Source organism: Callorhinus ursinus, unplaced genomic scaffold (assembly GCF_003265705.2).
Source record: "Callorhinus ursinus isolate GAN/ISIS: 27379988/994484 unplaced genomic scaffold, GSC_fseal_2.0 scaffold12, whole genome shotgun sequence".
In the NCBI taxonomy this organism is placed as follows: Eukaryota; Metazoa; Chordata; class Mammalia; order Carnivora; family Otariidae; genus Callorhinus; species Callorhinus ursinus.
The window spans coordinates 68,154,626-68,224,632 of record NW_027397074.1 but is presented as its reverse complement, the minus strand read 5'-3'; the positions used below and the strand labels follow the sequence as shown (position 1 = coordinate 68,224,632).

The 70,007-nt window shown below is 46.0% G+C and overlaps 3 protein-coding genes, 1 non-coding gene and 1 pseudogene across 11 annotated transcripts in view; 2 read left to right on the top strand and 3 right to left on the bottom strand.

Moving 5' to 3' along the window:
- Positions 1-21,672, bottom strand: part of CCDC136 (coiled-coil domain containing 136) — a 26,920-nt gene extending 5,248 nt beyond the window's left edge. For 2 of the 6 annotated variants that reach the window (XM_073899169.1, XM_073899168.1), the window contains exons 1-17: positions 21,518-21,671; positions 20,610-20,717; positions 18,778-19,026; positions 18,628-18,702; positions 14,473-14,796; positions 11,386-11,497; positions 10,413-10,581; positions 9,996-10,136; positions 9,501-9,659; positions 9,052-9,222; positions 8,448-8,633; positions 6,608-6,802; positions 5,881-6,108; positions 3,975-4,472; positions 3,418-3,645; positions 2,067-2,348; positions 1,076-1,378 (exon numbers count right to left, since the gene is read on the bottom strand). In XM_073899169.1, the coding sequence (XP_073755270.1) occupies positions 1,076-1,378; positions 2,067-2,348; positions 3,418-3,645; positions 3,975-4,472; positions 5,881-6,108; positions 6,608-6,802; positions 8,448-8,633; positions 9,052-9,222; positions 9,501-9,659; positions 9,996-10,136; positions 10,413-10,581; positions 11,386-11,497; positions 14,473-14,796; positions 18,628-18,702; positions 18,778-19,026; positions 20,610-20,717; positions 21,518-21,575 (3,486 nt within the window). In that variant the 5' untranslated portion in view covers positions 21,576-21,671. Of the gene's footprint in view, positions 1-1,075; positions 1,379-2,066; positions 2,349-3,417; positions 3,646-3,974; positions 4,473-5,880; positions 6,109-6,607; positions 6,803-8,447; positions 8,634-9,051; positions 9,223-9,500; positions 9,660-9,995; positions 10,137-10,412; positions 10,582-11,385; positions 11,498-14,472; positions 14,797-15,650; positions 15,784-18,627; positions 18,703-18,777; positions 19,027-20,609; positions 20,718-21,517 lie in introns of those variants that run through there. The other 4 variants (XM_073899170.1, XM_025865675.2, XM_073899171.1 and 1 more) reach the window with 4 other exon arrangements.
- Positions 21,673-27,884: 6,212 nt separating this feature from the next.
- TRNAP-AGG (transfer RNA proline (anticodon AGG)) lies at positions 27,885-27,956 on the bottom strand. Its single transcript has one exon. It is a non-coding gene; the product is annotated as a tRNA-Pro (tRNA).
- A 6,299-nt stretch (positions 27,957-34,255) lies between these two features.
- Positions 34,256-38,075, top strand: OPN1SW (opsin 1, short wave sensitive). Its single transcript, XM_025865580.2, is given in 6 exon segments — positions 34,256-34,411; positions 34,413-34,611; positions 34,895-35,063; positions 35,608-35,773; positions 36,195-36,434; positions 37,564-38,075. Coding segments are annotated over 6 exon segments (1,053 nt in total). The 3' UTR covers positions 37,687-38,075.
- An 899-nt stretch (positions 38,076-38,974) lies between these two features.
- CALU (calumenin) lies at positions 38,975-69,802 on the bottom strand. Of its 3 annotated transcripts, none has more exons than XM_025865568.2 (7): positions 69,701-69,802; positions 60,356-60,587; positions 55,304-55,497; positions 51,106-51,272; positions 49,979-50,039; positions 42,613-42,812; positions 38,975-41,378 (listed from the first exon to the last, which is right to left on the bottom strand). In XM_025865568.2, exons 2-7 carry the CDS (start codon positions 60,574-60,576, stop codon positions 41,274-41,276), a joined length of 948 nt encoding a protein of 315 aa, XP_025721353.1. In that variant the 5' UTR covers positions 60,577-60,587; positions 69,701-69,802; the 3' UTR covers positions 38,975-41,273. The 3 variants fall into 3 exon arrangements, with proteins under 3 accessions (XP_025721353.1, XP_025721354.1, XP_073755268.1); XM_025865569.2 differs by lacking the exon at positions 55,304-55,497 and adding an exon at positions 55,037-55,230; XM_073899167.1 differs by lacking the exons at positions 38,975-41,378; positions 42,613-42,812 and adding an exon at positions 47,176-47,316.
- LOC112818473 (homeobox protein Nkx-3.1 pseudogene) lies at positions 43,985-44,688 on the top strand (annotated as a pseudogene).
- Positions 69,803-70,007: the final 205 nt, after the last annotated feature.

Here is a 70,007-nt window from a genome sequence, read left to right as displayed (position 1 = left end):
GGCTCTGAACCAGCATGCGGTGGAGTATGATGAATTCAAAGAAACAGAGCACTGGGGAAAAGGCTGCGGTGGCTCCTACTTTTTTACATCCTAAGTAACGGTCCTCTGCCACAAGGTTAACAGAGAACTGCATGCTAGATCCCTAGCCACTGCTGCAGACCGAGCTGCCGGAAAAGTCCAGAGAGCCTTAGAGCTGACTGGGACATCCCACCACAAGAGACTTATTTTCTTCCCTGGTGTTTAGAAAGACGGAAAGAGCCTGTACCATAAACCGAGGACTTATTCAGGAAGTACTCACTCTTCAGGAAATCAGAGCCCCCAGTTAACCTCAACTAGCGCAGGAATTCAGCTGGTACATACCTGTGCAGATGTACCAGTTAGTTAAAATACAGAAATACTTTTGTATGGTTGGTACGTTACCCAGGATACTCCCATCCCAACCTCTCAAGATCTAGCAACTAAAGGGTTAGGACTCTGGTTGCTCTCCCCAGACTGGCCCACGCCCCTGCTGTGTGCGGACTAAAATATTCTATTACTTCTGACCACCCCCAGCCCCTCCCCTCATGCCCTGTAATACGCAGAACCTGAAAGCCACACCTGCCCCCCGAACACCCCTAACAGCAACAACAAAGGTCAACCTAACAGGGCACCTCGAGGAGGCAGGACTGAGAGACTAACACAGGCTGGCAAATAGCCTGAAGCGGGCCTCACACCATCCACGTCCTCAGTGCAGTGCTAGGTGAAGGGGGAAGACCTCCTGATGGAAGGAGCAAGGGCTGCCACAGAGGTGAAAGCAGGTAGGACTGCAACGGCCCCACCCTGGTTCCCAGAAAAGGTGATCTTTGAGACACAGGTAGGTCCACAGCAAAGTGGTTCCAGCCCGCCATTTCCCGCGGAGAGCCCACTTCCACCACTACCGGCTCCATCTCCACTCTCCCCGAACGCTAGGCCTCAGGGCTGGCTGGCCTATACACTCCCGCAGAAGTCCATCCTCGGGCTGGGTCACCCCGCCACATCAGGGCACCTGAGCCCCAGAGCCCACTTCCCACTCGGTCCAGCCTTCGACTGCGGTTACCTTTTTGCTCTCAGAAAGCTTGAGGGGGTTGCTTCCCTCTGAAGCTTCGGGGCAAGTGTCCTTGGCGCTCTCATCTTTGTCGTCGTCTTCCTTGCCCTCCTGCTCTTGGGACTCTTCGTAACACCCCTGCTCAGCTTCTGCAGACTTAATCTCTGCAGGCTCTGATGGCGCAGAAACCAGTTCATTGCAGGAGTCCTGCTTCGAGTCCTTTTTGATTTCCTCCTCTTCCTCCTCCACTTCCTCTTGTATTAGACCACCTAAATCCATGTGGCTGGCCTTGTAGTACAGCACCACCTCCAGACTCTGTGGGCGGAGGCAGGGCAGGACGGGGGCTCCGGTTACCACGAAGAGGCCTACCTTCGCGACGAAGCCGGACTCCCTCAAGCGCACTCTGCTTCCCAGCCTGGCACGGTGCGCAGGCAGCACCACGCTTGGGCACCGAGGCTCTCCCTGAGCGTCGTGTGGAGGGCAGTCACGCCCAGCCTCTCTGGACCCACACGGCCATCCGGCCGTTGGCCATCTCGGACAGCTACCAGAGCTAGAATCTTGGGCTCTGCCCCTCAGCTGCCACCTCCGACCCCTGCAGGGCGGCTACGACTCCTATTTCCCCCTCCTCCTTCTCACGTAGGAGTCCGCCACCGCTTCGAATAAATTCTTTCTTTTCATCCATTTGGTCCCTCTCTTGGGCACATAAGCCAGGAAGAAAAGGGGCCCCAGGAGATTGGGCTGAGCTAATTGGAGCCCTCGTCCATCCTAGGGGCTATGGTCCTTTGGGGCTGTGTCCCCAGGTATAAGTGGTCTGTGTTCCACTCCCCTTACCTCCAGAGGAAAAGGGAGTACGGAATTGCTACCAAGAGGGAACTAATACACGAGAGAGACCAGAAGCTTCTCTACAAATACCTCACCTGGCCGGAATGGTGGTGGTGGTGATTTTTCTTCCCAAGATCTCCTCTGCCTTTCTGCTTATCAGGCTACTAAGGTTATTACTCACCTTTTCGTTCTCATAGCAGCCCTCAGAACCGTCCAGGCTTGGTTTGGTCACCTTTTTGTTTTTAACCCCGTTGGCATTTTTGTTCCTATTCTCATTGTCACTTTTCCCCTTGGTCTCTCTGGGAACAGAGGACTTCTTCTCTTTGAGCTGGCGGAGCTCTTCCTGGCAGCACTGCAGCTGGCCCTCCAGCTGCTCCTGCACGGCCAGAAGCCGCCCCTGCTCATCCATGCTCGCCTGGTACTGCAGCTGCAGCTCCCGCAGCTTGGCCTGCAGCTCTTTGATCTGCAGGGGGGGGGCAGGGGGTTTGAACGGCCAGTCACCCACAGCCTGGCCTAGGGGTCACTGCCTCAGAGTTTGCCCTGCTAAAGCCCATGGGGGAGTAGACAAGAGAGGAAACGTTAAACTGCAGGATACGAGCCTCTAAAGCAGTTTCAGAAATAGCTTCTAAATGAGGTACCTGATGATTTACACCTAATGGGATCAAAAAAGGATGATTTAAATTATGTTTTTACTGGGACCCGTCTGGGGAATAACTATAGAGCTGCCCCTTCTGAAGCTCAGGGCTTTATTATGGACGTCTTTTTGATGGAAACTCCTACTTCGCCCAAGCTATTTCTCTAAGAGGTACCACTACCTAAGGAACCGTGTGGTCCACTCCTGAAAGTGTGCCTGGGCTCCTGCAAACCTCACCCTGGAAACAGAGGCAAATTCCAACCCTGCTCCCTAATTTCTGGTTTTGTCTTCCCTGACTTCTGGCATCACAGTCTCCCTGGTAGGTAACAATACTAAGCAATCAAGGTCCCCGGGCTGACTGTTGTCTGAACTCTCCCACGCATTCACAGTGAGTCCCGCTGGACTGTGGACTACTCTTGGGCAGGAAGAATGCCTTCTGTCCCATCCCTCATGGATGCAGAGCACCCTTCTTGGCATTATAAGGGATCCGAAAGGACGCAAGGCTCTGCCCTCAAGGTACTTACAATCTAGTTGAAGAGACAAGTACACCAAAAATAACGAAAGGTGAAAAAATACAACTCTATAGAAGTGCTCTGGGACACAGCAAAAGAGGGAAGTGGTAAAAGGAAAAAAAGAAAAATTATTCAGAGTCTTGATGATGAGTACATCTCAGCACAGTGAGCACCTGAGGACCGTCCACTGGTGCTGTGGCCGAGTGCCCAGCTTCCTGGGGTTCGGCCCCTGCTCCGTCCCTCTGACCAGGAAGGGGGCAACTATGCAGAGCAAGCAGCGAGCCCCCGGACCTCCTTCCTCAGCCTCTCCGAAGTGGCTGGGGCCCATGACCTGTTCTGGCTCCAGGGACCCCTGGAAGAAACCTTGCCGCCCAGAGAGCAGTTACCTCGTTCTCGTTCTTGTCCTTTGGGGAGGCAGCAGGCTTCTCAAGGCTTTCCATGCATTCCTTGAATTCCTTTTCACAGGCGACCAGCTCTTCCTTCAGCTCTTTCTGCCTGTCCAACAGCTTTTTCATCCGGTCTTGCAGCCAGTCATGTTCCTCCTGGCTGAGCTGGTACATAGCCTGCACCCCCTGCAGCTTGATCACCACCTTGGCGACCACATCCTCACAGTGCTGCGGAGGGCGGAGGAGTAATGACCGCACCCTGAGAAGGACCTGCCCTCCACCCCACTCTCTTTGCTAGGCCCCATCCTGGGTATAGAACAACGGCGGCAAGGTTCTGGAGCTGCGCTGGGGCTAATTCTGTGTTTCTTCGCATAAAGCACCATCACTGTGATGGGAGCATCTCCGTATTAGACAGGCGGAGCGCCTCATTCATTGCCGGTGACCCAGCTCAGCTCTGACTCTGCCGCCCACCTCACTTCTTGCACCCTTCCCTGACTTATCTCTTAGTAAGACCAGAGGCTTTCCTCCCTGTCCGACCTCTCCTCTGGCTCTTGTACCTCTAGGTCTTCAGGCTCGGCAGGTCCGTCGTTAGTGCTGCTGCCGTAACTCTTGTAACAGGTGTCAGAGCTGGAGCTGCTGCCGTAGCTCTTCTTATAGATGCTGCTGCCGCTGCTGCCGGCACAGTAGCTCCTCTCGCTGCTCTCCTGGGCACTGCTGCTGCTGTCATAGCTCTTGAGAAAGCTCTCGGTGCTGGCCTGGGTGCTACCATAACTCTTGTGATAGCTCTCGCCGTCATCGAGGCTGCTCCTGTAACTCCGGCGGTAGTTCTCGCTGCCGGTGGCCATGCTGCCATAGTTCTTCTCCAAGCTCATTCTGCTGGAAGGGGACCGGACCTGGAGCAGCTGCATTTCTTCCAGGCAGAGCTGCAGGTCGGCCCGCAGCCTCTTCCGCTCCTCGAGGAGCCTGCCCTGCTCCTGCTGCAGTAGCTCCTGCTCAGTCTGCGTGCCCTCGTAGAGCACCTGCAGAGCCTGCATCTGGGCGGTGATCAACTTGGACTGCGAGAGTGGGTGGGGAGACACTACCATTACTCTAGACACCGCCGTCCTTCTTGCTGCACCCCCCCGGGGCAGATGTCTGCGCGCACACTTCAGAGACCTGCACACCTACACTCCAGTCTCACCACAGCCTAGGTCTTTAACCGCCTGCAGCTACTGGCATGTCAGTTACTTGCTTGTTGGGGAAAATCTACCCAGGGCAGATATTCTGCGGTTTCCAGGCTCCCATTTCGGCTGGTTTCTAAACTCTGGCACATCCCTCTCTCCTTGCAGCAGAGCTGAGTGATAATCGAGAACACTCTGGCTCCCTACCCTACCGTCTTCTCGGTCAGGACATACCCATTACCCTGACCTTGGCGCTCAGTCCCCTCCCCCGCCCCCAACTCTAAAATCAGCCCTGGCCCTTAATGTGAGCCTACAAGAATGCCTCCCTCAGAAGATGTGGACCTGGAATTAAGGTCTCACTACAAGTCCCTGTACCTCCTGTCCCAACTCTGAATCTGGCCTCTAGGCATGTTGCCCAGGATGAGATCTGATCGGTTAAGGAAAGAGTTCTACCTGGTTCCTGGCCTCTGTGTAATCCAGGCTGAAATCTGATGCCTCTGAAATCTGACCAAATCTCAGTCTGGATTTCTGCAATTCCCTGGTTCTCCCTATCCAGGCTAATATTTGAATGAATAGGGCTAGCCTTAAATTGAAACTGTCTACCTGCTCTTCCTTGCCCACCCTGAGACCTCAGACCAAATGCATTCCCCAACCCCAAATAGACTTATCAGGAAATCTCCACCAGTGTGACCTCAGAGGCATAACCCCTTCCTGGTGCTTGCGATGCATGGATTCTCTAGTCTAACCCTCTTGACCTGGCTGTTATTGCCACCAAAGTTCCAATGAAGATAATGTGGCCAGTACCATTAATGCCACATGCTAGGAATTCTTCCCTTGGAAATGAATGGCCCCAGATTTGTCTCAGGTAGAACACCGAAAGGTTATAGATTTTGATCACTGAAAGTGTACTGCTTAATTATCAACCAGCTGATGAGAAAAGGATGACATGCTCAGAGTCAGTCCCAAGGAATCCAGACAAACCCTAAGTTGCTATTACAAATCTGGAAAAATGATATTGAAGGGGCTGCATCAAATTATCAGGTGATTAGATTCCAGGGTCACCCTGATCTGTCCTCGGTGTTCACAGCACTTCAACAGGGCACATATCTGGTTGAGATCCTCAGCCCATAGCTAAAGCCACATTTTCACGAGCCCATGGGTGGTCATGGCTGAAGAAGGGGGCCTTAGTCTCATCCTTACTCTTGGCCAGACAGGCCTTCCTAACTCTGACCCTTCCATGGAGCCCTCTTCCCTACCATGCTGTTGTCCCCAGAAGTGTCTCCCTTGCCTCTTGTTCTGTTACCTTGTTGTGACCACACTTGGAGGACTTAGGTGATTTGGAATCATTGGGATTCTCCAACACGTCCCGGAAACGAGACATTTTGAAAAGATGCAGCTCTTCATGCAGATCTGACTGTTCTTTGAGCACACTTTCTTGATTCTGTACCAGTTTTTTCTGCTCATCCTGCATACCTTGGTAGAGCAGCTGTAGTTCACACAGGTCTTGTAACTTTGTAAGTAGCTCCTGACTCTGCGAGGTGGAGTGGGAAGGAAGCGGGCAGGAACTGTGGTAGCTATGTGGGAAGACCCATGCCTCCTTCCTGCTGGGGACCCTTCCCCTAGGAGTCTCTGGGTTGGCTCTGAACAGCCATCTGGGACAGGGTCGGTGTGGCGGGGGAATGGTCTTTCTATGGAGACCCACTAGGTAAGTAGCCATGATCTCATAAGTTTGCAGGTATTTTGCAGTTTACAAAGTTCTCTCAGAGTATATTTTCTCCAGAGGGACTAAAAATCTAGAGAAGATGCTAGACAGATTCCAGAGTATACTATGTGTTTTAAAATTTAAAAACCCTAATCAGCTATATTGAACTTTTTGGTTTGAAGAGATTGGTGACAAAGTAAGGAGGGGCTGATGCAGAAAAGAAAAGGTTCGATCCCCCCCCTGTTCTTTTTCCCAAGTATAGTCATACCTCGGAAACTTCTCAAAGCAGCTTCTCCCTAGTTAGCAGCCGTTCCCTGGCTGGGGTTACCTTAGGGAGGAGACCAGCTTTGGGTAGCGGGAACGTGAGTCTGTGCAGCTCTTCTTGCAGCTGCCCCTGCTCCTCCTGCATCCTCCTCTGATCCTCCAGGAGCTCGCACTGCTCCATCTGCAGCTGCCCCATCTCCTTCTGGCTGGCCTTGTACTTTTCCTGCAACTCTGTCAGTCTGGACAGCAGTGTGTCACACTGTGGACGGGGGAGGAGGGGGTGCGGAGGGGCGGTTACTCTGTGAGGCGCTGCTCTGCACCGTCCAGCTGGCAGAGCCCTTCTGTGCTCTCCTGCCCTTTGTGGTTCAGCAGGGGCTCCCACCCTCTACAGCCCCCTTGGACTGACCATCCCAAGCCACACTGCACCCATACAGGTTTAGACACCGAATGGGAAACCCTGGCGGGCCGCTAAGGACTGTTTGGCTATGCTGCAAATTTCATCTACTGGTCCCTTCTGAGAGCCCTGTGAGGGGAGTGTTAGCAACACCCCTCCCTTCTCATGACCCCACCTTTCTTTCCTTTGGCCATTCCCTGTGGTACACACCGTTCTCAGGCCCTGCTGGGAGTTCTAGTTACTGTTACTGTCATCATCCCCAGTTGGTTTTATACCTAATTATACTCCTTACCAATAAAAACGTCACCCGATCTGCCCCCATTTTTGTTTTCATAATCATCTTTTTAAATCTCTAGAAAAATATGGGCTATTGCTGAATTTGCGTTGAGAAGACTAAATTATCCCATGATTCCAAGAACCCAAACCTTCTAATATCAAACTCATCTCCATGCTGTTTTTAGGACAAGAGGAAAAGCTGGCTCTGTGTCAGCATGCTTCTCCCTCCCCACAGTCTCTTCTACTAGGAGAGGAGCGGATGAGCAAGTCATGGACACTCTGGCCTCTAAACTGAGCAGGAACAGAAGAAGGAAATGTGAGCCTGGGTGTAGAAAGGCAGGTGGACTATTGGGAGTGGTCCAAATAACCTCCCCATTCTGGGTCTTCAGAAGGCCTTTTCCCAGGGACACAGCCTGCTGCTGGCTGTGGTAGGAGTCACTGAGGATCTGGGCAGAAGGTGACTGGCTCCACCATCTTTTGAGAATCCCGTGCCTTTTCTCCACCATGTTTCAACACCTTCCATTTCCTATCAGTGATCAGGAGCTGAAAGTGCTCAACACAGGGTAACTGATAATGACTTTTTACACACTATGGAAAAAAAGAAAATGAATAAGGAAGGCCTTACTTATCACTACTAGGATTTATTACTACAAGCAAGTGAGAAAAGAATAATATTCTGTTCAATTTAAAGAGGGTAAAACTCGAGCTTAGAGAATGTCACTCTTCTGAAGTCACAGAGTAAACCCTGGAAGAACCTAGGTCCTTCTAACATCCAATCAGCACTCTAGGCACAAGACCACGTCATCTGACAAGAGCATCTGCAATCTGCCTGAGAAAACTGGACCTTCTCTTTTTAGGTCTAATGAGAAAAGCTGTATATGTGGGCTTTTGTGTATGTTCTTCTCCACAAATGACAAGGTATCACTACAGTTCTAATAACAAAGTATAAATGTCTACACACATGGATCAAGTGCAAAACCCTCTGATGTTCAGACAGGATCCAGCTGTACTGATCCTACTAGGCTGTGGCTTGGGCTCCAAGTCAAGATCAAGGCAAACTGTTTAAAAGTTAACAGCGTGGGACTCTGCTTCTGTTTCCTGATTCGCACACTCAGCTGTGACTGTAAAGGAAGCTCATCAAGCCCCTCAGTTGGATGACTTCACCTTTTGCCCTTACAACTCCTCTCTCCAGAGGAAGCACCCAGGAGATCTCACCTCTCTTAAGTACAATTACCTTATTAGCACACTTCCCCTTTTCCTCTGGGATGGACTTGGTGGTCTTGAGCTCCTTCAGCTCCTGCTGGCAAAGCAGGAGGTCCTGCTCGAGCTGATCGTACATGTACTTCCGCCGCTCCAGCTCTTCCTTGCTGGTCTGGTACAGCCGCTTCATCTCCTGAAGCTGGGCGTGCATCTCTGCGTTCTGGGGTAGGGGAGGCAGGCCCCGCCATCACCCCAGAAGCCCCTGCAGCTGCACTCTCTCCTCTCAGACAGGGACTAAGGGATCCTACTCAGTCCTTTCCAGTCCCAATTTCATCCCACTGGGGGTGACCTGAGATGGACCCTAAAAAGGCTCTACACAGGGACCTTCTGGGGCTTCCTTTTTGGGTAGGTGGGGAAGAAAGAGAGCTACCTTTTTATAGGCTGATTTTTTTATTAAAAATCAAAGGAAGCTGAGAGCATCATGACTCTCTGAGATCACCTTTCTACTAGGCACCTCTTTATACCCCACACCAAGGACTGTGCCATAGAACTCCTACGATGCTCCCTCCTCCTTGGTACTATTGCTCTCACAGAAGATTCCATCTGGCTACATCTCCCTCACCTGGAGCTTCTTTTACCTTCTCACTGCTCTCCTGGAAGGAGGCCACGATGTCCTTGAGGCGCTGCACCTCCGCCTCATGGTACCGCAGGTCCCCGCACAGCTGTTGCTGCACTTCCAGCAGCTTATCCTTCTCGCACGTGATGTGCTGGTACTGGAGCTGCAGCTTCTGTAGCCGGCACAGTAACTCCTGCGGTGGAGGGGGCTGTGGGCAGTACCTCTGGGGGCATCAACCCGCTCGCTCTTCTGCCTGAGTCACTCTCGGGCACGGACAGTCTAAGGCCTGCCTTCTCCCTGCCCCTCGCTGACCGGCTGTCGTCTCGTCCGGCACAGTGCCCGGGGGTGGCCGGAGGCCCCTACCAGAGGCGCTGCATGGCTGGCAGCCGCCCTTAGTTTAACTCCACTCCAGGCCACATTCCCCAAAACCTCTTAGCACCTCAGTTGCCCCTCACCTCCTTTTGTTGTTACCTTCTCATTTGGGCTTTCTACGACTGTGGATTTCAAGACTTTGAGCTGCCGGAGCTCAGACTGAAGTTGTAGTTGCACCTTCAAGAGCTCATTCTGCTCATCCTGGCTAGCATCATACTTTTGCTGCAGGGCACAGAGTCTGGTCTTCAGCTCCTCGTTCTGTGGTGGGAGGATGTGGGTAGAACGGTTACTCTCAAGAAACAGCAGACCCCTCTACAGACCAGTTTGGGTCCTTTCCAGACGTAGACATCTTGAGGAGCTCCCACAGGTCTACGGTTGGGTTTCTTCTCTGAGGCAGACACTCAGTAATGACTACCATCTCTAGAATGCAATGCTACGTGACTTCTCCAACTGGTCTCCAGTAGACTGTACCCTTGGTCGCAGGGCAAGAGTCAGCAGAGCACAACGTTGCTCTGCGTTCATCCTTCCCCGATGCAGCAACTCCATGGAGGCCCGTCTGCCCTCCCCAAATGCCCTTCCCCTGGCAGTGTTTACCTGGGTGACATTGTGGGAAGTCTGAAACCGAAGCACCTCATTCTGTGCATACTTGAGCTCCCTCTGCAGCCGCCTCTGCTCCTCCTCACTGGTCTGACGATGATGCTGTAGTTCTTGCAACTCACAACACAACTCCTTACACTGTGCAAGAGATGGAACAGAAAGGCTGATTGAAGATAGGTGCCACACGCACTTCGAGAATAGGCCTGGTGGGGGCGGGGGGTGGGGATAGGCTTGGAAAGAAGATGACATTCCTTTTATTGGAATATTTACACCAGGCAAGCAAGTGAGACCCCAGAGTACTACCTCCTGCCATAGTGCATGCCCTCTTTGTCGGCCCTGTGACTAAGGAGATGTTTCTACCACGGGCTAGGAGAGGGTAAAAGAGAGACAACGAAGGTGCCTGCCTTCCCCTACCTTGTTCTGCATGTCATGCATCTGCTCTTCAGCCCCTAGAAGCTGTTGTCGCAACAACTGGGTTTCAGGATCAGGTTCTAGAAAATCCATTTCTGAAGTCTGAGACTCTGATGACATCATATCCTTCAGCATTTGGGACTCCAGCCACTTTTCTGTTGCTCTTCGTGTCCTGTGATCCAGAACCCCAGAGCCATGTTTGGGTAGGTGCTCTGCCTGGCATCACCTGCTAAGTGTGCTTGGTCCTGATGTCTTTATTTTAGGCCAAGATGGTAAAGAGCCTTCTATTGTAGTTTATCTCCTAAATAAACATGCTGAGAAGGTGAAGAAAAAGTCCCAGCACCTCAATCAAGGCATGTTTGGCTCTGGGAGACCGAAGCGTGCTACTCTAATTGGGCTCAAGGCTGGGCCTTATGTCAAGCCAGCTCTAATCTGGAGGCCCTACACCATTAGACTGAATCCATTCTGTGTAGACAACAAAGGAATCACTTCTGATCAACTCTAGGGCAGAGCGAACCAGACCCCAATCCCTAGAATGGAAGAAAACTAAATTTTTATTTTTTTATTTTTATTTATTTTTTTTATTTTTTTAAAGATTTTATTTATTTATTTGACAGAGAGAGAGATAGCGACAGCAGGAACACAAGCAGGGGGAGTGGGCGAGGGAGAAGCAGGCTCCCCACGGAGCAGGGAGCCCGATGCGGGGCTCGATCCCAGGACCCTGGGATCATGACCTGAGCCGAAGGCAGTCGCTTAACCGACTGAGCCACCCAGGCGCCTTGAAAACTAAAATTTTAGAATCCTGTCCTGAGACACTGGATCTCCATGCCTGCATCTAGGCGGCATCCATACTCTGAAGGACCAGCTGTCTAAGAGCAGAGGGACATTCATTAGCCTGAATCTGCCTTCACTGATTCTACTCAAGAGAAAAGCCCAAAGCAGAGCCCTGCAGAGCCCCCTAGCCTGCTAGCTGTACCTCTCACTCTCCAGATCCGCAAGCTGCCCTGTGAGGCTGCTGTTACTCTCCCGCAGGGCCTGGTACTCCTCGTTCAGGAAGCGGCAGCGTTCCCGCAGTTGCTGCAACTCTTCTGCAGAGGGCAAATGGAGACATGTGAGATCCTAGGGGAGAAGCACTGGTAATCAGCCCTAATTTTGCTGCCTAGAAATCAGATAGCAGAAGGCCGGATAGCTTCTTTTTTTCTAAAGACAGAAGAGACACCACATGCCGCGGCTTAGAAGACAAGGCCCCCCAAATTCCACACTGCTACGTGTCTTTGTCCTCTTTCAGGTAGCTGCCCTTCTTGTCATCTGCCCAGAAGCTCTGCCCTGTGCGCCCATCTTCAAAAACCCAACCAAGGCAGAGTCTTGAGATTTTAGGAGCTCATGAAGGTTTTAATTGAGTTTCTGGGTTATTGTATTTCAAGTTTCCACTGAACTGTTTATGATTACCTTCCTATTACTCTTTAAGTACAAGAGCTGAGGGATGTGAACTGCCAGATGACACACCGCTAGTCCTGGCCTTTCAGAGACAACTCCGGCATCCTAAACGTCCTTTTACTTACTTCATCACCACACCAAATACACTGGCCAGCATGTGGTCAAGAATTCTTTTTTGACCCAGCACATGTTCCTAAGTACGAGGTACCAACTGAAATGCCCCAGCACATGTTCCTAAGTACCAGGTACCAATACGTTTTAAAGCTGCGATCATGGGCACCTGGGTGGTTCAGTCAGTTAAGCATCTGCCTTTGGCTCAGGTCATGATCCCGGGCTCCTGGGATCAAGTCCCGAATCGGGCTCCCTGCTCAGCATGGAGTCTGCTTGTCCCTCTCCCTCTGCCCCTCCCTTTGCTTGTTCTCTCTCTAATAAATAAATAAACTTTTTTCTAAAAAAATAAAGCTGCAATCATATAAACACCCCTATCTAACTTGTTTCTTCCTGATTAAGAATTATTTCTCTTAGGGGTGCCTGTGGCTCAGTCAGTTAAGTGCCTGCCTTTGGCTCAGGTCATGATCCCGGGGTCCTGGGATCAAGTCCCGCATCGGGCTCCTTGCTCAGCAGGGAGTCTGCTTCTCCCTCTCCCTCTGCCCCTCCCTCTGCTTGTGCTCTCTCTCTCTCAAATAAATAAAATCTTTAAAAGAAAAAAAAAGAATTATTTCTCCTAGAATACCAATTCTACTGATATTTAAAGAATGTTAATTTACTCCAATTAGAACACAAGGCCTATCTTATCTGCTGTAAGATTCAACACCCTGAAATTCACGTCTAATGTTCCTTCTTTATTCCAATCAAAAGTCCTTGGAATACTGCAGATTATCATGGAAGGAAGGAAAGAAACTAATCTTTAATACAAGCCAACCATGAGGGCGCCTGGGTGGCTCAGTCGGTTAAGCGACTGCCTTCGGCTCAGGTCATGATCCTGGAGTCCCGGGATCGAGTCCCACATCGGGCTCCCTGCTCAGCAGGGAGTCTGCTTCTCCCTCTGACCCTCTTCCCTCTCCTGCTCCCTATCTCTCATTCTCTCTCTCAAATAAATAAATAAAATCTTTAAAAAAAAAAAAAAAACAAGCCAACCATGTGCTAAGCATTAGACTTGATGGTTTCAGCCTCACATTCAGTTAGTCTGTGAGTATTTCAACATACTAGGCATTTCATTTAATCCCAAAAATAGCCTTGTAAGGTTTTCTCTTTTTTTTTTAAATAAACTTTTCATTTTACAATAGTTTTAGATTCACAGAAAAGTTGCAAAGATGGTGCAAAATTCCTGGGAGAGCTTTCACCTAGTTTCCCCTATTGTTAACATCTTACCATGGGTACATTTGTCACAACTCAGGAATCAACATTCATAAATTACTGTTAACTAAACTGAACATTTTATTCAGATTTCTCTCCATTTTCCCTAAGGTCCTTTTCTGTTCCAGGATCCCCTCTGGCTGTAAAGTTTTGTTTTTGTTTTTGTTTTTTAAGATTTTATTTATTTGACAGATAGAGAGACAGTGAGAGAGGGAACACAAGCAGGGGGAGTGGGAGAGGGAGAAGCAGGCTTCCCGCGGAGCAGGGAGCCCGATGCGGGGCTCGATCCCAGAACCCTGGGATCATGACCTGAGCGGAAGGCAGACGCCCAACGGCTGAACCAGCCTGGCACCCTTGGCTGTAAAGTTTTATTAACCAATTTTTACAGATACAGAAACTAAGGTTCAGAGAGATAATAACCAGGCCAAGTTCATCCCACTAATTAGCAGAACTGAGATTCTGAACTCAGGTTTAACTTCGACCCAAGCTTTCCCACTGTGCTGGCCTCACTCTCCTGACACCAACCAGTCCAGAGGCTCTTCTGAGAAGCTTGTTACAGCTGGGAAAACTTGCAGTTCTTTGATTCCTTGTTGATTGCCTCTGCTTGGCCTGGCCTAATACAGGGCCTCCCACTATACCCAGATCATAAATCTAGCCTCAAAATAAAGGCATACTCTCTGATGTCATGAATCCTAGCAACTAGCTGGGAGACTCACTGTCTGAAAGCGGAGCTCTAAGCTTTTTGGTACCTCATGTATTCCTGGAAATAACCTCTCTTCCTCTCCAGCTGTCTTGTGCTCTGATTTGTTGCCCCCTAAAGCTTCTACGTTGGAGAGGACTCAAGCAGCCTAAGCATTAGCATGCTGGGACCTGGTAACAGGACTGGAGGCCCCCCCATAATGCAGGCCAGGCAAACTGCCATGCCAGAGCAGCAGGTAGCTTCCCAAGGTGACCAGCCCCTTATCCTCCCATCCTGGCACTGGAGACTTTCTTAGGAAGGGCTTTCCCATAGTCAAATCAACAAATCAATGGCTCTCTGAGGAAGAATTCTCAGGGTACATCTCCACAGTGCTATTTCTTATACCACCACTGACCGGTTATGTGACATCTGTATAAGTTTTTCTCCCTTAGAGTCTTGAATTCAACCTGGAGGTTTTTTCTGGAGGTTCCCAATTCATGATCTAAGACCACCTTCCACCATCTTTTTGGATACTAACTCCCTCTGCTTGGCTTTACTGACAGACCAGGAAAAAGGCTTGCCCTCTCATACCTTGCATCTCAGAGTAATCTGAAGGATTTAAACTACTGGATGGATCAGAGCTCTTCATTTCCATTTCTGCACGGAGGGAAGTGATCTCCATTTCATACTCTCCCCGGATGCGCTCCATGTCATCGAGTTCATTCTGCATCCGGCAGAGATCCTCCTGCAGGGATGCTATGTCACTCTCATGTTCAGTCGCGGAATCCTCTGCTGCTTGCCGCAGATTCTGGATCTCAGTCTGGGCCAAGTGCAACTCCTGTTCTATTTCCTTAAGTTCACTTTCTTTCTCTCGCTCTAACAGGGACATCTCCTCTCGTAGAGACCGCAGCTCACCTGCAAAGCCCAGAGGTTGGGATGGTCAAGAGGATAAGTGAACTCATCTACCATGTTCTAGAGGCAGAAAGTTAAAGGCAGACTTATTTCTTATCTGGAAACTACTGGCAATCTAGTCTCTACCCCATCAGTGAAGTATAGCTTCATCAGCTATCGAATAAAAGGAGTACCTAAGAAGGGAAGGGAGTGACTCCATGTAGTAAGGTGCAGTAGAAAAGTGGATTCTGGCACCAAATCAACACCTTCGGCTACTGCAAACAAAAAGTATTAAGTGCTTCTACGTTGAAGACCAAAACTAATTTACAGTATTTTACTGATGCACTGAGTTTTTCCAAAAATTCCCCGGCTAAAAAAATTCACACACACTATTCTCATCTATTCAGTCTGGAAGCTTAGAATTACAGAGCCTCACAGGTAGGTACTGGCCCCTAATGTGTATTTAGAGTTCACTGCTGAAATTCAAATGTAGGCTCATCACATGGTAACCAAACATGGTTATGTCCTTGATGTCAGGGTTCAAATTTCCCTTAGGTTCCCCTCTAAGGTCTGGCCCTAAAAATAAGGCTTTCTCAGATCCGCTGGAGAATGGAGGAAGGTCTTCCTCAGCCAAGCAAGCTTATGATTTGGAGCACAAAGGGGCAGGGCACGCCCAGGATGGAGAAGCGGGGCTTGCAGGCCCCGAGGGGGAGGGGCTTATCCGAAAACTGGGCGGGGCGGACCCTGGCCGGGAGTTGGGAGGACTGGACCCGGATTCCGAAGACCTAGCGCCGGCTGACAGAGGGTGTGGGTCGGTCGGGGAGAAGCGGAGGGCCCCGCAGTTGAGCCGTGGGACAGAGGAGTAGGTTCTTACTCACTGGTTATGGCCTCCATCTCGTCGGCCCCCCTGCAAGCGGTCTCCCTGGGGGCCACCCCCCGCCCCCGCCGCCGGCCGGTCCCGGCCCCCCGCGGGGCTGTGGCGGCTGGAACGGCCTCTCAACACCAGCTACCTCTGAGGTCGCGCGCGCCCCCTCTTGGCGGAAACGGGCAACGCGCGTGCGCAAAGACCGTCTCTAGTTCCTCTCGCGGGGTGGGGCTTGGGCGCCTTCACCGGACCGCAGTCCCTAGCTTGCTTGAGAGCTCATGCTCAGTAGAAACAACCTAGTAGGTTAAGGAGTCACTCCAGAACTTGTTTTCCCACGTAGTTGCCTACCTGCCTCTCTACTGACTTCCCTCCTCCTTGTAAGGGAGTATGTCTCTTCTCCAAGCAAAGGTCTTTTTCTGCTCTACTGGATTGTTTCCTTCATCATACAAACGTGATCTAGTATAGTGAGTCCTATCTCAAACCCGCCCCCCCAACTCTCCCTTGACTTCATTCCCTTTCCCCTTATTTCTCTGCTTCTCTTCAAAACATGACTACTGCAATTATCTGTACTCACCTTCTCTATTTCACCTCCCCTTTCCTCTTTAATCCCAGTCTAATCAGGCTTCTGTCTTCACCGAAATATCTTAGAGCCCTCCATCTTGCCAAATCCCATGGCCATCTTATTTGATTTAGCAACTTTTGAATCTCTTTGAAACACTTTCTGCTCTTGGCGGCCAGGGCATGAAAGGCTTCTGCTGTTCCTCCTACCTCAGTCTCTTTTGTTCATATCTCCTCTACTGGACCTTTAAATACTGGAGTATCCCTGGGACTGGGCCTTTTCCTCTTCTTCCTGTCTCTCCCTGTGATTTCATGGTGATCTCTCAGGGATTCACATGCCATCTATATGCTAACGACTCCCAAATTTATATATCTCCAGCCTTGATTTCTCCCCTTGTTCTAGATTCATACATCCAACTGCCCCCTTATAACATACTAATTTATTTAGATGTCATTAGTCATTTCAAACTCAACATGTAAAAACATGTCTCCAATGGTTCCCTTAGCCCTCAAACTTGTTCTTCGCCAAGTCTTCCCCATCCCAATAAATGACAGCACTGTCCAACCAGTTTCTCAAGGCAAAGTTACCTTCCATGTCTCTCCTATTTGCACCCCTCCCCCACCCTCCACCCTACCCAATTCATCAGAAGTCCTGAGGGCTCCACCTTCACTATAAGACCCTCCCATTTCTTTTTACTAAGAATAAAAACCAAACCTCCCAGCTGGCCTATAAGGCCCTTTGTAATCTGGCCTCAGCCTGCCCCTCAGAACTCTCTCTCGGGGGAGGGGGGGCCTGAGTAGCTCAGTTGTTAAGCATCTGCCTTCAGCTCAGATCCCAGCTTCCTGGGATCGAGCCCCACATCGGGCTCCCTGCTCCGCGGGAAGCCTGCTTCTCCCTCTCTCACTCCCTCTGCTTGTGTTCCCTCTTTCGCTGTGTCTCTCTCTGTCAAATAAATAAATAAAATCTCAAAAAAAAAAAAAAACTCACTCTTACCAGGGGCCTCCACGTGCACTCTGCTCCAGTTGCAATGGCTTTTGTTCTGCAAACACATGAAGCTCATTCCTGCCTCTGAGCTTTTGCAGTTGCTGTTCCTTCTGCCTGGTATGCTCTTGCCTCAGATCTTCCTCATTATTCAAGTCTTAGCTCAAATGTCATCTTCTCAAAGAGGACTTTTCTAACTGCCCCATCAAAAAAAGTTCTCATCTCACCCCATCTCTCTATATCATATTGTTACATTGTCTTCATAGCATTTATTGCCACCTGGACTTATGTTGTTTATTTTCTGCCTCTCCCCATTAGAATGTACTCTTCATTAGGGCAGGGATCTGGTCTGTCTTGTTCATAGCTTGTCCTCCGAGTATATAGGGCACTCAATAAATGAATGATAAACAAATAAATTAGCACCATTTTACAGATAAGGAACTGAGTCTCAGAAAGATAAAAGTGACTTGCCAAAGATCCTAAAGCTTGTTATGTGACAGAGTTGGGCCCAAGAACCTAGGTGATCCGAGACCAGTGCTCACACTGTTTTCCCAGATACAACACATCTCCAGCCATTTCTCTCCTTCACCCTCTTCCCATTCATTGTCTACTTCTCCTGCATCTACCTAGGCTTCCCTTCTCTTTTCCTCCCCTTCCTGCATCTTTGCTTCTTCCTCTCCAGGCCTGCTTCCCGGCCTTCCTTTTTTCTCCATTTATATTTTCCATTTGGTTTGATCTCAGTTCTCCCTGGAGAGCCCCTGCTGTTTTCTAGGGCAGCTCCCCTAAACCTTCTGGAAGTCCATGGAAGTAACAAAAGCTGCCTCTTTTTTTGGTGGTGCGGTGGAATGTGGGACACCTGCCTTGCTGCTTTCCAGAGACAAAGGGATGTGGGCGTTAGAAGAAAGGGATTTGGGGCCACAAAGGGATTTGGGGCCACAAAGGGATTTGGGGCCACAAGCTCGGTCCTAGGAAGCAAGAGAAGCGTTCTCATCTGCTTCCCTTAAAGATGCAGAGTCCCCTCCAGTCACTTCTCGTTGGCTCACTGCTCTTCCCCTGGTGCCCTTGTAGGGACAGGGAAAAGCAGTCTGGTTATAGGCATTCGGCCCTGATTACCTGCCCCCTGACCTGGAGAAGAAAGGGAAAAAGATACAGGTGTGAAGGGAGGAAGCTGGAGGACAGAGAAGGGAGACTGTCAGCCAGAGAGAGAAGCCGTGAAATGGGAGGGCAAGAAAGGGCAGGGGAGGGCAGGAGAGCCAGGGAGGGATGCAAAGAACAGATATTGGGTAAAGAAGAGAATGGACAGAGAAGGAGAAAAGGGTGAGAATAGTAAGGGGGAAATGAGGAGGAAGTATTGAATTAGTTTATATTTGTCTGCTATGCTTCAGCCAAACCCTCAGGACGAAAGTACTTGGATGGCCACCTTCCCTCCAGTCCCAGTGTTGGGAATTACCTTGGAGCTGCTGGATCTGCTTGGTGAACACCTCTGCCTGCTGGGCGCTGGCCAGCCGTTCATCCTCCAGGAGCCCTGCAGTGAGGGGGGGCAGGCGTGAGCCTGGGATCCAGGGAGCCCAGGCCCTCTGGCCCCCTCCCGGGCACTCACCCTGCAGCTCCAGGGAGTCATCCTCATGCTGCCCTGCCAGCTCCCGGGTCTCCTCCAGCTCTGCCACCAGCTGGAGCACCTGAGCCCTCAGCTCTTCCAGCTCTGTCTCGGTGAGGCTCAGGCCCCGGTGCTTGCTGACAGACAGGGAGCTCACGCCGCCACCTTTCTGCACTTGCTCTTCCTCTTCTTCCACCTCTTCTTCCTCCTCTTCCTCTTCCTCCTCATAGAGAGCTGGGAGTAACACTTCCCCTAGAAGAGAAACCCATCCCCCCAGGGGCTCAGAGTCAACTTCCTTTCCAGAGTCCTTCAAGGGCCCTCAAGCTCATGGTCCCAGGGCAGGGATGGTATAATAGTGCCACCTGGTGTCCCCCAAGGAGCCCCTGGGCAGGACCTGCACTCATGATGCATCCTCAGGGGTAAGGTCTCCCATCCCCCTCCCAGGCCCTTTCTGGACCAGGATTGTACCAGGTGGCCTCCTATTACTGCCTTTGGGCGAACTGAGCAGCTGGGTGCTGGTCAGCCATGTGAGCTTGCACAAAGATACCTGCTTCTTCCAGTCCTGGTGGTCCCTGCGTTGGGGACAAGTACCCAAGAAAGGACTTAGACACTGGGCGTGTCTTTAGGCTGAATGCGGCAAGAGTTACAGTTTGGGGTTTGTCCAAAGTTAAAAAGTTATCCAGGTGGCTTGGGAGAAATTAGCTGTTCCATAATGAAAAGGGTTGCTCATCAACAGTTAGAGAAAGAAAACATCAGAATGAAATGATTCTAAAATGTTTTACCGGACAAACACTGGGGCCCTTTCAAATGTATTCTATCACATAGCCTTTTTGAAATTTTCTGCAAGGTCCACCTTCCTTTTCTCTGCAGAGTGTCAGGAGGCCTCTCCCCTCCGCCAAGTGTTTTAAGGCCCCTCCTCCCATGCTGACCGCAGGGCAGTTTTCAGGTTTCAAGTCCCAGGTTGTACTTGTGTGTAAAAGAAAGCCTACCATTTTAATGCATTAAGAAACTGGGGTGTACTGGTCCCCAGCCTCTGGTTGGTGAGTACCCCCTCCTTTGCTGCAGTGCAGTTCCTTGAAATAGTGACATTTTGTCAGGATACTGATTATTTGCTTTGTTTTACAATTCTGAATCCCTGGTCTCACAACAGCAGCCTAAGGTTCATCTGGGACCCCTTGTGTCCTCTGTCCCCCTTAGGGGAGCAGGGTTGCCCACACAGTGTGCATTGGGACCTGGGGACACTTCACAGGAAGTCCTGGGAAGCGGACAGGCATCCTCCCAGGGGCCTGGTGTTGGCAGCAACTGCCAGGTCACATGGTGCGCTGGGGATACATGGGTTTTGGAAGGTTGGCCTCGCCTGCCCCCTCCCAGGCAATTCTTTCAGGCCATAAGAGACCCTGGAGAACCGAAGCCACAAGGCTTACATTCAAAGTTAGTGGTGGTGGCACCAGAAAGAGAATGCTCACTTCCCTGCTTTTCAAAAATATGAGACAGCTTGGGATCTGGGTCGGGTGGCAGTGAGAACAAACCCCCTGCTGAAAGGCTGCTTCAAAGCTCTGTCCAACGAGGCCTCTTTCTCTGCCTGGCAGCTCCCCCTGGGACACACAACCTGGTTAGCTGGTGATCAGGGCCCCAAAGGGATGCACCCAGAACCTCCCTCAAAGCCGGAGCCCTGAGGAGGGGTAGAACTCAGACGTGAAGGGTAGAGGGGGCTCAGGTGAGCTAGAGGAAGGGCTCTGTGCTGGCTGGGAGTTCTGGGGACCAGATGGGGGGTAAGGAGGAGGGGAGGGAAATTGGCTGAGGGGAGAGAAAGCAAGGTTTTTTGGAAAACTCACCCTCCATAGCTTGCATTCCCCGCCGCTCCAGGGACCCCCAGCGTTGGCCTTTCTTCCTTTCACAACCCTCAGATGCCTCATAGGAGCCTAAAGTGGTCACTGTGGGTCCTGTGAGCAGGGAGAGAGGAGGCACGGTGGGCTGCAAGGGGGGCTGGGGGCTGGGGCTGGGGTGCACGGGAGAGAGAAAGGGACGTGCCTTCCAGCCCTCTGGAGCCCTGGAGTTTTTAATCCCGGTGGAAGTGCTTGGCTCACTCAGCCCAGGGTGCGACTCTCCTCCTTCAGCCGCCCCTCGAGCTGGGCCTACGGGGACCCCGCCCTGTTGCTGCCCAACCCCCTCGGCATCCCCAGCTCCAGGCTCCTCTCCCGGCACAGACAGAAAGGGTGTGTGTCTCTTTAGCCGGGAGGGGACAAGGAGGAGACGGGCAAGGATGGAAGCGAGAGCAGGAGCCAAGGAAGATGAGGCTGAAAGGGTGAGGTGCGTGGAAGGGGAAAGGGGTGATTCGAGGGGGAGGGGGCGTGTGGCAAGGGTTTCTGGGCCGGAGCCGCTCCCCTCCCCTCCATTCTCTCCCTCGACCTCGTCCACCCCACCCTCGCCCTGCGCTCAAAGCCTTCGAGCCGGAGTGGGCGCAGGGTCTGGGGCCCCCAGGGAGGGACAGACGGGGTGGAGAGGGCTCGGGGCGAGGGACGGCCAGGGGAGGATGCGACCGGTGTGGGGAAGACCCAGCCCGGAAAGATGGAGTCCGGGCCCGGGGTGGGGGGCAGGATGGAGGGAAGAAGACGGGACGGAAAGGTGGGAGCGGCGGAGGGAGGGAGGGAGGGAGGGAGGGAGAACGAGGGGGTCTGGAGGGAGGAGAGATGGAGAGGAGGAAGGAGTGGCGGCGGAGAGGTGAGGGAGGGGCGGCTCTGACCTGGGCCCGGGCAGCTCCAGCCCGCGGCGCCCGCGCCGGCCCCGGCGCCCGCCTCCATGGCCGCTCGCGCCGCCACCGTCGCCGCCGCTTGGAGGAGACGCCGCAGCCGCCAGGCCGGGGACCCGGAGCCGGGTGCGCAGGGGGAAGGAGGGCGGGCCGAGGGGGCGGGGCCTGGCCCGGCCACCTGACGCCGCCCCCGCCCCCGCCCCCGCCCGGAAGCCCTCCCTCCACCCGGCTCCCGGACCCGGGGGCGGCGAGCCCGCGCGGAGAGGCCGAGGGAGCGTGTACCCCGACACATCCCACGACCCGGGCGTGGGAGAGGGGGAGAGGACGGGAGCCACTCGGGGCTTGAGGTTGCCCCAGGAGTGGCCACAAGATCCGCTGGTTCTGGCGAAGGGTCCTGCCCAGAGTGGGCTGAGCGGGGGGACCCCCGGGGCCATGTGTTAGCGTCCTGTCCCGCGCAGCGATGGGGGAGAAAGGGGACAAAGCTGGACGAATCCTCCGGTCCTGTTTCCTCCAAACGCGCAGACGCACGCCCACCGAGCAGGGCCCGAGTCCCCCACCTCCGCAGGCAGCGCGGACCCCCGGCCGCCGGCCCCATTCCTGCGCGGTGGCCTCTTGCGTCCCAGGACTGCGTGAAGGCAGGAAGAGGAAAGCCAAGGCGGAGATACGTGAACTGCAGGGCCCTGATCTCTCTGCTTTCCTCGCGCCCCCACCAAGCCAGAACCAGAGACCCTCTCAGAAGGGCCGCTCCTTGGCCCCACGCAGCCCTCACTGCCTGAAGACCGCTTCTCTCCACCACTCTGCCTTCCCACCTGGCCCCACACCCTCTGAGCTTCGAGCCACGACCACTGCCCACCGTGCCTCGGTAGCCTGTTCGGAGTGGGCACTACTGATTTTCACTCTCACACGTGGGAGATGTGGAAACCCAGAGGGCTTATTTCACTTATTCATTGAAGGAACATCTACCACCGGGTGCCGGATCTTGAGGAGGCAATTGTTCTCACATCTCTCCAGGTCTCAGCCAGGAAAGAAGTGGGTACACTTGGGAACCAGGCAGTCCCAACACACCCAGAAAAGTGTTAGGAGATTCTTGAGCCAGGGACACACACCAATCCCTTTTCTTGCATATCCACTCACCAGGTTATGGACATACATTGTCTGTGTTCACCCCCACAGGCTTCCAGGTTCACAAAGCCCTCCATATTCTTCAGGAAAGAGGCCCTTCTTTGCCTGGACATCCCTACTTATTCTTCAACCCTCAGTCGGGAGTCACCTCCAGCAGCCTTCCCTGATGCCCACCCCTAGACCAGTAGAAGCCTCCTGTGCTCCACCCTTCCTCCTTCCCTCTAGGGCAGCGCCTGTCACTTTCAGGTGTCAAGGTCAGGTTTTTACTCTTGTGTCTGCCCAACTTCCAGAAGACTGGGAAGTACCTTAGTCATTTTTGTATCTCCAGCGTCTGACAAAGTATCTGACACAATAAATGAGAAAGGTAAATCTCTCAACTACACAGTTAATGCTGTCTTATCATTCAATATATGATTTCACATAGAGTTAAATGTTGCCTTTTAAGTATAATGTTGCCCTATGAGTCTTTCCCTCCCCCCTCCCTCCTTTTTTTTTTTTTCTCCCTCTCAAACCCTGAGCCTGGTGCTCTGAGAGATCAGGAGCACAGATCAAGGAGGTTTCATTTGCTCCCCAGAGAACAGGATTACACTTCAGATCCTGTGGTCAAGGTGATCCAGTTGTGGGGAAAGGCCGTTGAACAAGCCCACGAAGACCCCATTCAGAGAGTCTGCTGCAGATATCAGGCCTGTCCAGACATGGCTGGCATGCAGGTGGCGAGGTGTCAAGATGGGGGCGTAGAGCTCTGGAGACTGACATGCTGGAAGGTTGGAAGCCCAATGGCTGTTTGCTCTGCCCAACCACAGCTCCTGCTAGTCCTGGCTCAGCCAGCAAGTTCCGTGGTTAACAGTTGACCTTGACTGCTGACTTTTTGGTTCATGGAGGGAGGGGCAGGAGAGGAAGTTGTCAACTGTGACCTCCAGTGATCCAGGCTCTCCTCAGGGAGTTCTGATCCTGAGTATTAGGACTAATCTCTCCTTGGCTCCTGGGGTGCAGGTCACCACTCACCCTTGATTTGGGGAGCATTCAGGAGAGACCTGAACCAGTCTATTTTCAGGACTCAAATTTGGGCAAATCCTGGCCAGATCAGTACTGGGTTGAGGGTGGAGGTGAAGTTAGGAGGCAGGAGGTAAGGGCTTAGCAGGCATGGGGGGACGTGAACTGTGGTCCAGGGATGCATATCTGAAGGGCCAGGAGTGGTGGGGATGCCAGCCAGGTAATCAGCTTAGGGGGATGATCTGAGTTAATCCTTGTAATCCCTGAACTCTGGACTCAGCCTCCCCTTAATCCCATCCCAACAGATCATCCTCTCTCAGGACTGATGCAGCCCATCTATCCCCCTCTACCTTTATTTCTAAAGACCCATTAAAAAGAAAAGAAAAAGTGAATATTTCAAATATGCAGAAAAGCACAGTACAGAATATAACAACAAATATCCATGTACTCACCACTGAAATCCAACAACAGTTCATTTTTGCCACATTTGATTCAGAGATAGCCCTTCTATTTATGGTTTCGCAGTTTTACTTAATACGTTTGTATCCACAAACAACAAAATATTGACTTGTGTATTTAAAAAAAATCTATCTGGGGGCTCCTGTTTGTCTCAGTTGGTAGAGCATATGACCCTCGATCTCTGGGTCCTGAGTTTGAACCCCACACTGGGCGTAGAGATAACTTAAAAATAAATAAAAATTCTGCAAACTTTCTTCTTCTCTCAATATTTTTTTAACATTTATCCATGTCTCATTTAGCTCCAATTAATGAATTTTAACTGCTGAATATTATTTCAGTATTTGAATACACCACAATTTACTTATCCATTCTTCTGCTAATAGGCATTTAGGCTGTTTCCAGTTTTCCGTGTTAGAAAACAATGTCTTAGAGGTGCCTGGGTGGCTCAGTTGGTTAAGCGTCTGACTCTTGATTTCAGCTCAGGTCTTGATCTCAGAGTTTCTGGAGATTGGCCTGTATGGGCTCCCACTTGGTGCTCAGTGGGGAGTCTGCTTCTCTCCTTCTCCCTCTGCCCCTCCCCTCGCCCCACTTGTCAGTGCGCTCTTTCTCTCAAATAAACAACTAACTAACTAAATAAATAAATAAATAAAAAGAAAACAATGCTTTAGTGGTTAGTGCTGTGCATGTGTCTTGGGTATATATGTAAGCACTTCTCTAAGGTAGATACCGAGAAGTAGAATTTCTGGGTCATAGTATATGTGCATCTTAAACTTTACTGATTATTGCCAAATTGCTCTACAAAGCAGTTGGACCAATTTATGTTGCACTAACAGTGGCTTTCAGTGCTCATTTAGATTCACTAACATATTTCTAAATTTCTCTGCTCACCATTCCTGCCTGCATTTCACTCCTTGCTTCTTATTTGTTCCCTTTTTATGAAGTATATCTTTTAGCAGCATTTCAGTGAAAGTCTTTGGTGAACATTCTCAAATGTCTTTATTTCATATAATTTAAATAGAAATTTAATGGGCATAGAATTTTAGGTTGACAGTTTTCTCTTGGCCTCTGGAAGATATCCTATTTTTTTTTCTGTAATCTTTTGTTGCTAATGCTGTCTTATGCTTTCACTAGTGTCTTTAAACTATTCTTTCATAATTCATATCTCATCACTTTCCCCTCTCCACATTTTGAATGATTTCACCAGCTCTATCTTCCAATTCACTAATTCTCTTATCAGCTGGGTCTAGTCTACTGCTTAATGGGTCATTGACTCTAATTTCAATGGTGTGTCTTTCCCTGTTTTATTTTATTCCCTCAGTAAGGGTTTTTTTTTTATAGTGCAATATTTTCATTATGGTTTATTTTCTTGTCTTTAATAGTTTTTTTAATTTTATTTATTTTTGACAGAGAGAGATTGTACAATCAGGGGAAGCAGCAGGCAGAGGGAGAAGGAGAAGCGGGCTCTTTGCTCAGCATGGGATGTGGGGCTCGATCCCAGGACCCTGGGATCATGACCTGAGCCGAAGGCAGATGCTTAACCATCTGAGTCACCCAGGCGCCCCACTGTCTTTAGTAGTTTTAAGTATACTTAATATATAGTGTTTTTCATGTTGTTTTCTTATGCACAGTTCTTGGAATGTTGATTCTCCTAGTTGTTGTGTCAGGCTGACTCTTCCTTATGGTGGATTGCTTCCTTGTCTAGTTTGATATTGTAAACTCTTCTTCAGTAGGTGTTTGTTTAGTGAGAGTCCCATATGCCCTGGGTTATGAAACATTGCAACAGAGCTCTTTCTTTTCTTTTCGTTTTAATTTTAAAAAAAGATTTATTCATTTATTTTAGAGAGAGAGAGCATGAGCAGGGGGAGGAGCAGAGGGAGAGAGAGACTCCTCAAGCAGGCTCCCCACTGAGCATGGAGCCCAACGCAGGGCTCAATCCCAGGACCCTGAGATCATGACTTGAGCTGAAATCAAGAGTCGGCCACTTAACCGACCCAGCCACCCAGGTGCCTCACTGACAGAGCTCTTTCTTGCTTTTGTGGGGCTATATGGCATTCCAAGTGTCCTAAACCAAGTTCAGATTTAATTTCTCTGCTTCAGGATTCAGCATCATGTAAATAGCATAAATCCAGATGGAATACAAGCATTTGTTCAGGCTTGAGACTTTAATTTCTGAGTTGACTTGTGTTTCTATTCCTTTTCATTGGTTCCTTGGATTAGTGTGCATCGTTTTTCATCTTTTTTCCATGGAGAAAGTCGGTCTTTGATGTTCTGAGCTTTGTGCAGAGTGTTTAGGCCCAGCTTCTCATCTCTGGTGGGCTGAAGTGACATATCCTATAACTAGAAGCACTAAAACACAACTCCAGGTCCCTGGGTACTTATCTTTGTGTATCTGTGTCTGAAACCCACCATGGGCCACTGTGACAGCTTCCTCTCCTCTTCTCTTTTCTTTTATTTTTTAAAAAGATTTTATTTATTTATTTTTAGAGAGAGAGAGAGAGCATAAGTGGAGGGAGGGTCAGAGGAGAGGGAGAGAGAGAATCTCGAGCAGACGCTACCCTGAGCACGGAGTCCCACAGGCTTGATCCCACAACCGTGAGATCATGACCTGAGCTGAAATAAAGAGTCAGTCACTCAACCGAGTGTCCCCTGCTTTTCTTTTCTTTGGCTTTGTATTCCTTCTTTAATTCTGACATCTGGGGATTTCCTTCCTTTTTTTTTTTTTTTTTTCAAGTAGGCTCCATGCCCAGCACGGAGCCCAATGAACGGCTTGAACTCATGACCCTGAGATCAAGACCTGAGCTATCAAGAGTTGGTTGCTTAATCAACGGTGCCACCCAGGAGCCCCAGGGAATTTCTTTTTTTTTTAAATAAATTTTTGCATTATCCAAATATTAATTTTGTTTTAATGTTTTTTTTTTTTTAATTTTTAAAGTAATCTCTACACCCAATGTGGGGCTTGAACTCACAACCCCAAGATCAAGAGTTACATGCTCTACCGACTGAACCAGGCAGGCACTCTGATCCTAATTTTTAAATTCTATTTTATGCAACCTTTCTGTGTGTGTTTTAGAGGGCAGTGGGTGAGGAGATGGCTACATTAATTTAGTCTGTTGTGTTGCCAGACATTCCTCTCTAGACTTACTTTATCTTTAGCATCATTCCAAATAATTCCTCTGTTTTTAAGGTGAATTATAGTTCGCAAAGGGCTTTCACGTACAATTTCTGCTTTAATCCTCCCAAGAACTCTAAGAAATAAGCATTACTGTTCCCATTTTACCAATGGGAAAACTGAGACTCAAAATTGTAACTTTAACCCTACCTTTTGGACTTCGAATCCAGTGCATTTCACATCTTGGGTTTTATACAAGGAGCTTGTCTTTTCTTGACCTCCGGCTCAGACCCTCCCCCCCAAATTGTCCTGATCATTTATTCTTCATATGAGGCCCTCCGAGAGGCTCTTTTTGCCTAACACAATGCAACCCTTTGACTTTAACCTTCTGTAGCCCAGCTCCTGATGCCAGTCCCCCTCTGCCCCATTTGGACTGAGTGGAAAAAATGGTTGTTTTTTTTTTTCCACTGAGTCCAAATGGGGCATATACAGGTCATTGCTATTTTTTCCACTGAGTCCAAATGGGGCATATACAGGCCATTGCTAATGGAGAGAATGACCGGCAGCTTGTCTTTAGGATCCTTTAATTCACTCACCACTAGGCCATCTTTCTGCCTCAACCCTACCAGGGGCAGGCAGTGTATGTTGGGGTACAGGAAAAAAAAACCAGGAAAACAAGGGCTCGTCCGGGATTTGAACCCGGGACCTCTCGCACCCTAAGCGAGAATCATACCCCTAGACCAACGAGCCACTGATGGTTATGTTTGGCCAGATGTGCCTTCCCTGCCACATCAGCAGCAGGCGCAGTTTATGGTTCCTAGAGGTGGAATCTTTTCCCAGGCTGGCAACCAGCCCAGGCTGGCTGCACTCCCGCGGGCTTTGCCTCTCTCTTGGCTCCCTCCGCCCCTCCCTGGCCCACTGTGGAGCCACGCAGATGCTACGGGCAGGGCCCCTTCCCCAGGACCAGCCCGTTTCTTCCCTGGGGCTACCACGTGGACTTTGTGGGGGTGCTGGTGAGAAAAGGCAGAGAACAAGCCAGGGTGCAGCAACCTCCACTTTCCAGGGGAGCCCCAGGTCTGAGGGAGCCTGCACCCCATGAAGAACGCTTCTTTCCTTCCTCATGATCAGACCACCAGAAAAAATCCTCCACATCATCAGCCTCCGAGATGAGGAAGCAGAAGACTGGCCCAGATCACCTTGACTAGAAGACATTTGCAGACTCACTCAGTGTCTTCATCTGTTAGTTGGGGAAGTAACACTTGCCCTGTGTGCTTTGCAGGGTAATTTGAGGATCAGGCAAGACGATGTCTGTGAAGGCAGTCTGCAAACTGTAAGATGCTGTACGAAGGAGAGGGGTTATTGTGACGGCAACATGAGGGTGGGGGGAAAATACTCACTAGGAAAGTTGCCCTTTGATGCTTAATATGGGCCGGGTAGTGTGTTCTGTGCTTTGCAGATCTTATTCAGCCTTATAACAACCTTGTGAGATAGGTGTCATCCCCATTGTAAGAAAGGGAAACTGATCTGCATTCAGCGTACAAGAGGCACATTTATCTAAATCTAAAGCCTGTTTTAAACACAGTAGACACTGCTACCCAGACTTTCTAGAAAACTAAAGAGGGGAATACATCCTGTAAATACTCACACTCCCTCCCACACCCCAGCCTGCCCTCCTCATCCTGCCCAGAGAGGCTGCAGGAAGAAACCTGCTCACAGGCTAAGTGTGGCCTGGGTGGGTTCCTTCTGGCTGGGAGTTTCCCCAGTGAGAGTGAGGGGGAGGCTCAGAAACTGGGGTCTTGTGGGAGAACCCAGTGGGGCCCTGCCAGGCTCTCTCTTTTGGGCTTCCATTGTACCATATCCACCATCCCTCCTCCCCACCCACCACCACCGGGCCCTGCTTGCTTGCAGAAGGCAGAGCGCTGTCTTGTTGGTCTTTGGGTCCAGCCTCGTGTCTGACACTTGGCAATCCTGCTGACAAGTGACTCCCAAGCATTTCTGTGCGCTGGGCTCTGTGTAATCACTTTACCAAATTAATCTCATCTTCACAGTACAACTGTTATTGTAGACATCACTTAGCAAATGTCTGGGAATGAATGAGTGAGTGAGTACATGAAAGAAAAGTCTCAGGGGAGGACACAAAAAATCACTAGTGGCAACAGACATTCAGGTCAATCCTCATCTTTTGGCACCAAGTAGAAACCATAAGCCTGAAGAAAACCTCCTGCCTTCCATCCTTTTAAGCAGGCTTCCTCACGAGCCCAGTCTTCTCTTGGATAGGCAGGAAGAATGGCCCCTCACTTCAGAGAGAGGGTTGGCCAGCATTCGTTTGTATCCAGGGGAGTTTCATGGTCTCCATCCAGGAGGGCCGGACAGACAACTGCTTCCACTAACGAATCATGGCCAGGGAGAAAGGCAACAGCTCATCTATTCTAAAACCAAAGAGACTTTTTTGGGTAGCTGTTACCCAGCTCTAAACTGGCTTATAAATAATAGCGCGCTCAACATGTCATTCCATTACCTCAGCACACATTCCCTAAATTGCTCCTCTTGGTAGATGTGCCAGGAAGTGAGGTTACTCCAAGAGAGTCTTCTAAGGGCTAAGAATGTTTCAGGGATGAGACGGGGGCTGGATTCCAGCCACTGCTTCTCTCTGGGGGTGCTGTTCAAATTTGACGCAGGATCATTCTTCGTTGTGTGGCCTGTCGGGAACAGTGTCCTGCCCACTAAATACCAGTAATCCCTTCTTCGCCATTGAGACAGCCATTAAACACCCCCGCACACAGCCTAACGCCTCCAGGATGGCAGGGGTCTGGGGAGAGGAGCGCTGCTCTGGTGGGAATCCATTGGCACCTACCATACACTTTTCTTCCCCCCCCAGGCTAAAATTACTGCGGCCTTGCTGGGGGCACTAGGACTTTAGGCCCTCAATGACTTGTTTGTCTCTGCGTGTAACAAGCCATAGATGGAATTCTCTGGGGAGAATCCTGGCTCTACGTCTAGGAGCTTCCTCCCTTTCCTCCCAAGAGAGGGTGGCTTTCAGTCGGGCAAATCCTCTGACGACTCCTCATATCCACGTCAGCACGTAGACCGTTCTTTTATCTCATCATTTGTCTGAAGAACCCGTATGGGTCAGTATTTAACAGACAACGTTGTCACGACACATCATCTCAAGTTCACTGTCACCTCCTCTATGTATCAACAACACAGCAAAAGCCAACACTGGTTGCCTTGGGAGAGGGGAACTAGTTGGGAAATAAGTGGATTTTTCACTGTACATTCTTTTGTACTTTTTGAATATTCAGTCCTGGACATACCTATAATCCACTCAAAAACAGAAATTAAATTATGGGAATCTAAGCAGAGAGAAGCAAGGATTAGAGAAGGCAAAGGGAAATGTACTTCAAGCCTCCAGAGAGCCTAAATGTCCTCTGGATCAGAGCAGCCCCCTGGAGCTGGTATTTGGCACCCAACCTAATGGTTCTGGTTTATGTCCAGTTCTGAATTATGCTTTGTGTTGAGTCCACATGGAGGGGTAATAGTCAGGAGTATATCCAGTCCTATGAAACTGGTTGTTCTGTCTGCTCGGGAATGTTCTTGAGGACATTGTTTATTATATCACACCAACGTCGCCTTCGTATAGTCCCTGGGGAGGTATTCTTGTCTGTCATAATCCCAAGAACAGTTGGTTTGCATTTGCTTTCTGGACACTGAATTATGTAAACATGTAGCTTCTAGAAAGCATGAATGTGTGGTCATATTTCAATTTAATTCTTGACTTTTGAACTCCCCGCTGTTGTTCTCTTTCTTCTTCTTTTGCTCCTACATTTGATTCATGACTTCTTGTTGTGTCCCATATATTCTTACAAACTTCCCTTAAACTATTTCTGGAAAAGGTGGGAGTATAGATGAATAAACTCCTAGAGAGAATAGGAAAAAAAAAAAAAAAACCAAAATGCTAAGACTATTCAAAAAGTATCCTCTTTTGGGGGCTCCTGAATGGCTCAGTGGGTTGAGCATCTGACGCTTGGGTCATGATCTCAGGGTTGTGGGATCTAGCCCTGCGTCAGGCTCTGTGCTCAGAGTGGAGACTGCTTGGGATTCTCTCTCTCCCTCTTCCTCGGCCTACCCTCTCTCCCCCTCTACCCCCCCCACCCCCCGCACACACCCCCCCTCCCCCAAAAAAAAAAAAAAATTTAAAAAAAAAAAAATCCTCCTTTTCTAGGACTTTCCTTTTTTTAGACAGTTAGAATGGAAAAACAAATTTCCTCTTGACTGTTTTTTTTTTCCCATTTTGTTCTGGACATTGATACATCTAAATCTAAGTCAGTGGTTCTTAACTGGATGGGAGAAGGCGGGGGGGTGGTTTTGCTTCTCAGGGGATATTGGTGTCTGGAAACATTTTTGATTATCATGACTGAGGTGGTGCCAGTGCTGTTGGCCTCCAGTGGGTAGTGACCAGGAACGCTGTTAAACATCCTACAATGCACAAGACAGCCGCGCCCCCTCCCCCAGCAAAGAATTGTCTGATCCAATATATCAATAGTGTGGAGATGGAGAAAGCCTGGTCTAAATACACCTAACTAAAATAATCTTCTGTAAAGCCTTAGTATACCATCATGTTCCGAAATTAATGAAGTGACTTTAAATTTGGAAAGGGCACTGTATATGTTAAATGTACTCAAACTGCCTTCAGTTTTTCTAGCATTACCCTCCACCTTTACCCCATGCCCCATCCTCAAAATCTTCCTGCTCTCTACTCCATGGCTTCGCTGACTCTGAAAACTTGTTGTCCCCTCCATGGGTACCAACAAGACCCTATACTTGGGAAAGGCTCTTTCTGGCCCTAGCTGTCCGCCACCCCGCCCCCTCCGGGCGCTGGGCATCTGCCCCATTTTACCTGGGGCTGGGTTGCTTCCAGCTTGCGCCCACTGCCCCTCCCTCTGATGTTGGGGAGAATAAGGTGGGAAAGACTGTTTGGAAAGGTTTCAGGATGGACCTAGAAGAGGCCAAAATGTGCAGCCACCTAGCCTGGGTAGTACCAGTGGGAGGGCCTTGGGGTGTCTTTTGTCCACACCAGCTGGGTTGGCAGGCCAAGCCCGAAGCTTCCTGTCAGAACCGTTTACAGAGCTGGGCACCTCAGCAGAGCCCTGAAGACAGCAGAGGCTGACTCGTTCCACTCAGCACAGGCCAACGGGCCCCATGCCCTGCCCGGAGGTAGCACTTCACACAGCCTGAGAGATGGCCTCTGGCCCTGGTCCTAAGAGTCTGCCTGGGGCAGAGGACCAGCTGACCCAGCAATCTAATGGAGAACCCGGGGCCTTGCAATTCCTGGACACTGCTGAGCTGGGCCTCCGCCAGAGTCCCCCCTGCGGGGGAGTGTCTGTGGAGGGCGTGCGTTGTTGCGCGCATGTGCGTGGAGACGTCAGTTTCTCACAAATGGCTGGCGAGTCGGCTTTGAGCCGTTCTAGCTCAGGATTCAAGGGCCGTAGATTTTATCCTGAGGTGTGGCCTCCTGGAGTTTCAGATGGAAAGCCAGGAGGGTTTGCCCCACTCCTCTACCTTGGTGGAATCAATCTCGAACTCTTTCTCTGCCACCCTGTTTGGCAGCCCGCGCCTCTGCTCTCAGCTGTCAGACCTCCAGCTCCGGCCTTTTCTGCTGGGCTCCGGCCACACTCCTACTTGTAGAGCTCGGCCCGCAGCCTCCGATTGGAGGGGAGCCTCCCTCTGCTGGGGCATCCTTCCTTCCAGGAGACCCACCTTCCATCTTCAGCCAGTCTGGAGTCCCAGACTCTGTCCTCTGCCTCTTCAGGGCATAAAGGCTGGGACTTCCCAGCTGTCCCCTGCCCTTTAGCCTGGGCAGAGGGCCCTCAGGAAATAATCCATTTACATGTAGATGGTTCCTTTCATTCAAGGATTGGGTCCTTTCCGTTGCTGCCTGCTTTGGGGTACTTTATAGCGCTTTCCAGGAGTCGTTTTTCATATTTTGTTTATATTTTTCCCCCCGTGGGGGGATTCATGTGATACAAACACCTGGGCCACCAGGAGCCACCCTTTCACTTCCCCTTACCTGTATTCAGAGTGCGTCGCTTTGATCTCTTGTGCTCACAGTCCGCTGAGGTGGGGCAGGGGACACATTCACAGGGCAGAGCTTAGGGCAGAGCTGGCCTCGCTGGGGTGGCCTCACTGCGGTGGACTCGTTGGGGCGGGCTGCGCGGAACAGGTGTTGAGTCCGGCTGTGAGAGCTGGGCAGGACTTGAGAGCAGACAGGGCAAGACTTGGGCACTTGGTGACTTGGGCACTGCTGAACTCAAGGCGGGGCCAGCGAGCAAACCAACCTCAGCCTGGCTGAGGTTTGGAGCGGGGCATCTGAGCAGAAAATACACCCTCCTGGGTAGACTCCACATGAAGAAACAGAGGCAGCCAGGGAGGCCTTAGACTTCAAGCATTGTCCAGTTGCCCCTGTACTGATCTGTGAAGGCTGTTCACTAAGGTGCTCCCACCCATGGTGCTCCCCATTCCCTGACTCTTCTGTGGCCCAAGGCTGTTTCCCAGGCTGGCCGTGAGCCCAAGATGTCTGGAGAGGGAGACTTAGGGGGCACCTTCCACAAAGGAGCAGATGGGTGCAGAAATGTATAGGGATGTAGTGGCGCCGGAAGCCAAACCGAAAGGCGTACCCTCAATAGTTTCATTCAAAGGACAAACACACACACACACACACACACACACAGTGGTGGACACATCCCTGCTAAATATGGGTCAGCACCCCCAGGCTGCAGTGAGCAGACTCCTAGTCATTCCAGCACCCAGCACTGCATGTTGATTCTTTGAGCCCAAAATTTTTATCCTCTCAAGAACACACAATCGGCTTTGGGGCCACAAAGGAGGTTTAGGTGGGGGCTTGGACATCTCTAATCTCAAAACTTTGTCCTTAGGAGGCTTAGGATCAGTACTGATCATTCAGGGAGCCTGAAAGGGGCTTTAGAGGGCAGGGGAGAGGTGGTGGTGGGACGGTAATCTATAAGAGGAATCAGAGAGTGTGGGGACATCCCATGAGTAAGATGTCAGGGGAGGAGGAGTTTTATCTGTTCAAGAACATCTCCTTGGTGGGGCCATGGGATGGGCCTCAGTACCACATTGCCCCTGTCTGGGCCTTCCACCTCCAAGCAGTCTTCATGGGCTTTGTCTTCTTTGCAGGGACACCACTCACTCAATGCCTCGGTGCTGGTGGCCACCCTGCGCTACGAGAAGTTGCGACAGCCACTCAACTATATTCTGGTCAATGTGTCCCTGGGCGGCTTCCTCTACTGCATCTCTGTCTTCAGCGTCTTCATCGCCAGCTGTCAGGGATACTTCATCTTTGGCCGCCACGTTTGTGCTTTGGAGGCCTCTCTGGGCTCTACGGCAGGTACTGAAGGGGAAGGAGACTGGGGGGAGACAAAGGACTGCTCCAGGATTGGAACCAGGGACCAGACTGTTGGGTTAGAGTGGGCCCCTAAAGAGGAGCCGGGGGAAAAGGAGTTTGGTGCTCTTTATCATTGGGTATAAAGTAGCTGGGACTAGAAGTTTGACCAAGTCCCAAACTCCACACCAACCATCAGTCCCCATGCTTGCTCCACCATTTGTATTCCATCCTGCCTGCCAGGCTGGGTGGGAGTGTCTACCCCAATTACCCTCATGTTTCACTACAGGTCTGGTGACAGGCTGGTCACTGGCCTTCCTGGCCTTTGAGCGCTACATGGTCATCTGTAAGCCCTTCGGCAATTTCCGCTTCAGCTCCAAGCACGCACTGATGGTGGTCCTGGCTACCTGGACCATTGGTATTGGCGTCTCCATCCCACCCTTCTTTGGCTGGAGCCGGTGAGAGTGTAGGGCAGTGGTGCTGAGCTAGGAGCTCAAGCTGATGTGGGTGGAAAGAGTTGGGTATAACCTAAGTCTTTGACTTCTTATTTATTTATTTGAGAGAGAGAGAGAGAGAGAGAGGGAGCACAGGGGTCGGGGAGGGACAGAGGGAGAAGGAGTCTTGAGCAGACTCCGCCCTGAACGTGGAACCAGATGCGGGGCTCGATCTCACCACCCTGAGATCACTACCGCAGCTGAAACCAAGCATCTCAGATGCTTAACAGACTGCGCCACCCAGGCACCCCTGACTTCCACTTTTAAAGAGCTGGTAGAGTAGGTGAGGGCAAGGGCTGTGGGAGGCAAGTGCTGATGTTTACCCTGCAGGTGGAATTGCTACAGCCTCAGCTGGTAAGGTCAGAAACCGCCCCTGCATGAAGTCCTTGAGCATCCTCTACGGGGAGAGCACAGTCCAGGAATCTCAGCACCCACCCCACTCATTCTTGTGCTGAGCCCCGCAGTGGGCAAGTGCTTGTCCGGTGGGTGAGTGCTTGGTCCCTTGCAGGTCCATCCCTGAGGGCCTGCAGTGTTCCTGTGGCCCCGACTGGTACACCGTGGGCACCAAATACCGCAGCGAGTACTATACCTGGTTCCTCTTCATCTTCTGCTACATTGTGCCTCTCTCCCTCATCTGCTTCTGCTACTCGCAGCTGCTGGGAGCCCTCAGAGCTGTGAGTGATTTTTGTGAGGGTCAGGGAGGAGGGGAGTCAGGGGGCTCCAGAAGAGAGGGAAGAGCTGGTGAGTGCTTTAGAACAGAAGACATCTGGAAATGTCCACAGCCAGGTAGAGGGGATATTGAAAGCAGTGAAGGAAGTGGGGGCAGGGAGTATGATGAAATGGTGTGAAGAGTAGGGCGGGGTCCTCTCTGCTCAAACGTGTGGCAAGAGATTCATATGATCCCTTCCAAAAAGTCACAGACCAGAGAGCCATTCTCCATCCCACCTTCCTCAAGGAAGGAGAGCAAGAGGCGCTAGGCCAGAAGCTGGGACAGAAGAGAGGCAACTGGAGTGGATGCCCCCCTGGTAGGAAAGGGCGGAGAGGTGGGGAGTTGAGGGCCAGGGAGACGAGAATGTTTCTCTGTGCTCTGCCCAGGTTGCAGCCCAGCAACAGGAGTCTGCTTCAACCCAGAAGGCCGAGCGGGAGGTGAGCCGGATGGTGGTAGTGATGGTGGGCTCCTTCTGTCTCTGTTACACGCCCTATGCTGCAATGGCCATGTATATGGTCAACAACCGGAACCACGGGCTGGACTTACGGCTTGTCACCATTCCTGCCTTCTTCTCCAAGAGTGCTTGTGTCCACAACCCCATCATCTACTGCTTTATGAATAAGCAGGTAAAGCTCTCTATTTACATTCCAATGAGACTCCAGTTCGTTAAGACCTGGTTCTTTTCTCACCAACAACTTTTGATTCAGAGCACCTTGGACTCTACTCAAAAGGTTTCTAAGGGTGAACAAGGAAAGCCCTTGGTAAGCACAGGGAGACAAGTATGGTCATCGAGACAAGGTAATAGAACCCAGAGAAAACAGAACTTGAGCCCTAAAAATCAGGTTGCTCCAAAGGGCAGGATGAGAAGTGAAAGGGTTTTGTTTTCTTGAAAAACTAATAATCATTCCCCTAAATTCCTAGTCCTTCCACTTCACAAGTTCTTAATCCTTTCCCTTCCAACTTGCAGTCTGCAGGAGCATATGCAAAAGCACAGAAATCGCACATGCACACATCTCTAACACAGTTTATCATCTGAAGGTACCAAGTGGCCACCTATCCCAAATCCTGCGTCTGAGCTAATAAAAACCCAAACTCAGATAAATCTAGGAGAGTTCCTGTCTTGTGGGGCAAACTCCCTGCTTTGAGAATTATTAATAGCTATTTTGTTTCCTCAGTCTACAGAGATGCATTCAAAACTTCTGGATGGAAACAAAATTGGCAATTCTTTCCAATTGGGAGCACCCTCTAATAATGGTGGGGTGTGTGGGCAGGCCTACTCTGGCATTGCTTTTGAGTGTTCTGATGAGGCAGGTGCTGCTTTGAGGTTTCCCAACAGTCAAGTCTCTGAGCCAAAATATGTAGGGATTATTATTGTAGACCTAGGAGTAGCTCTAAGGATTGGGAAGATGTATTCAAAACCACTTGAGGAGGGGCGCCTGGCTAGGTGGCTCAGTCAGTTAAGCGTCTGCCTTTGGCTCAGGTCATGATTTCCGGGTCCTGGGATCGAGCCCTGAGTAGGGCTTCATGCTCAGCATGGAGTCTGTTTCTCTCTCTCTGCTCCCCCCGCCCCCGCTCATTCTCTAGTAAATAAAATCTTTAAAAGAAAAAACACGTGAGGAGATCCTGGGTATAAGGCATTGCACAAGGCTTTGGGGATACAAAGAATGAGATCTCTTTGCCCCCCCCATTTCTTGATGTCACCTCCTCTGTACTGGGCTGCAAGGGGCTCTCTCCAATTCTGTCCATTCCTTCCAGTTCTGAGCCTGCATCATGGAGATGGTGTGTGGGAAATCCATGACAGATGATTCTGTAATGTCCAGCTCCCAGAAAACAGAAGTCTCTACTACTGTTTCTCCCAGTCAAGTTGGCCCTAACTAAGGAGCCATATTGGCTTATTTGCAACAACTAGGATTTTACATTTAGGGAAATTTCTTCTTTCTCTCTCAAAAACCAAACTACTAACAAATGCAGAAAAAGATGGGAAGGGTATAATGGCAAATCAGGGAGTCCACTTTCCATTTTCCTACCATTCTTTTCTCACCCACAAAGCTACTGTTCCAACCAGGTCTACTTTAGACCACTCCAAAGGCCATGTCAACAATCCTCAATTTCTACTCCTACGTGGCATCATTCATAGCACTTGGAGAACTGATTTATGAGGCAACTATAAAGAAGTATGACGGATTTTTCAGTGTATGGATAATAATTTTTTGTAATTTTTTTTTTTCCTATTGAGGATCTGTTCTGAAATAATACATTCTGAATTAGAACAAACTTAAAACACCTTAGAGATCGGATAGGGCGCCTGGGTGGCTCAGTTGATTAAGCGGCTGCCTTCGGCTCAGGTCATGATCCCAGGGTCCTGGGATCGAGCCCCGCATCAGGCTGCTCAGCAGAGACCCTACTTCTCCCTCTCCCTCTGCCTGCCGCTCCTCCTGCTTGTGCTATCTCTGTGTGTCAAATAAACAAAATCTTAAAAAAAAAAAAATCAGAGAGATATAAAGAAAAAACCAAAACCTTGAGTAGGCCCAAAATACGAGTTTGAAAGAACTTCTTTATGCCATCACTGCCAATAATCCTATAGTTCTGGCAGGGACAGCCATGTCCAGAAGCTACTGAGCCAGCATGAATTATTCCAGGTGCTCCCCACCCAATTTGGCTAAACCTGTCTTAAGCTGCATTATTTAGTAAAGTTAATGGTTAATTCCCTTCATGTTCTCAAAATGACTGTGCACATCTTAATACCATTTATGAACTATACCAAAATGTTCAAAAAACTGTTTTACTTTATACTTTATGCTTCCCCTCTGCACCCCCTGAAAAAGAGCCTTTTTGAAATAAAAGTCAGAATAAATGCTGTGTGCATTCAGGAATGGCTTGTGTTTGGTATCAGGTAATTATGTAATGAGCAGCTGGACTCCTCTCCAGTTACATGGCCCGAGGAAAGCAAAGAGGGGTTACAGCTGTAGTGAGGAAGATGCCAGAAGATTTCAGAAATAAAAAAGGAATAGCTAATCCGGGAGAAGGCAGAACTTCTCCGGGATGGGGAGGGTGTATGGTAAACCTTCTAGGAGACCTCTGTTTCTTGATATTTTACAGCACCCATCATTGTAATAAGCAAGAGTTCCATTTCTTAAGAGAATAAAGGAATACGCATACCCCACAATGAATGTAAACAGTTTTATTTAGAAACAGATAGGTACCTGTTTGCATTATAGAATATAAAACTTGGTTTACACTCTATAAAAAATAACCAGTATCCAAATTCAAGAGAGCTAGCATTCACAGAACACACAATGTGGGTGTGTAGCTACTGTTCACCAGCCTCAGGCTTGACTTAAACCAAAAAGATAATCCAGGGGGATCATTAGAGATTATTAGAGTATGCTTGCTGCTGAGCACCCAGCATCCAGAAGTTGCCATTTTAGCATATGAAGGTTTGCTTTCTAAGTGCGTAACTTTAACATAAGGCCTGGGTTCTCTGTACCTAGTGAGCTGCAAGGCTCTCCTGCCACACAGTTCATGATGTGCCCTCTCTAATCCTGGGTTGACGTTATTATCTTTGATCTTCTTAATGATAAAAATGGGGAATCTGGAGAGCAGAGAATTTACATTCCCCTATATTGGGGTTAAAAAGAGTGTATCCACTCTCAAGAGCTCAATGCAAAGGCCAGGATCAAGTTCCGTGATAATCTGGCTTTTTGCCAGGCCAAGTAGTCCACCTCAACATGATCATGGAAGACCAAAGGATACACCTAGGTTCAGATTATAATAATCACCCAGCACCACCTGAATGTATTATCCAGAAAGATACATGAAATAATAAAGGTTAGATATACATATGTTTATCATCTTAGTAACCTGAGGGCTAAAAAAGTTTGGAATACAATAATTCTTCTCAAAAGAGGTCCATCTGTAAGAAAAGGACCAAAAAAGACAGAGTTTGTGTTACATAAAACATGGGTAAAGTGAGTTGGGAACAGAAGGCAGCTTCTTCAGCTCTTTCTACGATGTCCCTCTCTTTGACAAGGATTGGCAATCTGCTGATCCATGATAAACTTTTTTTGGGGCCACGGGGAGAGGGGGCGACAGGTCAAAGGCAAGAAGGTTGAACAATGGTCCTCAAACCAAAGAGTCCTCTCAGTAGGCCCTCTCATCTTTGAGTCTGAGTTCAAGCTCTTCAGCTGACACAGAAATAGGCCTGGTAGTAAGTGGTTAGCATTCTGAGGTATGAGGATCCCTGGTAAATTCAGCAGCATGTGGTTTTTGGAAACCAGCCCACAAGATAAGAACACTGCAACCAAGCTCCTAACTAATACTGCTATTTAACCACTGTCTGAAAGAGAAAGGGAAGAAAAAAAAAAATCCCCAATACATTGGGAGGGTGTAAGCTTCATATGAGGTGGTCCAAATAATCTCTTCATTTCATCTCAGGGTTTCTTAAGAGAACCCTCATTCAGTGATCATTTCTCTCATTAAAGGCACTTTCAATGAAATGACATAATTGGAAAGGAGTACATTTTAACTATGTAGTGAAAGCAAGATTAATTCCTAGGAACACCTGGGGAAATAGGAGCTGAACGGGGGGCACTTACAGTGATTCAATAGGCAAGGAAGTCTTGAGCACTTCAACAGATGCACACCCAGAAAAAAGTGTGTGCCCTGAAAACACTTGTATTTTTCCCTCAGTTTTCCAGCTGTTTCTATGTATAGCTCTGTAAAGAGATCACTCACTACTTGATTGATTTTCAAGACACTGGCCCTAACTCTTCCCACCACAGCTGTGCTTGGCAAAATTAGCAAACAGCTAGTCTTACTGGGAAGAAAAAAAACTGAATGAAATCAAGACGAGCCAAGCTTTCTGACAGCACAGGAATCTGTCCTTGCCCAGATAATGCCATGATCAATTGCTGGACTTAGAGCAACTGAATGGAATATGTGGCCCCTACTACTTACGAAACATACTTTTCAACAGGCAAGATTAAGTGTTGTCTCTCTAAAAATAATTGTGGGGTGTATTTTTTTCCCTTTTCTCTCTCCTAAACATTTCTTATTGATCTCAGGCTTAAAAAATTAGTTAAGTCAGAATTAAAAAAATCGTATGGCAAGGGTTGAGAAAGAGTGAAGGGCTAACGTTTGCCTACAAGCGTGAGTTGAGGATGTTGATCCTTCATATCATACTCCCAACCAGAGAACAAATACAAAAATAAACACACCATGTTATACATAATACAAAGTGTAAATCTACAAACACAAGTGTACTAATTAGAGTTGTTCCTCAGAAGCACAGTTCCCTCCAGTGCCTCAAAGAGGAGGAGGAATGGGGACGGGATGGTTTTCATTACGCCTTTTCAGGTCTTAAAAGTTTGTATTAACAGTCTCAGTAGCGCAAACAATTTCATGTGAAACCAGAAGCTGTAAAAATAAATTACTTTTGAAGAAATGTGGGTTCTTCTGTCTGCAGCTCAGAACTCATCATGCCGTACTAAGGCCTCACCAAAATCTGTGGCCTGGCTGCCCACAAATAAATCGTACTTGTCAACAATCTCCTCCTTGGTAAGCTTGCCATCCTGAAATTAGAGAGAAGAGTGAATCGAGGCAAAAACGATTTCCCATTCCAAATTTAGAAACACCGCTACAGAACAAAAGGGGTTAGTCAGGATTTAAAATTCTAATTCCCACTAAACTAAATGTGGACTCAACCTTCACCCCCAACCCTCCACAACATACACACAAAGAGAGAAGAAAACAGCAATTAATACATTTTTCTTATCAAGAAAGTTAAAAGTGGAAGGACGGAATTAACACAGCTCAGTAACTTAATGCATCAAGCAAAATGTGGGCCATCTCCTATGTATACGTAAGAGACAGGAAGAACCGGGGAAAATGCTTTAAAGTGAATCCAGTCTTTGCCTAAAGGGAACAATGAAATCTGCTAACATCCCCATAGTCTTCACCCCTGCTATGCCCTAGCCACCAACAGATTCCAGACACAACCCCAAATGAAGGCTCAGACCTCAGCTCAAAAATTATCTAGGCCGGATTCACAAGGGATGACCTTGGGAGTTTCCTTTTCCCACGTATCTCGGGACACAGCACCTGGCTCCTGAAGTGACTGAAGCAAGAACTCAAAACAGACTGTGCCTTAAAAAGGCTCAGATGATAAGACACTGCATCTCAAACAGAAGACTGGCCTAGATAGGAGAATGTTCAGAATACACCCCCCCATGTTTAGATTGAGTTTCAGCTTACTCTAAGCAGAGCATTAAAACTGCTGAAAAGGTGATGGCTTAGTGAGACTACCACTCTTTTTATGAAACAAATGCCTCAGCTAATTGACCAAGGAAAATTTTAACAAGCTCTATATAAATGCTGATTTACAACCCACTAAAAAGAACTTAATTTTAAAGAGTGTATTTAAGAAGGAAATGACCAACTTTGAGCAGGCAAAATGAGCCTGTAATAGGTAAAAACACAAAGGAGGTAAGAAAAAAAAAGCAGAGAAAACTTCCTGGGGATCCAAAGATAACAGATGACGCACGCTGGACACAGGCGATATACAGAGGCTCTTTTCTGAAGCCAAATGCCTCCAATGGTGTGAACACTGGGCAAACGGATTTCTAAAATGAGATCAGATAGCTAGCACTGCCCTGTTAAGTTTTCAACTGTCAACTTCAGATCTGTAGCAGACTTAGACCAGTGAAGACCCGACGTGCTCTAGGTACCTCAACAGGAACGTTTTAGCCAATCCCCCACAAACAGACTTTGATCACTACTAGGCTGTTTGGGCCTGGCCAGACCTACCTTGTTCTGGTCTGACTCATAGACTAGGTGCCTGGCTTCCGCCTCCGCGTGATCGTAGTCTGAGGGGAGGATCCAGTCCTTGGTCTCCTCCTTGTCCATCTTCCCATCACGATTCTTATCCCGAAACTCCACGAACTGCTCCCTCTCCGTCTTTACCCACTCCGGTTCGTCGGCATTCCCGTCATGGCTGTACATGTCACCTGCGCGCACAAACGGACACACTGCAAAAGGCCGGTCTGTGTCTTTCCCCAGACCGCCACATGGTAATCTGGCTTAACCCTTCTTCCTCATCCACCTTCCAGCTCATCTGTCTGGGACCCAGTAGCAGTTACAAGGGTATTTTAGGTCTGAGGCCTTGGGAAAGCAAGGCATTTTCCTGAGGCTTACTTAATGACCCCGTAACAAGAATATTTCCAGGAAAAAAAAAAAAAATTTCCAACTGCTTAATGTCCGCAACAGCCAAACTGTGGAAAGAGCCCAGATGTCCACCAACAGAGGAATGCAATAGAGGAATGGACAGAGAAGAGAGGGTGTGTATATACACACAACGGAGTATTACTCAGCCAACAAAAAGAATGAAATTCTTGCCATTTGCAATGACATGGATGGAACTAGAGTATATTATGCTAGGCAAAGTCAGTCAGAGAAAGACAAATACCATATGATTTCACTCATACGTGGGATTTAAGAAACAATACAGATGAACATAGGGGAGGGGAAGGAAAAATAAAGTAAGATAAAAACAAAGTGGGAGGCAAACCATAAGAGACTCTTAACTATAGGGAACTGAGGGTTGCCGGAGGGGAGGTGGGTGGGGGGATGGGATAATTGGGAGACGGGCATTTAAGAGGGCACTTGATATAATGAGCACTGGGTGTTACATGCAACTGATAAAATCACTAAATTCTACCCCTGAAACTAATAATACACTACATGTTAACTACTGAATTTAAATAAAAAATTTTTTAAAAAGAATGTTTCCAATTCCTGATTATGAGTGCAAAGAGAATCCTTAGCCCTTAAGAAATGGAGAAATAAAGGTCAATGACTAGCATCCAAAAAGATAAATAACTTTTAAAAGACAGCTGTTCCCTACATTCCATTTCGATCCAAGGTAGCTAAAACTATTGCTATTAGAAAGGTGCTGTTTTAGGGACGCCTGGGTGGCTCGGTCGTTAAGCATCTGCCTTCGGCTCAGGTCATGATCCCAGGGTCCTGGGATAGAGTCTCACATCGGGGTCCTTGCTCAGTGAGAAGCCTGCTTCTCTCTCTTCCTCTGCTGCTCCCCCTGCTTGTGCTCTGACAAATAAATAAATAAATAAAAATCTTTATAAAAGAGCTGACACCGCCGGGCTGCAGTAGAGCCACCGGGATGCTTAGGGCTCCCAAGCCACGGCCCAGGGAGGTGGGGGCGGCCACCCAGTCCAAGCCGCTCACCTCCTTCCTCATCCAGGACATTCTGCGGGACGGCGTGGAGAGGCGCGGCGGCCACACGAGCAGCCTGCAGCCCCCGCGCCAGCCAGACCCGCGGCGAGACCAGGAGCTGGAGTCCGAGCGAGGAAGAGGTGGCGCTGGGGCGCCCGAGGACGAGTGGAGCGCCCGGCCTGGCACCGGGCAGGAGGCTGACGCACCGGCGGAGAGCGAGCCAGATAGACACTTTGAGACTTATCTGATGGACAGTGAAAACAGTGCAGGCTCCTTATCAAGCAAACCTCGAAACAGCCGCAGAAGCGCTCCCGTGCTGCCTTCTCCCACACTCAGGTCATTGAGTTAGAGAGGAAGTTCAGCCACCAGAAGTATCTGTCAGCCCCTGAAAGGGCTCACCTGGCCAAGAACTTCAAGCTCACTGAGACCCAAGTGAAAATATGGTTCCAGAACAGACTCTATAAGACCAAGCGAAAGCAGCTCACCTCAGACCTGGGAGACCTGGAGAAGCACTCCTCCCTGCCGGCTCTGAAAGAGGAAGGCTTGTCCCAGGCCTCTCTCCATGCAATAACAGCTACCCTTACTACCCCTACCTGTACTGCTTGGGAGGCTGGAACCCACCTTTCTGGTAGTGCCAGCTCAGATGACAATCATGAGTGGTCAAATATTGTCTTCCCTGGGTTTGCGTCTCTGGAGGGCAAAAGGGGCCAGGCTCAGGGAGAACTGGGGAGCAAGCGATGTGCGTACTGACCCTGTTGCCGGTTTGCATCGACATCCCAGATTCTTCACTGGTGAGCCAATGAAACATCTGGGACAGTGAATAATATCCAAATAGATCCCCCAACACATGACGTGGGAGGTTTTTTGCTCTTTGAGACCTCCGCCAAGGGGGGAGGGATAAAGTCAAGTGCTGTTTCTAGCACTTCCTGTGATTTCATATGAGCTGTCCCCATCACTCCTGAGGATGCCATTTCCACTCCATTCTCTTGTGTAACTGAACATCAACCCTGAAACTGCGAACCTGAAGGGAAAAGGATGACCAAGTCGAGGGTGTCACCTCCTGAATTACACTTAAGTTCCAAAACCTCTCATTGACCTTGGAATAGGACCAAGGTTTCTCTCTGTCCCCATGAGAGGAAGACAGAGGCTCAATGAGAAGCCTGTCATGCTCAGCACGGACCTACATGGGATTTGAAGATGGGTACAAGGAGGTGAAAATATAAGCTGCTGCTTCTTCCTTTTTAAATAACACACCGACCTAAGTATTTCCAGGGTGGCCCAAGCAGAACTCGAAGCACTCACTGTGGTTTTAGTACAAGCTGTATAAACAGAAATGTACTGCAAGGGGTGGGCCCGGGACAGAAGACTCTCCACATGTCGGACAACGGCCTGAGGAGGAGCCTCTGCACTGCGGCTGGGCAGTTGCGGGGGGGGGGGGTTACATTTTTTTGTTAATAAAGATTTAAAAAAAAAAATCTTTATAAAAAAGAAAGGTGCTATTTTAAATTCTCAAGAAAACCTGAGAAGTGTGTGCTAGAAGCCCAAACTGTGCACAACCAATTACTAAGTATTTTTTAGAATGTACCTCTAAAAATGATGGGTATGATGGGTATTTTCTTATATAGTCATAATGTCATTATCACATTTCACAAAATCAGCTTTTGGTACTATCAAATATTCAGTCCAAATCTGAATTTCCTAATTATCTTTTAAAGTTGGTTTGTTCAGGAGCACCTGGGTGGCTCAGTCAGTTAAGCATCTGACTCTTGATTTAGGCTCGGGTCATGATCTCAGGGTTGTGGGATCGAGCCCAGAGTCAGGTTCTGTGCTAGGCATGAAGTCTGCTTAGGATTCTCCCTCTCCCTTTGCTCCTCCCCCAAATAAATAAATAAATAATAAAGTTGGTTTCTTCAAATTACTTATATGAATGCTAGTAGGTAAGAAGTTGCTATGGTAAAACAAACAAAAAAAGAAGTTGCTATGGTATTTAAATTTTACTAGATTTATTTATGAGTTAAAGTACTTTAAAATTCAGTATTTACAACCAAGAGAGATTATTCTTTACAACTGTTTAAACTTCTACTACTTAGGGGCATCTGAGTGGCTGGGTTAAGTGTCTGCCTTTGGCTCAGGTCATGATCTCAGGTCCTGGGATGGAGTCCTGCCTTGGGCTCCCTGCTTTAAGGGAGTCTGCTTCTCCCTCTGCCCCTCCCCCTCCCTCCCACTCTTGCTCTCTCTTGATACATAAAATCTTTAAAAAAATATAAACTTCTACTTAAATACTGTAGATGCCAACTTTAAAATGTAAGAGAATACTGTTTGTCAAAATTCTTTTAGAATTATGTGAGTGAAGAAGTCTGAAGACTCCCGAGTTTACTACATCAAAGTATATGTGCATTTCATGCAAGCTATGGGAACATACCTTATATACGTCTAAATAGTTTCTGGCAGTTCTAAGCAAAGGTAGTTATTTAGTTGTGATAAAGGTAATTCATACGTTGAAACCCACAAAATGGAGGTGGCTCCAAGCAGCACAGCCCACGCCACAAATCTGAACCCAAGTTAGCCTGCACTCAGGGGATACACCACACTGCCAAGGAAATTTTACACCAGTCACAATTCTCCAACTCAGCTTTAGCAGCTTACCTGACCCCAGAAAACAAGACCTGCTAGCCCTATCAGGAAATCCCTGACCTTCTAGTCAATCACGCCCTGTTTCTGTGTTGCTTCTTCTCATGCCCAAAATCCCTTGGGAAAAGTGCTCCTCTGCTGCTTGTTCGGCACTGCACTCCCCAATCCGTGGGCTGTTTTCCCTTGAATAAAGGATGAACTCGTTACTAAACTGTATTACTGTCATTTGACAGTTGGTACTGTCATTTTCCTGAGTTTGAGCGCTAAGAGTAGAACTACCTTTTTTTTTTTATTTTTAAACAAAGGAGGAATACCTGACAGCAGGACTTGCCAGTTCTTTTTCTATGCTACAGCACATTCAGAAAATGTAGTATGATCCACTGGGCCAGTGCCCTGCCTTAGCTCTCCTGTGGGTCAAGAAGAACTTTCACAGTACACACATGAGGAAATTCTTTTTTTTTTTTTTTTAAGATTTTATTTATTCATGAGAGACAGAGAGAGAGAGAGAGAGAGAGAGAGGCAGAGGGAGAAGCAGGCTCCCCAGGAGCAGGGAGCCCGATGCGGGACCCGATCCTAGGACTCTAGGATCCTGACCTGAGCTGAAGGCAGACGCTTAACCATCTGAGCCACCCAGGCGCCCAGGAAATTCTGAATTAGAGAGAGAATACATGTATACTTAAAAGACATACTTTTACATATATATGTATGTATTTTTTTTTTTAAGATTTTATTTACTTATTTGAGAGAGAGAAAAAGGCAAGCGAGGGAGCAAGGGGAGGAGCAGAGGGACCGGGACAAGCAGACTCCATGCTGAGCCCAGGGCCCAACAAGGGGCTCAATCTCATGACCCTGAGATCATGACCAGAGCCAAAATCAAGAGTTGGACAACTGAGCCACACAGGCACCCCTTAAAAGACCTACTTTTAACAGAAATACGACATAATGAGTACATTTTAAAGCTAGGTAAGTAAAGATAACAATACTACTGTTGAATTTTCTATTTAAAAAGGATTCAGTCCTTTTAACATAATCTTAGATGTTAAAAGTTTTTAGAGATACATAACCCAATGCTTACAGATGAAATGAGATGATGACTGGGATTTTCCTTCAAAATAATAATAATAAAAAAAGGAAGTAGATAAAGATTAAAAAGGACTGGCCAGGGGCTGATGGCTGTTAGGGCTGGGCACAGGCGCATGGGGGTTCATTATGCTATTCTATCTAATTCTGTGTACGTTTGCAATGTTCTATAACTATTTTATTTTTTTTTTAAGATTGTATTTATTTATTTGACAGAGAGAGACAGAAAGTGCACAAGCAGGGGGAGCTGCAGACAGAGGGAGAGGGAGAAGCAGGCTCCCCACTGAGCAGAAAGCCTGACACAGGGGACTCTGGGATCAAGACCCAAGCTGAAGGTAGACACCTAACCAACTGAGCCACCCAGGAGCCCCTATAACAAATTTAAAGAATAAAAATATTTAACAGTATAACTCCGGGGACTTCTTATTAATGCTAAATGTTAAGAAACAATGACCATTTGTTTATGATCTCTTTCCTCAACAGGGTACATCCCCAGAAACTGGAAGGTACTGTTTGGGAGACTTTCAGGTTTACAAAGCCCAGCATCCCCAGTGTAAAAGCATTTACATTAGTTGATGATTTGCAAAAGAAAGCAACAAACATACGTACACAGACTTGATAGTTTTAACAGTTTCAAAATACAATTCCTCTGCCCTTGGATCTATATGATAGGGATGTAGAAAGAAATATCTCCTTATTTGACCTCAGTGCTTGATAAATGATGGTACTTAACAGTTATAAAACTTAATTGCTCTCCTCTGGAGGTTCAAATAAGTTCATCAGTTTTAGCAATGGAGATAAAATGGCAAAAGACAAGAATGAAAGGATAAAATACTAAATATTTAAAGGTAGAAATAGGGGCGCCTGGGTGGCTCAGTCGGTTAAGCGACTGCCTTCGGCTCAGGTCATGATCCTGAAGTCCCGGGATCGAGTCCCACATCGGGCTCCCTGCTCAGCGGGGAGTCTGCTTCTCCCTCTGACCCTCCCCCCTCTCGTGCTCTCTATCTCTCATTCTCTCTCTCTCAAATAAATAAATAAAATCTTTAAAAAAAAAAAAAGGTAGAAATAGTAAACTTTGAAACAGGCTCAGTAAATGCACCCAGACATTTATTTCCACCGTGCTGATGAACTCCATTAAAAATAATCATTTTGGTTAAAAAAAAAAAATCTATCTTCTACTGCTCATCCCTCTTTCTCTAAAAAACTGAAAATACATCAATGAGTCTTTGAAGAACAGAATGGTAAATATTCAGAGAGTAATTCAACTGGAATAACCTTAGCTATAAATAGCAAGTATAATTAGATAAAATCTGAGAAAAGAAATAACTTGTTTAATTCAAGGGACAGGTGGAAAAAAAAGGAGATAGAGGACCCAGACAGAAAACACAAACAGAAAACCATGGAAAGGAGCAAAGAAAGGCTCTAAGAGAAATCAGCAACTCGTGGTCGCTTATTCACCCACTGATCTCTTTTATTCTATTCCCTACCCCTCCTCTTGGGTTTCCTAATGCCAGCCCAGGCTCCCTGCAACTCTTTACTGTCAATTCCATAGGCATCTGGGATGTACTGTATCACTGCTATCCAATATGGTAGCCACTGGCCACATGGAGCTATCAAGAACTTGAAATGTGGCTGGTCTGAACTGAGATGTACTTTAAGTGTAAAATATGCTTTTGAAGACAGTATGAAAAAAAATCCTTAATTTATATGGATAACATGTTGAAAGTATAGTATTTTAGAATATTAGGCTAAGTAAAATACATTATTGAAAATAATCATGTTTTGGGGTGCCTGGGTGGCTCAGTCGGTTGAGCGTCTGCCTTCAGCTCAGGTCATGATCCCAGGGTCCTGGGATTGAGCCCCATATCGGGCTCCCTGCTCAGCGGGAAGCCTGCTTCTCCCTCTGCCTCTGCCTGTTGTTTCCCCTGCTTGTATTCTCACTCTCTAATAAATAAAATCTTTAAAAAAAAAAAAAAAAAGAATCATGTTTTAAAGAAACTTTTTTTTTTGATGTGGCTTTTAGAAAAGTAAAAATACATACGTGGCTCACATTTACATTTTGATTGGACAGTGCTGCTATAGATACTTTATCAGGACCCACTATTCCTCATGCTGGTCTGGCCTTAATGATGTGCTACAAGTTGACCCATGAGGTAAATTATTTCTATGGGCAAACACACTTCCATAGCTTCTCAGCTTCTCCTAGGAACAACAGTAGAAACAGACTTACCAATATACTCTTCAAGGTCTATGAAACCATCAGCATTCTTATCTATATCCTCCATTGTTTCCTAGACAGAAGAGGAGACAAAGTTAGTATCTGGTTGAAATTGAGGTAATAATTTATCATTCATTAAAACACACACACAGGGATGCCTGTGTGGCCCATCAGTTGGGTGTCTGCCTTGGGCTCAGGTTGTGACCCCAGGGTCCTGGGATCGAGTGCCACATCGGGCTTCTTGCTCAGCAAGGAGCCTGCTTCTCCTTCTCCCTGCCGCTCCCCCCACTTGTGTGCTCTCTGACAAATAGATAAATAAAATCTTACCCCCCCACCACACATATATGTATATTTGTGAGTATGGTTAAACCATAGGAAATTGCTGTTTTTCTAGGTAAAAAATGGTAAAACATTACTTGTTTTTTATGCTTCAACCCAAAAGAACTATGAATCTTCTTGGAGGAACACTGGTACACTGTTTAAAAAACGACCTATCCCACCAAGCCCACAATGATGTGAAACAGCCCTAGTTATGCTGAAGTCATTCTAACAGGAAATGTGACTAATATGTCTGTAGCTATAATCTATATTTTATGTTTACAAAACTATAAAGTCCATAGTTTATGTTTTATTGGTAACTGCCTTCTGTGAGAATTCTCCAGTATTACTGTTATTAGTGTCTGATCACTGGTTACAGGACATTTTTATTTATTTTTTTTAAAGATTTTATTAATTCGACAGAGAGAGACACAGCGAGAAGGGAACACAAGCAGGGGGAGTGGGAGAGGGAGAAGCAGGCTTTCCGCGGAGCAGGGAGCCCAATGCGGGGCTCGATCCCAGGACCCTGGGATCATGACATGAGCCGAAGGCAGACGCTTAACGACTGACCCACCGAGGCGCCCAATGGGACATTTTTAAAAACAGGATTTTCCTGGGGTACCTAGCTGGGCTCAGTCGGTATAGCATCCAACTCTTGATCTTGGGGTCATGAGTTCAAGCCTGATGCTGGGGCTTAGAGCTTACTTCATAATAAAAGCAAGCCATTCTTCCAGATACAGAGTAAAGAATAAAGAGGAAAAATAGTATAAGCACAAAAAGAGAAACTGAGTTTCCACTGAGAACCACTGCTCTCCACCAACCTGTACTACTATATCTTTCATGTAGTCATACTCCTCAGGGTGCAGGAAAGCTGTGAATTCCTCCTTTGTGGCAATGAGGTCTCCATCCTTGTCTGCCATTTTAAACCTCCGCTCATCTCTAACCATCATTTGTTTATAGTTAAATCCATCATCAGGGTCTGGATCATCTAGAAAACAAAATGTTTAACTCCAATCTTAAGACTGCCACAAAACATGAAAATGGGTGGGTTGAGGAATCAATTTCCAAGAAAGATAAACCAAGCAATGAAGAAATAACAGGTAAAATTGTAACAGTGTGAAAACATTTTGGTAATCAAAGTCAGGTGCAATGTAAATGTTTGCCACTCCAACGGAACCCTGGCTCCTTAGCTATGTAACCTATTACGTGATGCTTCGCTGTTTTTGGTGTTAAGGCTACTAGAAGGTTCAAGCTTTCTGGTTATATCTGAGAGACAGCAGTAGTCTAAAGTCATACAATTTGGGTTTGAATCCTGAACTCTACCACCTCCTAACTGTGTGATTGTGTGCAAGTAACTTAATTGTGCTTCAATCTACGCATCCGAATAATGAAGATAATAGTGGTGCCAGCTGCGCAGGGCTGTCAGGAGGTGTGAATGAGCGAATAAATCCAAGTGCTTAGAACACTGCCTGGCATAGAGTTGGCTCTCAATAAATGTTAGCTATTGCTATTTTTATTATTAGGCTCCCATTGAGAAGCTAGATATCAAAGGCCTCCTATCTCATATTAAGGCCACTCTGATTCGAGCAACAGAATATTACCCTCTGAAAGAACACACTTTAGTTTTTTCAGCCAACTCAGAGATCTACCATGAGTCACAAGTACTGTTTGCCACCCCCTCCCCCCATTTATGTAAGATTCTAGAACGCAAAACTAATCCAGAGTTACAGAAAATAGGTCAGGGGTTGCCCAGAGATAGAGGATGGGGAAGGTGAGAAGGATTATAAAGGGACATGAGGAAACTTTTTGGGGTGATGGATATATTCATTTGTCTTGATTGTAGTGATGGGTTCACTGGTATATACCTATGGCAAAACTCATCAATTGTGCATTTTAAATATGTGCAGTGTACTATTTGTCAATTATACCTCAATAAAGCTGTTACAAAAATTAAACTGTAGATTACAACCAAATTGAAGTTGGACCTATCCATCTGTTAGGATGCTGAACTACATAAGCAGTATTTAGTCTCCACATAACAATCTAGAAGAATAAAATTCAGTTTAAGTTGAAAAAAATGTGAAGGAGATATCTGTAGGAAAAACGAAACAATAAACAACCCCTTTCAATCTGCTGTGTGGACCAGAAGGTAACATGTGAAGATATCATGAATGTAAAAGACACATTAAAGCCAAGAAACAATCTTTCCTACAACACACCAATCAGATAAAAAAAGATACGGCACTAGTTTTATAAAAAGACCCACAGGGCCCCTTTAACAGTAACATCACACTGCTGATTTCTGATCTAGAGGTCAATCCTTCCATACTTTAAGCACAGTTTGGAAAACAAACTACTGCTCCATTTTGAGAGTTGGGCAGTTTGAAGCTTCATTCTTTGTTAAGTGTCAAAATTCAGTAAGACGGCTTATTGAATCGTGAGTATTATGTGATACTCAAAACCGTAACAGGTCAAAGATGGAGAATTTAAGGAAAATACACCTCGTTTTTAAGATACTAAGTCATCTCTTCTAAACAAAGTTTAAGTCCTAACTACACAACAAAAATAAAGATAACAGAAGGGGCGCCTGGGTGGCTCAGTTGTTAAGCATCTGCCTTCGGCTCAGGTCATGATCCCAGGGTCCTGGGTTCGAGCCCAACATTGGGCTCCCTGCTCAGCTCCCACTCGCCCTGCTTGCGCTCCCTCTCTCGATGGCTGTCTCTGTCAAATAAATAAAATCTTAAAAAAAAAAAAAAGACAATAGAAGACAACTTATATATTAAGACTAGATTCTTAACAAAGACCTCTCCTCACTGCTTTAGGGTAAAACATGGTGATTGCAATCACATAGCCTGATAACATGCACATACATAAGGATGAAAAAGGAAGACAAAAAGCTTTATTTTTAATAACTAAACTCATGTGTTTGCTGTCACTGCTTGGAGTGCCAGATCGACCTTAAGTACCAGTTTACTGTGCTATCCAGCCTGCATCATTTTGGGTACACTCTTGATCTAGTTTTGATATAGCTGGAATAGATCTTAGTATTTCTTATTTTACTTGTGGCAGAGACAGCGTTAACCCTCCTTTTGTGGAAAACAGATTCATTAAGACAGATTTTAATTAAAAGCTAAGATTATTTATGCCTGAACTAAAAAACTGAATCAAGAACATACTCTCACAAAAATCCCCTCAGCGCTTCTGTAAGCCACCTCATTACCCCAGCACTATCCACCCACATGCCTTGAGGGAAAGATGCCTTATAAAGATATTGCTTCCCTAGCAAGTGCTTCAGCTTATGCAGTCTCAGTAGAAATACCCATTACATTGAATCATTTGACCTATGAGAGCAAAAGAGCTCTCAACAGATTTTTATGCACATAATCACACAAAGAGTTTAAGATTCATTCTGGATAGCAAGTGAGTGCCTAAGTCTGAACGGGAGATTTATTAACACACCATTTTGTTTAGATCACCAATAGCCTACCCTTCACTCTATTTTTATAAGTCCAGATAAATCAGGAGGGTGTTGGCTTTCAGCCAGAAAGCAAGAAGCACAGGGTGCCTCTCCATCTGCACTGACTTTTTAATACACATGTTCTTAATTGGGTGAAGGATATGTTTGGTTCTTGGCTAAGTGTCAAGCATGAAGAGAGACTGCCACTTTAGTCTTAGGAATGAGAACAAGCCCAACACAGAAATAAAAGTCTCTTCACTAGAAATGCATGCAGTCCTGTAATTAACACAGACAGCTGGCTATCCAGTGGGGGAAACAGACCATTATACACTCACTGCTTGTTAATCAGTGGTGGAGAATGCCTGCTTTAACCCAGAAATTTGCCTAATTTCCAGGATAAAAATGCAAGAAGTAACATTTATACATTCTTATCTCAAATTGTAACCAAGTAGAGGAATCTCACTAACAAAAACACCCTAAGTCATCAACTCTGTAAGATTGCCACCTAGCATTCAGCAACAGGCAAGTGTAATAAGGAAAAGAAAATTACTAACAGGTGGCCCAAGCAACACAAGCTACCAAATCAACAGAAAGCAATCAAAGTCACATTTATTTGCCTTGAAGCATTTGCATAGCAGGCTGATAAATTCATGTGCCAGAGAAAACAAATGGGAAATTTTCATTTCTAAACTTCGGTAGGCAGACATACTAAAATAAAACAGTTAAATTTTATCAAGGAAAGCTACTATATTTGATATTTATTTTATTAAGGAAAGACAGTAATCTTCCTATTCTCACCAGATAAAGGAATCTTAATTTGGTTTGAATTTCAGGTCCAAGACTTTAAAAAAAATGTTTTTATTTAAATTCAATTTATAGTGTATTATTACTTTCAGGGGTAGGATTTAGTGATTCATCAGTTGCACAAAACACCTATCAGGTCCAATACTTTAATGTGACCATGTCAAGAGACATCTCGAAGTCTCTTGCTTCGCATTATTGAAACAATGCAGCCTTTTAGATGAGATCTACCCCAAATAATGGTCTCTGAGGGATCACAGAAAGAAAAATTGGTAAAATATCTGAAATGCTAAAGATGTAGAAGATGCCAGACCTTAGAAAGCCAAAATTAAATACTTAATATACACATTTAAAGTTAATAAAATAAAGGGAAATCAGTTCAGCACTGGACTATTTAAAATGAGCACAATTTCTTCCTTTCCTTCACTGTGTGACCCATTTGTTTCTTTGACTCAAGACCATAGTCTCTATCAGGCTGACATCTTGCCCCTTACCCAGGTAAGTGCCATAAGTCACGTTTCTGTACTCATCCCAGGAGATTAAGCCGTCTTGATTCATATCAAACTCGTGCCATTGGTTTTCAACATTGTCATATATGTATTTCTTCTGGGCGTGCTTAATCCAGGATTTCAGCTCCCCCTCCGTCACAAACCCATCTTTATCCACGTCTATTTTATCTACAATCATTCTACAAGACAAAACAGTTACGTTTCAAGGTGCCAGCTCCATAAGGCGTTTTCCCCCAGACAGTAGGGACCTACCTAAGACGTAGCCGTAGGTGGCATTTTTATACTCCTCCCAGGAAACGAGGCCGTCCTCATTGAGGTCATGCCCCTTCCACTGTCGCTCTACATCCTCGTAAATCCAGCGCTTTTGTGCAAATTTAATCCAGTCTTTGAGCTCATCCACAGTGACAAACCCGTCCTTGTCGCCATCTATTTTACTTACAATCTTTCTGTAGAAAATGCAGAGAAATCCAGCAAGAGGTTAAAGGGACACAAGGCTCTACACTTAGCCAGGCGTGTGCTGTAACTAGAGGTGTTGCCCAGGGCTAAAGCATGGACATAAAAAAGTCTCCAAAAAACCTTCCAGACAAGCAACTGAAAATATTTCTCATAAATGGCCTGTTACTGGTCTGAAATGAGCCATCTAGATAAGGTAAGCACAGTCCGTGGCTGGTGCAATTACATGCAAAAGCAAACCCAGTCTCATCCCTTTAGGGGTAGGTTACAGCCAGTGCCAGAATTCAAGAGTGAATACCCATCCCTATCTGGATTCTCCAATCTTTGTATCAAAAAACACGCAATCTTTATGTTTTTCTTTATTGCTTTTAGGAGAATCTCAATTTCTCAGTAAATAATCACAATCACTGATATGGTTTTCTAAAAAATTCAAAAATTCAAACCAGACTTTTAAAAATTCAGTTGCTTTTAAAAAAAAAAAACACTTTTGTTAAAAATATAAAGATACAAAGATAGTTTTGGGATCACTTATACCTCAAGATTTAAAAACAGAAACCAAAAAACCAACACACACACACACACACACACACACAGAGGGGAAAAAAAAATCCACAAAGTTACACAAAGACAGAAGGACAGATGCATGCTTACTCTAAAAAATAGCTAGCAGCTAATTATACATTATGTTGGACTTTCACATATAACCACAAAAACAGAGAACTCTGAGGAAATGACGTGGTAAGAATGTCTGCCCCGACATATGTGAGCTTAGGAGAATGTTAATAAGCTGAGAGGATGAGGATACAGATGATAAAACTACAAAGCTAAAGAATCAATATACTTCACTCTTCATGAGCTTTTCTTCCAGGTTTGCCATTCTAAGTTTAACTTAAGAATTTCGAAATATGTGCATGACATGAAAACCTGTGAAGATGCAACCACTCATTTATAGAGGCGCAGACAACCTATGTAAAGTCACCCAAGTCAGTGGCCCAGTTTGGAAGGGGAACTTCAAATCAAAACATCCAAGAGATTTGAAATCTTGGCATACTCCTATGCCCTATTATTTGCAGGACTGAAAAAGGCTGTCACCTGGTAGCAAATGTCTTTTCCCACTATGCATCATTTTATGAATACAACATTGGAAAATGATTAAAATCAGAATACTAGTGACACTATGAAAAGAGATTCATCTTGATATTCGGTATGCTGTTAGCCTTAACTGTCTAGTACTCAAACTCTGTAATTTAACAAGCATTTTCCTTCAGGGAATGTATAATCTAGCTTTTGCTCTAAAATGTTAATAGAGGGGCACCTGGGGGGCTCAGTCGTTAAGCGTCTGCCTTCGGCTCAGGTCATGCATGATCCCAGGGTTCTGGGATCGAGCCCCGCATAGGGCTCCCTGCTCGGCGGGAAGTCTCCTTCTCCCTCTCCCACTCCCCCTGCTCGTGTTCCCTCTCTCGCTGCTGTCTCTCTCTGTCAAATAAAATCTTAAAAAAAAAAAATGTTAATAGAAAAGGTAAAGCAGTAAGAAGCTGTATCTTAAATACCCTCCTCTATCTACCTGGGCATAAGAAATTTTTTATTTTGCAACTTTAACCCTGGAGAGTTTAAAAAAATATTAAAACATTAAGTTCTACCAGTATTAAAAACTTCTGCATTATCTATAATGGAACCCAGTTTATATCCAAATGGTATTGACTACCAATACTGCCATTGTACCGTTAAGAAAAAAAGGGTAAGGTATCAGAATGCCTCCCAGTTTCAAATGAAAATTTTAAAATATTATAAATAGCCTGAAGAGAAGGATCATTCAGATAAAGAGGCATATGACTGCTCAAGATGGGCTTTTGTTAATGAAGTTGGCTGAATGCCACTCTTATTCCAACAGAAATATCTCAAATGCTTTAACACAGAGGTTGGCAAACTTTTTCTGAAAAGGGATAGATAGCAAATATTTCTTATTTTGTCGGCCACATACGGTTTGTCACATATCTCTATATTTTAATAACCATTTAAAAATATAAAAGCCATTCTTATCTTGCTGACCATCCAGCCTGCAGGCAGCTGTGAAAGTACACTGGAAGTGGGTATGTCCTATTTTAGGCACTAAGCTCTAAACTCTCATCTTTTAAAGCCTGTGCAAATTTATGAAGCTAATGGTGTTGTTTTCCTGTGACCCTGAAGAACCCTACAGATGTAGTTATGATGCCACCAAATAAGCATTTATTTCAGGATAGACACAATGTACTTCGTGGACCTTATGTTATTTCTCCTAAGAGGTAACACATGCCTCTACATTTCAAGAGTCAAAATGCAAATCCTTTGTGTTTGTTGTTGTTGTTTTTCTAAATGAACCTAAGTAGGCTCCAGGAGGATTCATAATATTCCTGAAATTTTTAGCATGCAAAATTTTATACATATTCATATGTGTACTTTTCTGAGGTAGAGTCCTTTGCTTTCCTTAGACTCTCAAAGGGGTTAGCCTGTGATCTAAAGAAAAGATGATGAACTGCTCTAGTTCATTTCTAAGGCAAATATACCAAGGGTGAAAACTTTTAATATTAAGGACCACCACCTCAAAACAAATAAACCTCATCTGAAAGACACATAAATGAAAATTAAGTACACTTAAGACTTCTTTGGGTCGCAGGGGGAGAATACACACATAAGAAAAAATGTTCTATTTGTCAACATTCTTAAGAAAAAGGGAAAACTATATTAAATGTTCTTAGATATTACTGAAGATTTTAAAATAATAGTGAATTTTTGCAACTATAAGTGTAAACAATGATCTCTCCTAATCACTTGTCTTCTATATAGGCAGAAGGGGTGGGGTGGGGAATCTGTTGTCCCCAACCTCTGGTGTGCAGTCACCTATCAAAACAATGTTTAGAAATGCCACAATGAATCACTTTAAAAACAAAAAAGAAGAAAGTTCATCTGGAATCCTTGCTTCCATAGTACATCACCTTATTTCTCATTATCTCCAAAATTTAGAAGCAAATAGTATTCATTCATACATTCTATGAAAAGCATTATTTTAACCATCTTATTCCAATCAAATATAGAGTCTGCTCATGTGTTGACCTTTTGCTATTTACTAATGACAAAAAGGAACATTCTCTCTACTGAAAACTGCTAGCAGAGCTATTCCACTACCTGCATAGAGCCAGAACATACTGACTGACACCAAGGCTGAAGGCCCTTCATTATTTAAGAATAATTCTGTGAAGAGCCATGTGCAGACCCAAATGTGGGTCGGACATTATTAATAGGTAAGACATGAAGACCAAAACACCCTCATGCATCCCTATTTTTAGCCCAAATGTTAGCACAGTTAGATTAAAATTAAAAGTGAGCGTGGTCTCTTAAAGTTAGAAAAGCAACCTAATAGAAGATTGACTCTTTAATGTATTTGTTTTTTCTATTTTCAAATGTTTGAAGATAGTTTCTCATTCTACATAGCAAAATCTTGAGTGTTTCTGTCGGTGTTTAAGAATAAAATATTTTACCCTTTAGTTAGCAGATAATCCAATGAAAGGATAAAATAAATTTACTCTGAAGTATCACCCAAAACAAACTGTTATTTTTTTTTTTTTAACATTTTATATATTTATTTGTCAGAGAGAGAGCGAGCGAGCACCAGCAGGGGGAATGGCAGGCAGAGGGAGAAACAGGCTCCCCGCTGAGCAGGGAGCCCAATGTGGGACTCGATCCTAGGACCCTGGGATCACAATCTGAGGCGAAGGCAGATGCTTAACCGACTAAGCCACCCAGGCGTCCCTCTGTAATGTCTTCTACTCATAGTACTATCCATGATGACAAAATACTTTTGGAAATTCTTATGTGGTACAACTTTCCAAACAAATCTCTTAAATATATTTCAGAAAGTTACACCAATGGTTCTCATTAAGGAGAAAATGTTCACTAAATTAATCCACATCTCCTCAAAAAGCAAGGCTTTGGATGAGGCCCCCCCCCAAAAAAAATCTTAGATCCTCAGAAATAATCAACTGGGATTCCACCAAATCAACTCACTAGGTAAAAGATGCCTGCTGAGAGCCACAGAACCCAACTATGGCCCAGCTGTTATTAAAACAGCAACTCACAGGGGCACCTGGGTGGCTCAGTCATTAAGCGTCTGCCTTCAGCTCAGGTCATGATCCCAGGGTCCTAGGATCGAGCCCCGCACTGGGTTCCCTACTTGGCAGGAAGCCTGCTTCTCCCTCTCCCACTCCCCCTGCTTGTATTCCTGCTCTTGCTATCTGTCAAATAAATAAATAAAATCTTAAAAACAAAACAAAAAAACCCAACAACTCACACTCTGACATTAAGAACATTACTTATTACGATTGGTTTGCTTTTGTTTTTTATTAAGCAAATATGTGAGAATGAAAACAAAGAGGGTGAAGGACATTCTCAGAAATCACAAACTGTATAGAAATTAGCCCAGGGGTCTCATTTGCAGTTTATCATCCACTCAAAGGCTTGGCTTGGGAAACAATGAATAGGTCACAGATCGTTTTTAAAAATTAAAAGCATCAGGGATGAGACGCCCCCTATGTAATGTTCCTCTGGAAATAAGATACAGTTCAATCCGGGTCCTGTAGCATTTGGTACTTTTACGCAAAAATGACTTTGCTTTGTAGAATGAGGTAAAACTGTTACTCAGTGGAGAAATGTATGAAAGCAAGCAATTAAATTTTAGCGGTAGGAATTCTGTGGTTAGCTTTCAGAAGAATGTAGTTCAAAACAGTTTTACTGGGTGGCCAAGCCAGAAGAGAAAAAAAGAATGAGTTGATTTACAAAGAAATGTCATTACTTTAGCCCCGAGAGCTGGCACCTTACCCAAGCCTTTCCTTGCTCTCTTCTGGTGTCAGCTGATCAAAGGTCTTTGCTTCTTCAGCACCCAAGAAGGCATCATGGTCATAATCAAAACTCTGAGCATCATTGTGAACTTTGTCGCTGAGCTGAGGTTCATGGTGTACACGGTCTTTCTTTTCTGTGGGCTTGCTCAAGGCAAAGGCCGTGCACAGGGACAGGCACATAAGAAACTGTCGCAGGTCCATGATAATTAGATCTTAAAGAAAAACAAAGGTTAGTTAATTCAGGAAGCAGTGCACTCTGTAATTAAGAAATTAAAAGCTCATATCCAGTTATTAATCTGATACTATCCCAAATATTATTACTTAATCCATAAAATAAGAATGGTAGAATATCAGACTTTCCAATTTTATGGTGAGAAATTTTCACTGGTTTCCTTCATCTGATTGGAAGCTGACATGGAATCAGTTAAAATATCCACCCTGTTTAAGTAGACTCCCTTTTAAAAACACAAAAGTAGAACATTAACCCTCTTGCCCAAGTTCTTAAGACTTAAAAGCAAAAAGACCAACATTTAAATTCAGACTGACTCCAAATAACTTTACTTTTGTACTGTATCAGGGGTCTGGTTTTTAAAACTGGCTGGTTATTAGGATCACCAAAGCAGCTTTAAAAGAATTTCCCCTACTGAATTAGAATCTCTGAAGTCTGAAACGTTTCTCAGGTGATTCTGGTGATCATTAGATGAGGAACCACGAAATACTGGAGATTAGTTGTCCTATACACAGTAACAAGTTGTCTCCCATATTCATGCTCAACCTCAAACCACCTTCAAAGATCAAACCATTCAGATGGTACGGTAATGGAGAACAACTGCTTTAGAATCCCTTATCCTGGGTTTCCCAAACTTGCCCAGGCATAATGATGCTTGGAGTACTGTTCAAAGTACAGATCCCTGGGTCCTACTCCATACTTTCAGAACCCCGGCAGTCACAGCTGACTCTAATGAACAAGCACAAGGCTGGAACACTTTATCAAAAAATGTTGACCAAAAAATTGCAGAGAAGCTGCAGGATGGTAACTTGTTTAGCATACTCTACAGATTCCCCACAGTATTGTCTAGAGAGGTTACGGTCTTAGAGAAAAAACTATAAAATTAAAAATCAAGAGGAAAGATTTTCCCAATTTTCGTATTTTAACTAATCTTTCACCAGTAGAATATGGATTCTAATGCCTTTCCCCATTGCAGGGGGAGTCAGTTTTTGTAAATTCACAAAATCTCTTAACTCATTTCCACTTGTAATCAATGGCTCCCTTAACGGACAGGCAGGTGGTTATTAGGCATGAGGCTTGATTGTGGGTTAAACTGTGTCCCCCGAAAAGATATATATGCTGAAGTCCTAACCCCAGTACCCATGAATGTGACCTTATTTGGAAACAGGATCTTTGCAGATGTAATTAAGTTAAAATGAGGTCATTCTGGATTAGAGGGTGGGCTCTAATCCAATGACTGATATAAAGGAGGGAAATTTAGACAGTCACACAGAGAAGAGAATGCCAAGTTATGAAGAGGCAGAGACTGGAATGATGCATCTGCAAGTCAAGGAATGCGAAGGATTCCAGGCAACCCCAGAGGCTAGGAAGAGGGAAGAAAGGATCCTCCCCTAGAGCCTTCAGAGCATAGCTCTGGCAACACCTTGATTTCTAACTTCTAGCCTCTAGAACTATGAGAGAATACGTATCTGACCTTTTAAGCCACCCAGTTTGCGGTTAATTTGTTACAGCAGCCCTAGGAAACTAATAAAAGGCTCAGTACAGAGGACCACTGTATCACATGAAAGGTAAATGCATTACCTTACCCTAATCTGCAGATTAAGCTAGCCAGACTTCACCTTCCCCAGGATGTCACTAGTGGAACCATCTAGTCCAAGGGCTCACAATTTATATGTAAATATTTTTAAAAACATGAAAATTCTTTCAGCATAACTTTTAACTTAGTGGTTCTCAATCTAGACTGTACCCTAGAATCACCCAAAGACTTTTAAGAAAATATGATCACTAAATCCCACCCCTAACTTAATATTTTTAAAAGGCAGCCAGGCTGTGAACCACTATTTTAACTAACCTCTTAAAACAGCCATAGTAATATCTTAAGAAATTTGACCTGAGAGATGCTTGGGTGGCTCAGTCCGTTAAGCAACAGCCTTCAGCCCAGGTCACGATCCCAGGGTTCCAGGATCGAGTCCCACATCAGGCTCCCTGCTCAACATGGAGTCTTGTTTGTCCCCCTCTCTCTGCCCCTCTCCCTGCTTGTGCGCACATGCACACACTCTCCCTCAAATAAAATCTTAAAAAAAAAATAAAGCTGCAATCATACAAACACCCCTATCTATCTTGTATTCTTCCTGATTAAGAATTATTTATCTTAGGGGTGCCTGGCTGGCTCAGTCTGCCTTCGGCTCAGATCGTGATCCCAGGGTGCTGGGATCGAGCCCCGCATCAGGCTCCTTGCTCAGCGGAAAGCCTGCTTCTCCCTCTGCCTGCGGCTCCTCCTGCTTGCGTTCTCTCTGACAGACAGATAGATAGATAGATAGATAGATAGATAGATAGATAGATAGATAGATAGATAAATAAAATCTTAAAAAAAAAAACTGACCTGAAAATATACTTAATATGAAGAAACTGCATATATCCGATCCTGCCTGAAAGTTTTGGGAGCTAGAATGAATTGTTCCAGGGGATAAAGAAATTAAATATGCCAACAGATTAGACATATTTCAATGTATCTGTTTTTCTTGTAACCCCCAAATAGTAAAGGAAGTTACATTGCATTACCGTGGATTTAGAGAGTCCTTTGGATTCAGTAAACTAAAAATGCTTACAACAGCTAATGGTGAGCATGTTACATAAAGATTCCTTAAAAGTAGAAGGAAAGCAAACAGAGAAATATGTTTAATCCCAACAGAACCTAGAGAGATGATTATACAAAAGCACAACCTGAGGCCTCCATGAATAACTTTCAGTTTTATTTAACAGCACACAAGGACACTGTATTCAATGCCTGGGAAAGCAGCACAGTAGGGAAGGGTGAGAAGATCCTGAAATGGCAGAGGAGTCATCAACAGAGAGTAGAAAGTATTCTACAGTAAAGAGGACAGCACCAATAAGTCACACAGAAACGCCTCTAAGGAGATGATTGGAGGCAGTCACTCCTGGAAAGCTCATTCTCCAAAAAAATTGTACTCTTACTGGATGGTTGGTGAGACTGATGAAAACCCATAAGAAGCAATGTGAAAGCAAGACCAAGAAACCACTAGAGAACCAGGAAGAAGGTGGGACTTTTCTTTGGTGGCTGTTCCTACCCAACATCAGAACTCAGCTATGCTTCTGAAAGTTTATCAGTATTGTTTCATGCTATCCCATCGAAATGCCCAAATTTGTATACAAAGACACTTGCACAAAGATATTCCATAATGACAGTTTATAGTGATAAAAAAGGAATGGAAAACAAACAAAACCAGAGAACTAGTAAATACACATGAAATCTCTATTATGGGAGACTACACAAAGGTTAAAAAGAATGAGGTGGATCGATCCGCACTGAAGTGGGGAATTCGCCATGACATGTTAAGTGAACAACAAAAAAGCAAGTTGCAAAACAATGTTAAGATTTCATTTATGTAAAAAGCGAAACCAAATAACCTCCCAGGTTGTTTGTATTTGTATACTATAGAACACATATGAACAAAAATGGCGTGGAAGGATAACATCTATCCGTAAACAGTGGTAACCCCCAGACTCAAGGGAGAAGAGATAGGGTGGGGTGGTGAGGCTGGTATGAACTTTAATATTGTACTCTGCTGTCTATATTTTGTAAATGCATACACACTCATGTGTATTACCTGTGTATATTACTTTTTAAATATTATAAAAACTCTTTTCAATACTAGTTGCAAAGAAAACATTTTCAAGCCATTTCTCCAGACTGAAAAAGGAGACTGAAGAAAAAACATATCTATTAAGACATAAACTCTTTTTAAAGTAAAACATCCTGCTCTAGAGTAACACTTCAGCTTGTCCTTCAATAATTCAACTGATCAATCAAATCAGTGGAACAAGAGAAAATTAAGAGATTTAATGGCTCTCTTAAATGCCAAAATGAGTATGCCTTTATTTTAGGGCAAAATAAAACTTCCCTCTCAAACTACAAACACTTCTTTAGATCAATAAAACTCTGCAGAGAAAAGGAACAAATTTCTGTTGTGGATATTTTGTGATATATCCAAACAGTATCTATAATGTTAAAGGTTTACAAAATCAAGTAAAATCAAGTCACTGCAACAGATGATTTTCCTTATGCCTATTAATAAGGGAACTTCACATTTAGGAAAATTTTATAATGATTAATTACATCCTCAGAATAAAATACCCCAACAATTCTTTTTTTTTTTAAGATTTTATTTATTTATTTGAGAGAGAGAGAGCACATGAGAGGGGGGAGGGTCAGAGGGTAAAGCAGACCCCCTACTGAGCAGGGAGCCCGATGCGGGACTCGATCCAGGGACTCCACAGGATCACGACCTGAGCCGAGGGCAGTTGCTTAACCAACTGAGCCACCCAGGCGCCCTACCCCAACAATTCTTGCATAATTCCTTAACAACACTTGCAAACCTCAAATGTTACAATATGAATAAATGCCTAAGCCCATTACCAGGCCTGGAGAAGATACTGTACAAGGTTTTGATACACGTAACATATAGAAATGTTAACAGTGATTCACTGTGATTTAGAGGCAAAGCTACATTTAAGTTTGAGGCTTAACATCTTGATAACAAGGATAAGAGAATTCCAGAGTAAGTCAAGAGCTTCTGCTTTATCATCTATCCATCCCTTTTCCTTCTCTTTCAATTAACTTCCAATCCCACACCTCTAAACAATCAATACTTCTCAGGTCTCCACAATCCAAAATCAGTCTTTCCCAGACCTCGCTATTCATTCAAGGTTGCCCTTCCCCTTCCTTCACCCATAGGAGTGTCTATATTGCTATCTCTGCTCCTCACCACCTACTGCCACCCTGAAATCTAACTTTCTATCTACCACTGATGAAACTACTTCTTAAAAAGGTCACAAGGACCACGTGCTGGACAAAGCCAATGGTCCTACCTTCACCTCTCTGCAGTGGACAATAAAAAACCCTGCACTTTAAATAACTTTAAAAAAAATACACTTTGTACCCACATATAATATACCAAATCCTGGCTATTAGAAACTTTCACAAAGGCCTCTTGTGCTATGAATATAGACACTAAAAAAAGACTATACTAGATTTGCCTAAATCCATACAGGACATAAAAATGTTCAAGTAGAAACAAAGGATCCCCAAGACAAAGGATATTTTATATGGAAAGATGTGAGAACAGTACAAAACAACCTTTCACACAATGTATTTGAGGAACTACATTAGTACAGTTATTTCTGAAGCATCTTTATCTTTTCAACCAAACTGAAACCAAATAATGGCCTTTCTCTTTCTCCTTCCCTCTTCATCACAGCTACACATCAATGGATAACAGGATATCAGGAAAACATAAATGGAGGACTTAGTTGTATGAACTTTTATCATGTGATCTAGAAGGTAAATCAACGGTTGTGGAAAAAGCATCTCCCCATCTCCTATTTCTCAAATGACCTGTAAGTTCTTCTTCCTATAATTCTGTCCCACCTTCACCAAGGGTAACATCTAATATTTTTTCTTAAAAAAAAAAAAAAAGAAAGAAAAGAAAAAAATCTGGGGCACCCTGGGTGGTTCAGTCGGTTAAGTGTCTGCCTTCAGCTCAGGTCATGATTAAGCCCCATGGCGGGCTCCCTGCTCATGGGGAAATCTGCTTTTCCCTCTCCCTCTGCCCCTCCCCTGGCTCCTGCATGTGCTCTGTCTCTCAAATAAAATAAAATCTTAAAAAAAAAAAAAAAAAACTAGACCTGTACTGTTCAGGACTATAGCTATGAATCACATGCAGCTGCTAATAAGCACTTGAACTGTGGCTGGTGTAAATTAAGATGTCATATAAGTGTTACACTTTACATAGAAAAAAATGGCATTTTGTATGCACTGGATTAAATTATTAAAATTAATCTGTTTTAAAATTTCAGATGAAAATGTATTCATGTGACACGTACTATATTTCTCCTGGAAAATGCCATGTTAGAGACACAAACTAAACAGAACAGGAAAGATATCAAGTAACTATCATCCTTCAAAGTATATCACCAATAATGGTCTTCTGCAAAAGTTATTTTCATGAACTGCTCCAGTTAATTTATAAGGAGAAAATTAATAGCATAAGCTTAAATTTCTTTCAATAACAAAGATTAGCCTTAAGAATCAGTTTATTTTATCCATTCAAAAATTTCCTTGAAAGCTCTAAATTCTTGCCATTTCCCTCCCTTCCTTCCCAGTCATTGGTCACAGAACACTTAAATTGTTCCAGGGAAATTCAGATGTCTGTATTAAATACAACTTCTCAAGAACATTAGCACTGAGTGATCCCACAGGTATTTTGGTTGACCAAAGATCCATTGCTCAAAGTTAACAAGTGGGAGAAATGGGTGTGGTGGTAAAATTCCAGTTCTCTGAGCTGGATAATCAGCAAAAAAAGACAATCTTCTATAATGCACCAAAAACAGGATCTCACTGCCTAAGTGTCTACTTCAGTTGTGGGTTGGGGGAACAGCCTGACAGCAGCTCAAGTATACTAAGGCCCAGGTTATAAAATCTAGAAATTAAAGCTATCTGGTTATCTGACATTCTTCACTTACAACTTTAGTGCAAGTACCACAACGGATTATAACATTCAAGGAATAATGTCATCCTGACATGATCTGATAAAAGTTATGATAATAACAAACCATTTATTCAATATTTCTCTAGTGACAAAGCAAATTTACATTAGATCATTAACACATTCTAATTCAATTATGTGTGGTACTGAGAGCACACACATTTATATGACAGCTGAGAACAGAAAAACTGCAAAATTTGTCCAAAGAAGAGCTTTGAGAATGACAAACTATTACTCAAGCTTCCTTAGTTCTATAACCAAAGCAGCTCAATACAAACTTTAAATTTTTCTGGCTACGGAGTGAAAAAATAAGAAAAAAGTTCTAAAAATTCTGGAAGAAAAAAGTTTCCTTTGGGGCTGATGAAACTTTAACACATAATTAATTGCCATAGGAATGCTTTGCAAAATGTAGGGACAGGAACTCTGTTTTCTAGTTGCAATTTTGCAGTGCATGTTTAACACACATAAAGTCCTTGAGAATTTGGTAGTTATTTTAGCTCAATTTCCCTTCGGTGCCAAATGTCTATAAATAATTTTAAAGTCCTAGATGAAAAGACCTATCTACTATGATTACTCCATCTGGAAGTAATCCGTACCCATTCCTCTTAACTTTATAAAACTTGTTTGTACCACTTCACAATAAGGATCATAGGCTACTTTAAGTTGTCTCCTTAGCTCCCCTATAGATACATTTTTAAATAAGGCAGGACTCTCAGCTAATATAAATTAGTATCTTTCTACAGTCCCCAATACAATGTCTTACATTTTTTATATACCAATACATTTTACTGGATTAGTTGGACAGTACTTGGCAGCAATGCAGTTCCTGCCTGCTCCCCAACCCCCAATTTCCCTCACCAGATCTGGCCATCAGGCAGCAACAGGCAAGTGTTATTTCAGCTGTTTTAACTCTAATATATAAATTACAACATCAACAACACCCATATTCAAGAGTTCACAAAGGATCTAGGATGCTCTGGCCTAACATCTCCAGTGGCTATCCCTGGCTACACCTCTGTCCTTCCAACACCCCTGGCACACCCATGTTATAGAAAATTTGTGTTAGTATCAATTACCAATCTCCTGTACTGGTGCAATGTATAGAAAATGCCACCAATATGTATCTTGTGACACATCACTGGATGAACGGAAGCCAACAATTACATTGAGAGTTAGCGGTAGGAGTTGATTTCAAAGCTGTAACCAAGTACCATCCACTCAGGCATACCCAATTCATCTTTATCAGTTCGTGGTCCTCCTAATTGCAATTCTCAAAAAAAAAAATCCTACTGGAGACCCCTGAATCATTGTAAAACTCAGATTAGACCTAGGCAACTCATCCTCTACCCCACAAATACAATTTACAGGTTTGTACTGTAAATTTGTACTATAATATTTAAATTCTTCAGTGATGGCCATCGTTACTTGGCTAACTAAATTCACAGAATGAGGTCAGACATGCATTTGTCTTGTGTCTCCCACTCTAGGGCAAAAAATAATCGGGAGACTACACGTTCTCTACTTCAACTACAAAACCACATTAGAAGCAACCTTATTCCCAATTCGTTAACGTTGACCTTATGGTACATGCCGCCAGGAAGTTGAATGCAATTCAATTCTCAGAGACATTACTCTGAGAATTTAAACAATCAGGAATTGAGATCAAGGGCCCTACAATTTTAGCAGGAGACCCAGGAAACTTTTGCCGTAGAGCACAAGCTGCTTTCAAAACTACCTACCACCTAACTATGCTCTTAATCAGGGCAGCTGTTGGAAATTAACTTTACTTCTCAACACAGCATGCCAAAAATCAGAACTAAGATCTATAACTAAAAGCAACAAAAAAGGTAAAATACAATTCCCTAAGAAAACTTTAAAAACTATTTCCCGTCGCTGACAGAAGTATGCAGCCAAACATGGAAGCTCGAAGCAGTCGGCTTTTCTTTATAATTACACAAAGGTTTTTGTTTTTTTTTTAAATCACATAGTGTCTTCCCGCATTCTCCCCGACCCCCTCCCCCCGCCCCGTTTCTACACCCTCAAAGTCAGCGAACACGACTTTCTTGGCAGACGCACCCTACTCTCGGGATGTGGCCTTGGGGCTGGGCTGGAGGACACAGGTAGGCCGGTTAGTGGGAGGTGGCAGAGAACTGTTACAATAACACTACCCCACTGCCCTTCGACCTTCAGTAGGCAAACAGGAGGGACTCGGTGAGAGACGGGGCCCAGGGGCCGAGGACGTGGCAAGCCAGGCACAAAACAGTACCCCCCAGAACGCAAAACCGGGAGCCGGAGTTCTCCGAGACTCAGGCCCCTTCCCAGCGCGCGCGGGAGGGCGAGCGGCGGCCTTCAACTCAGACCGCGCGCCGAGGGCCCCGGGGTCGCGAGCAGGCTCAGGGCCCGTTCCCCTCACGCTAGCAGAAACAGGGGCCCCGAACGAAGGGGACCCATGCCGCGTCGGGAGCGAGGGCCGACGACAAAAAGCGGAAAAGGACGAGGCTGCAGAAGAACTGGGGACCGCAGTACCTACCTTTCCTCGTAGCGCCCACAGCCCCGGTTCCCGCGGCCGCCGCTCACCCACCGGCTCAGCTCACGCGCGTAAGCACCGCCCAACCGGAAGCAGCTCCGCGCCCCGCCCCCATCCGCCTCGCCGGCGGCCTCCTGACCAATCATCAACGAACCCGCCGCTGACGTGCAGCATTCCCCGACATCCATTGGCCCTACAGTCGCATAACCGGGATTGGCTGGAAAGCGCCACGTCCCCGCGAGCGCGCCGAGTGCGTGGACCGGATTCCCGCCCAACCCTTGTCCCTGGACCTGTGGGGATGGCGGGCCCC

Bases quoted from the DNA above. Each gene is read 5' to 3' on its own strand.
- CALU (XM_025865568.2), bottom strand. From the start codon at position 60,576: ATGGACCTGCGACAGTTTCTTATGTGCCTGTCCCTGTGCACGGCCTTT. The intron at 55,498-60,355 runs GTAAGGTGCCAG...CATTTTCTACAG, and splicing joins GAGAGCAAGGAAAGGCTTGG to AAAGATTGTAAGTAAAATAG. The intron at 41,379-42,612 runs GTAGGTCTGGCC...CTCTAATTTCAG, and splicing joins ATGAGTCAGACCAGAACAAG to GATGGCAAGCTTACCAAGGA.